The 71,092-nt window shown below is 42.5% G+C and overlaps 1 protein-coding gene across 1 annotated transcript; it reads left to right on the forward strand.

The window, feature by feature from the left end:
• Positions 1 to 1,660: 1,660 nt before the first annotated feature.
• Positions 1,661 to 30,106, forward strand: LOC115777080 (serine/threonine-protein kinase SMG1-like; the record flags this gene model as incomplete). Its single annotated transcript, XM_030724900.1, is given in 27 exon segments — positions 1,661 to 1,800; positions 2,088 to 2,197; positions 4,785 to 5,003; positions 5,417 to 5,474; positions 5,477 to 5,534; positions 5,536 to 5,607; positions 7,473 to 7,570; positions 7,573 to 7,644; positions 8,301 to 8,580; positions 10,039 to 10,311; positions 12,319 to 12,490; positions 12,492 to 12,554; positions 12,699 to 12,910; positions 13,020 to 13,176; positions 13,840 to 14,029; positions 14,346 to 14,626; positions 14,939 to 15,001; positions 15,003 to 15,149; positions 16,696 to 16,833; positions 23,937 to 24,089; positions 24,175 to 24,354; positions 25,943 to 26,170; positions 26,384 to 26,595; positions 26,679 to 26,779; positions 26,946 to 27,122; positions 28,388 to 28,494; positions 28,651 to 30,106. Coding segments are annotated over 27 exon segments (4,039 nt in total), but the record flags the coding sequence as incomplete, so codon positions are not given.
• Between the last annotated feature and the right edge of the window lie 40,986 nt (positions 30,107 to 71,092).

Consider the following 71,092-nt stretch of genomic DNA (forward strand, 5'->3'; position numbering starts at 1 on the left):
CTTCTGACCAGGCCCAAGACTCATTCCATGCAGCAGCCGGGTACCTCAGTACCCCGCCCCAGTGAGCTTACTACAGCCGCATGGGCCAAGCTCTGAAGGCAGTGGGACTGAATGTAGATGTGACACGAGAGAGACGGTAGTACTGGTTTGAATGTTGAGTTTTGAAAGAGCTAGAAGCGTGACAAGAGCTAATGGAGGCTACACCTTCAAACCTTCTGTCTAAGGAGCTTTGGTGTTCCTGCACCACACCAAGCGAATGGTGGAGGGTCACTCAGGTACTGGTTTTTAATCATTTTATAAATGAAGAGATGCTCTCAAAACATTTCTTTGAACTATCGACACCAGTAACTGTAGTCGATTGTCTTCCCAGGGCCAGAGCAGGTGACAGAAGGAAATCTGAAACTGCTGGCTAAGGATAAATGTAGATTTTGTAAAAGTCGGTTACGCCAATCGGAGGTCGCTAAAATTAATATTGACTCGGTGTGTAACTTTGCAAAAACGATGTCGGACTCTGTAGTTTTCTCTGGGCCCCTCCCCAATCAGACCAGGAGCGACATGTTTAGCCGCATGTTCTCCTTGAATCGCTGGCTGTCTGAGTGGTGTCCAAAAAACAACGTGGGCTTCATAGATAACTGGCAAAGTTTCTGGGGAAAACCGGGTCTTGTTAGGAGAGACGGCATCCATCCTACTTTGGATGGAGCAGCTCTCATTTCTAGAAATCTGGCCAAATTTATTAACCCTAAAAACTGACTACCCAGGGTTGAGACCAGGAAGCAGAGTTGCAGTCTTACACGCCTCTCTGCAGCTTCTCTCCTCCTGCCATCCCCCCAAAACCCCATCCCCATAGAGTCGGTGCCTGCTCCCAGACCACCAAAAACCAAAGCTAAAATCAGCAAAAAACTATTTAAGCATAAAAATTCAAAAACAATAAATAATACAGCTTCATCAACTGCACCAAAGAATAAAACAATTAAATGTGGATTATTAAACATTAGGTCTCTCTCTTCCAAGTCCCTATTAGTAAATGATTTAATAATTGATCAACATATTGATTCAAATATCTCGGATCGCTTTTTTTTGCATTTGTGCAATATTTCTAAAATTAGAAACATCCTTTCTCAGAGTGATGCTGAAAAGCTCATTCATGCATTTATTACTTCTAGGCTGGACTATTGTAATTCATTATTATCAGGCTGTCCTAAAAGCTCCCTGAAAAGCCTTCAGCTGATCCAAAATGCTGCAGCTAGAGTACTGACAGGGACTAGAAAGAGAGAGCAGATTTCTCCCATATTGGCTTCTCTTCATTGGCTCCCTGTTAAATCTAGAATAGAATTTAAAATCCTTCTCCTCACATACAAGGTCTTGAATAATCAGGCACCATCTTATCTCAAAGACCTCATAGTCCCATATCACCCCAACAGAGCACCTGCTGGAGGTTTCTTCCTGTAAAAAGGGAGTTTTTCCTTCCCACTGTTTCCAAGTACTTGCTCATAGGGGTCGTCTGATTATTGTGCAATATAAATAACATTGAATTAAATTCCTCAGCGTCTTCCTTGTCTTCTCTTTTTAAAACATGACACAGGACGCTCAGAAATCTGATCCATCAAAATCTTTTTTGTGTGTTTCTGTTTTCTTATGTTTTTGGGGGTGGGGGCTGCAGTCCTACGCCAGATCCACTGCTGTCATGTCAATGGTGGGATACATCATTGGTCTCGGTGATCGTCACCCTCGACAATGTTTTGATTGACATGACCACTGGAGAGGTGGTGCACATCGACTACAACGTATGCTTTGAAAAAGGTCAGTGGAACTGGTTGCTGTGATTGGTTCAGTTTAAAGAGAATGACGCTCCTTAAGTGAAAGATAAAATAATTTGCACTGCATGTCGTAAAAGACGAGTCAGTCTTTTTTTCTGTTGGCTGTCTTTAGGAGTTTCTTGGTTCTTTGAATCAAAACTATATAAAATATAACATTTTCTATCATGTAACATGCAGACTGCATGTTAGCACAGATTTTCCAGTTTTGTGGACAACCTGCTTGTTTTTCGAGTTGCAGAGTGTTAAAATATGTTTGTCTGTGTGTACTAGGGAAAAGCCTGCGGGTGCCAGAGAAGGTCCCATTCAGGATGACCCACAACATTGAGACTGCCCTGGGAGTCACTGGGGTGGAGGGTATCTTTAGGCTGTCCTGTGAACAGGTTAATGTCATCATCACACCATGTGCACAGCCATTAAAGGTAGAACATTTGGGTAAAGGGTATCTGAATCAGATACATAACCTTGAACCTGATCCTTAATAGGTTCACATCCATCTATGAGTCCATCAATCACTAGGATTTTATATTGTTTTCTCACATACCTTCTAACAGATTTGACAGATTTCAAATGGGTTTTGCAGCTATGCATTGTACACAGTAGGAGGTGTACAGCACCATCATCCTTTGGTGATACAGTTTCCTGTTAGGATATGCAGTTGTTCTTCATCCTTGCTCTAAAATGCAGAATCTCGTATGGATCCATTTTAGTACTTTTTTATTACCTCCACCAAGGAGCTTCTGTTTTTGGTAGCATCTGTGTCGTTCTGTCTGTGAACACAAATTTGAATGGGTTCATGTCAACAATCCATTAAAAGTTGTCTCCATTGAGGTCTTCAAGGTTAGCTTATCCTTCTGACACCAAGCGCATCGACGCCGACACGTTTGTGGAAACGCACTTTACCGTAATTACGTGTTTATCCTACCGGAAAAATTCAAACAGTTTCTGAACACTGAGAAATTGTGCTTCACACCCAACATAGGGTTATTACGGTATTTTCACTCACATGCGTGTGGTGTTGTGTTATGGCGTGTTTTTTTGCTTGTGAAGGAATGAGTCATAAACACTTTAGTCTTCACGCAAAAGATTTTATATATTGAAGAACCAGAAAAATATCGTGTACACGGATCCTCTCAGTTCAGAAACTGCAGTCAGCTGCAACCAACCTACCAAGAGGAGTGTTTTCTCTAGGCTAACCTAACTTTTTATTTCACTGCTATGCACAACCCTATTGGTTCAAAACAGATGGGGGCGGGCTTTGGTTTAGACTTTAGCCCTTCCCTTGTTGGTGCACAAGCTGGTCCCAGCCCCCTGGCACGGCTCGTCCAATCGGCGACCCAGAACCCCTAAACAGGAAGGAAGACCCCTACGGAGCAGACCACACTCTTTAAGGAGACATGGCTATTTTTGTATTTCCTGAAGCAGTGGGAGGCGACGTTTTTACTGTTCACCTTTCACTTTAATACGTGCAGTGTTTTAGCAACTTTATCAGGGATTTACATACAAAACATATTTTCCAAAATCATGACAGTTGAACAACAAGATTAGTTTATCTTTTATAGTCCGAGTTTATCAGCGATCTTGTACAGGACATATTCTCCAAAGCCGTGATGGTTGAACTCCGAGATTAATGCATCTTTATACGGCTGTGGAGAACAATCTGACCACTGGTTTCACATTTTATCTGCTCTCTGCTTCTCTGTCTAATTTATTTGAATTCTTCAACCCACTGCTTCAGGCACTACTTATTATTTTAGTTCAGTCATTATTTAAGCCAACTAATAATTTTAAATCCCCCTCTACTATTTCGAGCTTTGAGTCAGCTGCTAAGTTACTGTTCATTTGCTACTAATTCCATTTAACTTAATCGTTTGCTTTATTCAGTTTTTTAAGTGATCAACTGATTGATTTACTATATAATTTGACTGATTTTACTTTGCAACATTGTAATCTTTATTAAGTGAGAAGAGTTAAAAAACAAGTCTCAACAGTTGTCAGCATAAAGATTTAAAATATCATGTCACACTTGACCTCTGACCTCTTCTTTCAGAAAATGTCTTTTATCCTTAAAACTATTTAAAATTGTTTGTATTGCAAACATTTAGGAATGATGCTGTATACGGGGAGTCGAAATATCACATTATAGTTTGCATCCAAATATCATTTGACCTTTGACCTCATGGTTACATTTCACATCTGCTGTTCAGGTTGACCCCAAAATGTTCCTTAGAAGGAAGCAGTGCCCACAGAGTGAGCTGGACATTTGTGCTCTCAGAGCGCTGCTACTTGTCACTATACATTTCTCCCCTGGACACCATCTGTCTGTCAGTATCACTGCTGTGTGTATGACATTTATGCACCTGCTACACTCAACACTACTTACACTCCCCTCCAACAGTATAGGAACAGTGAGGCCAGCCTCTTTATTTTTGCTGTAGACTGAAAACATTTGGCTTTGACATTAAAAGATGAATATGAGACAAATGATGAACACCTCAGCTTTTATTTCCAGGTATTTACATTTGGATCTGATACATAGTTCAGAAGATAGCACCTTTGGGCTGAAGCCGCCCATTTTTCTTGTGAGCAAAAGTACTGGAACATGTGACTGACAGGTGTGTGTAGTTGCTCAGGTGTGTCCTGTTACATTGATTATTGAAACTGAATTGGGTTCTGCCTGTGCAGGCTGCATTTATAGTTAGAGGACTCCCCAACATGAAACCAGAGAGCCGTCTGTGGGTGAGAAACAAGCAGCTGTGAAGCTGAGAGAAGCTGGAGAATCAGTCAGAGCCATGAACTAACATTAGCCATAGTCAGTTTGGAACATCCTGAAGCTGTCATAGCCCCAACCGCTCAGCGCTACAACAGTCAGCTGCTCTTGGGCAGCAGTGGCTAGTTCTGAGGACAGTTACAATAAAAGTTACAATACACCTGGAAAAACCAATATTGAAGTCAAATATGTGTTTCTAGGTGGTTCAGATAATGCGACGAGGCAGAGAGACCTTACTGACCCTACTGGAGGCCTTTGTGTATGACCCTCTGGTGGACTGGACTGCGGGGGGTGAGGTAGGATTTGCTGGTGCGGTGTATGGAGGGGGAGGCCAGCAGGCTGACAGCAAGAAGAGCAAGCGGGACATGGAGAGGGACATCACACGCTCGCTCTTCTCCTCGAGGGTGGCTGAGATCAAGGTGAGTTCATGAATACAAAATAATGTATGTATTCACATTTATACGCTTTTCTAGTCTTACTGATCAGTTTAAACTACAGGTCCCGTTTTAATCATACACACACTCGAGGCTCTTTGTGTACCTCAAAGAATAGTGTCAGGTTGTAGATCACCTCTCATGGTTGACTCTGGTTTCTGAGGTTGATGCCGTGGTTACACTGACCCAACATTTGTGACTTGCTTTCCTAGTTGAGTTTGCTCTTCTTTGTTGTGAAAAACCAGTCCTGTATCTTACATTGTCTCTCAGTAAGTTGAACAATGTTGCCTTTGTTTAAAGACTATTATCAGAATCCTGGGTAGGTATAGGTCAAAGGTAGGATTAACCCTTACCTGTATTTTTTAGTGTGATTGATGCACTGTGTGGGCTGTATGCAGGTGAACTGGTTTAAGAATCGTGATGAAATGCTAGCAGTTCTACCACAAGTAGAAGAAGCTTAGAAGAGTACTTGGTCCTGCAAGAGCTTCTCTGCCAAGGAGAGAAACGCCAAGCTAAACACGAGGGAGATGGCCTTCTTGGAGGGAGCAGAGAACCATCCTGACCACGTCATCTTCACCCTGGAGCAACGGTCAGAGAGCACATATGCTCATTATTACAAATTGCAGACCACCATTGAGTTGTTACAAAAAAATAATAGTATACAATTGTAAGCACTGTACTGTACTTCCCCATGCCATAAGTACATCCAGTGGATTCATTGAACTTTACATATATGTACAAATATTTGATATCTTTGAAACACACTATAATTAAGTGCAGAGTACTCAAAACACAAATAAGGAATGTGGCTTTTAAGTAAAATCACCTTTAAAATCAAAATATGAAAACATTTTGCATAATAGTCATCCATCCTCTTCAGGTCTCTGGGGGGCAAGGAGCCTATCCCAGCTGCCATAGGCCAAGAGTCAGGGTACACCTGGACAGGTCGCCAGCCTGTTGCAGGGCTAACACAGAGAGACAGACAACATTCACACCTATGAGCAATTTCAAATGACCAGTTAATCTAACCCCACTAACTGTACGTCTCTGGACAGTGGAAGGAAACCAGAGAGAACCCCGCACAAAAAAGCCAGAAGCTCTGCAGAAAGGCTCCATCAATGCTGAAGGGTATATACAGGTTTTAGAGCAACAAGATGACAACTTTTTCCATGAAGGCCTTCATATTTCAGCAAGACAATGCTAAACCGCTCACTGCATCGACTCCAACACCATGGTGTCATAGCAGCAGAGTCCAGGTGCTGAACTGGCCTGTCTGCAGGCCAGACCTTTCACCACCTAAAAACATTTGGAGCATCATGAAATGAAAAATGTGAAAGACCACCCAGCACGGCTGAGGAGCTGGAATCCTCTATCAGCCCCAAATGGGACAGAAAAGCCCAGCAGCTGCTCTCCTCTGTTCCCAGATGTTTACAGACTGTTGTTAAAAGTAGAGGGAATGCTACACAGTGGGAAACATGGGCCTGTCTCAACTTTTTTGATGTGTTGCTGCCATCAAATTCAAAATGACCTCTGGGTCTGTGTTTTGAGCAGGTCATACTCTTCTTGAGTCATTGCTTTATGGAGTTGGTGTGTGTGTTTAGGATTATTGTTCTTTTAAAAGATCCACTTTGAGCACGTTCAGTGTCTTCATACTGCTACAACTCTTGGATGTGACACCACATCTCAGCTGCTAAGTTCCTAATTCAGATCAGCAAGCCCATAATATTACAACGTCCTGCTTCTCCTTCACTCTACGAGACTCGTCCTCTGCAAACACTCCAAGCATGATCCACTCCAAGCATGTCTGCTGTTACTGGACCTACACAGCAGTTTTGATTCCTGATTGAATGTACTAATTATTGATTTCTCCTGGCAACGATTCCAGTGCAGGTCAAATGTGTGCAGTCTCTTTCTGATTAAAAGAGAATATGCAGACAACAGTTCTGCATATTTCTTGGTTATCTTTTACATAATTGGACAGTATCATTGGCAGCCTCTTCTTTTTTTTTTTTTTTTTTTTTTTTTTTTTCTGGACACCACTCTTGAATATCTAACATGACACCAGGCACTACATGTCCAAACTTTAAATAAGACGGGCCCACCCTGTCATTCACTGAGAGGGTTCTCACTGTTGGCACCTGATTCTAGTTGCAGTCTTTGTCTTTCAATAGAAATGGAATCTGAAGACTAAAGAATATGAACCGTACTTCTTGTTGTCGCTGTTGAAGACTTTTAACTAAGAGGCAACTGTTTCAAAAGCACATCAAATGTTGCTTGGCCAAAGTAAATTTCAAAATAAAAAAACTTATGGAAAAAATCAAAGCCAACCATTTGTGGCACATCCGGCCTTAAAAATGGCCTTATACACAGGAAATCCAGGAAGATGGTAACACAATCCTACAGTATATGCAAAAACATTCTGAACTCTCATTCACCCAGCCTTCCTGCTCACAGGTACTCTGAACACACCCAGCTGCAGTCACGACAGCGGACTGTGCAGGAGGCCATTCAGAGCAAACTAGCTGAGCTGGACCAGTGGATCTCCCAGTACCAGCAGCATTTTCCAGCCTGGAGGCCACACAGCTTGCCAGCCTGCTGCAGGACATAAGTAACCCTATCGATCTTGGTCAGTCCAATGAAAATGTTGCAACAAGGGTGGATGAATGTAGTTTTTGTTTTGTTTTTAAAAAGCATCTTGTATAAATACCGTCCCTTTCTCCTTAGGTAGGTTTCTGAATGTGGGTTATTTCAGCAGATGTCTGGCTGTTGCTAAGGTGTATTTTGCTTAAAAAGTATATCAAATGAAACAGGACTCACTGACATCATATTGGCTTTCAAAAAGCTAAAGAATTCCTTTTGAAACAAAATAACAAATATGGAGAAAGGAAGAAAAGGTGTTACTCACCTTCTCCGGTACACTTCAGCTCAGCGGGGCAAGTCAGCAAATATCAGTCTGTGTATGATAATTTGTCTCTTTCCTCAGTTTTAATGGTTCCCGTGGTTGGTATCACTTGAATGTTTAGACCAGAATTACACAGACATGATTGAAGGGAGATGACCATGCTTGTGACCCCCACCAAAACAGCCCCCAGGCCCTAAGAAGGAAACCTGATTATTTAGAATCAGTAGCCATAAACTAAAGTGTTTGTGTGACACGTTAAGTCAGCATTCACCTAGTGCCTTCCAGGTTTTAGTGTAATGTCATAAATTAGTATAATAAAGCTATTTTGGTATTTGATTTTAATGAACTGTGCTATATCTTGTTCTTGGCTGTCCCATTAGGTCCTCCAAGCTATGTGCCAGCTACAGCCTTCTTGCAAAATGCAGGTCAGGCCCACCTAATTAGCCAGTGTGAGAGCCTGGAGGCAGAGGTGAGCACCTTGCTGCAGCAGCGCCGTGCAGCACTTCGCAGCTGCCTGGAGCAGCTTCACAGCTATGCCACAGTGGCTTTGCTGTACCCACGGGCTACCCTAGTATTCCACAGGTCCCATCAGTGGAAGGCCTGGTTGGAAGAACTGCTGAGAGACATGACAGTGGATCACTGCCAGCACATCTACAGACAGTAAGGAGTTGTATTACACTTTCCTCCTTTTCCACATAAGAGTACGTTTTAAAGTTCTGATACTCAGTAGTGGTGCTACTCTTATTTGGTTTGAAAGGCTAATACCTGTAGCCATTATTAAGAACTTTATTTTCCTTGGTGGAGTACTGCTCCACAGTGCAAACTCTTTGCTTCCAATTGCTCCTGAAAATGGCCTGTGTGTGCAGTGCAGATTGGGCACAATATTCGAGCCACTGATGAGTTGTGACTCTAACTGGTGAACAGCAGCTCAGGCTGCTAGTTACTAGATGATTTTAGAAAGCGCTGTAACTCAGGTGCTCTGTCATGGCTGAGGAGCTGGAATAGAAAAGGATCGAGCTGTTGCATACTGTCGGATGCCTGGAAGTCTTCAGTTTGTGTAAGTGTAGAACACGGAGTGCTGCGCACTTTGTGGAGCATTAATATTGTGCTGTTGGTGTGCTGAACAGCTGAGTTCTGGTTTGGGGGGGTGGCTGATGTCTCTGCCTTTTAAAAAACTTTTCAAATCAAAGAATTATAAAAATGTCAAACTAAACTAGTGGTTACACTACACATAAACACTTTTATTTTGACTCATAACAAGTCAGTAAAAGCCAGCAGGTGCTGTGGGTGGGTATGATTGTATTAACCTCTTCAGAGTAGGTTCTCTCCACCGGGTTTCATGTAGACAGTCTGCAGCAATGGCAGCAGGCAGATTTATATTTTAGAAAATGCTTTTAATGAAAATGAAGCAGTAATGGGATTTGTCATTATGCGTTAAGATGATGTATAAAGGAGTTTTTAATAAAGGAGTTTATGCCCCCTCAAAAAGCTGGACCACAGCCTTACAGTTACTCACATGTGAGGCACCAAAGAGACCAGGAGAAATAGCAGCACCACCTCCTGGTTTAAACAACGAAATGCCACAAACAAGTCACCAAGCTGTGTGTCTGTACGCCAGAGATCAGCTATAACCAAACTAGGGATGCCAGTTATGCTTGTGTATTATTTTTCCAGAGCAGTGTGCTAATTCTAATTAGCATTAGATTGCTTCTCATTATTTAAATTGTGATACCAACTAGTTTAGAAGTTGTAAAACATTTTTAAGATGCAGACTTCCAGAGTACAGTTAGTCTGAATCTCTGCTGCTTCCCCAGCAGCCCCGAGAGAAGCGGCTCAGGAAGGTGGAGGTCAAAGGTCAAAGTGAAGTAGCTGCGTGCACAAAAGGAGTTACACTAGCTATCAATCTTCCACTGCTGTGGTTTTGAAATCTCACCCATAATTCCATCATATCTTCAGGAAAGTAATCTAGTATCAAAAGCACAGTAACACACTACCACCCCCCCCCCCCCCCCCCCCCCCCCCAGTTTGTGCTCTGTCCCAAGTGCTACAGTGGCAGGGACAGCACTACACTCGTACTCGTCATGCCAACAGCTAAATTTAGTTTCTCTCTCTTCACAGATACGAGGTGCTGTTTGCCCCCAGCCTTCTGCTGCCTCCTGCCAGTTTCCTTTCCAGTGTGGAGTTAACTCTGCAGCGCCAAGTGGCTGACACCAATGAGCGAATGATGCACCAAGCAGAGCGGCTGAAGGCCGAGGGTACAAATGTAGCGGCCTGCGAGGAGCAGCTGCAGGAGATTGAACACTGCATTACAGTTTTCCTGCGGGAGAATGGAGAGCCAGGTTCTCTTAGCCTGGCTGCAATCATCACCTCTGCCCTCTGCACGCTCTGCAGGTTTAATTCATATTTTTTAATTCCACGTTTCACTCTGCTGCTTTTACATGGAGTCTAATGAAAAGTAGACTGGGGTTCTTGTTACTACCATCCTTTGTCTGCTGTGCTGCTAAAAATTAAAAGCTGAATAGGTTGGCTAAAAAGATTAAGCTAGGTAGTAGACCAGACTTTCACAATGAGCAGTTGAAGCAGTCAGAAGAGGTGAAAAGAACTGTTTTAAGCCCCTGTGATGATCTTTAGTGATTTATTTGCAAAGTCTACATTTATGTCTGTACTGTAGGTCAATACTTTGACCAAAACAAGCATATGGACAGACAGATGGATAAACATCGGGTAGCTGTTCACTGAAATGCTTCAATATGAGGTCCAAAGAGATGCTGATGAAGGAGGGCATCGTTAGGCTGAAAAACCAAATAAACCTTTGTGTGGTTCATTAAAAACCCTTCACAGCATCATGAACACACTCAGGTTCTCAGTACGCAGGTGTGTCATTGTCAGAGTCTACAATCGAGAAGCCTTCATGAATGGAAATACAGAGGATTTACAGCAAGGTGCAAACCACCGGTTAAAAATTTAAGAGCAGGAATGGCAGGTTAGGCTTAAAGATCTGAAAGAGCCTGCACAGTTCTCAGTCACTGGTGTTTGTAGAAGTGGCAGGATGACGTGTACAGGGCCGTACTCTGCTCAGATCCAGAAAAAGGCTGCAAACTGAGCAAAGAAGTGGGATCCTCTTCACCAACCTGATCTCAGGCCAGCAGAGCAGCTTTTCACTTACTGAAGACAAACAGGAGTGCAGCTGCAGGGAAGTCTGAGCAGAGTGAGGAAACAACATTTTCTGATGTTCAGGACAGCAAAAGAATTTTAACTAAGTGCTAAGAAGAATCTTTATATTGAAAATGTTTTTATGAAAATTGGAGACTTGATCATTTTCAGCTTCCTTGCTCATCCCTTTCCTGTATACAGCCTGGTGTCCATGTACTGTCCCAGGATAGACACAGTCCGGATAGCCACTCCCTTCCATCTGAAGCCAATCACCACCCTTCTTATTTACATTCAGAAGCAGATGAACCCTCCCCGAGCGCTTCTTGAAATCATCCACTGCTGGCATAGCCACAGCAGTCCTCTCTTCACAGAGGATGGTCGGGTCTGTAGACTCGAGCAGACCCGCACCACCTCCGCAGCCTCATCTGTTTCTCTTATAAAGGCCCTAACCCTGTCGCACACCAGATGTGTATATTTTGTGCCTTAAAAATATTTTTCAGACTCGCCTGTTCTGAATGCAGCCCTTCACACCAACCGCGTCGTTTCACAGGACGAATTTGTGGCATTTATGTTTTCAGATCAAGTTTGATTTTTATTTTCCAATGAATAAACTGATCTAACCAATCAGAGCGCTGCAATTGGCAACAAGATCTCATCTCATCTCATTTGACATCATGAAATATGTACAAAAGCGGCCGTGATGCAGCTTCAACTCCGGGATCAAACCATGAAACTGTCCCTGCTGCTTTCTCAGGAGAGTTGGATGAAACCCGAATCTCTTTCTTCCTTCTCTTGTTTAGAAACATCAGGACCTCATTACATCATCACTTTTTTTTTTTTTTTTCTTTCTTTGAGGATGAATTATTCACAAAAATGTAACACATTCAGAGTGTATGTAGGTTACACAAGTTCACATTTGAAATATTTGGAATTTCATGTCATTTTTTTTTTTTTTGCTATGCATCCGGTGTTGTAACGGCCTTAAGGAGGACACACACATTACAGGACATAATAAAAGAATATCTGGTCATTATCAGGTTCTAAAATTAGGTAAATTCATCTTCTGAACAATAATGCATAGCATATTACACCATGTCTTTATTTCTGTACCAGTATATTTGTGTTTAGTGGGTGGGCAGGTAGGTGGATGCTAGATTAATAGTTGCAATGGATCGAATAAACCGTGTGTGTGTGTGTGTGTGTGTGTGTGTGTGTGTGTGTGTGTGTGTGCTCGCTCCACCCTAGGCGTAACCTGGTAATGGAGGGTGCAGCAGCCAGTGCTGGGGAGCAGCTTGTAGACCTGACCTCTCGGGATGGGGCGTGGTTTTTGGAGGAGCTCTGCTGTATGATTGGGAATGTCAGCTCCCTTGTAACACTGCTACAGCGCTGCCAGCTCCTAGCTCATGACCTGGAGCTCCCCGCCACCTTCAGCTACCACCCAGGTTGTTTATCTGGCCAATGCTGTGTATACGTGCTTGCAGGTGGGTGCCCCCCAAAACACTGTGAAATCAGCCAGTGACAGTGTGAAGCCGTGTATTCTCGTGTGTACAGAAATGTAGCTGTGACTGGAAAAGGCAGAACTGAATTTCTTCCACTGGTCTGGTCTGTCGTCTTGTTTACTGCAGGAACTGAACACCAACTTCCGTCAGATTATCTTTCCAGAGGCTCTGCGCTGTATGGTAAAGGGAGAGCCCACCTTGGAGTCCATGTTGGCAGAACTGGAGCAGCTGGTAGATCAGAGCTCTGATGGTCTTGGCCTGCAGGGTCTGGCCGATAGTCTGCAAACCACCACAGGCCTGGACCACAACGGCCGCAATCACTGCCTCCACATCACCAGGTTGAATTTTGTGCATACACAGTGCTGCTTAACTGTCTACCAGCCTGCATGCTTCGAATCCAAAGCAGTTTTTTTCTTCTGAGAAACTTGTGTTTGTTTTAATGCTCAGAATGCTGCGTGCCCAGTACTCTGAGCTGATTCAGCCTCGTAGCATGGACGGACAGGGCCAGGACACACCGAAGATGTCTGCAGGTCAAATGTTGTTGGTTGCTTTTGATGGCATGTTCACTCAGCTGGAGACTGCTTTTGGGCAGCTCACTGAAAAGGTAGAGCTCCCTTTTCTGCAAATTCAGTTAATGTGATGATAGGCTTAAACTCACATGCAAGACCATTGCTGAGTCTGTTAATATCTTTTAGGATTTATGGTGAATTTTTATTATTATACGCTGGTTGAAAGTCAGGACATATCACCCATAAGTGTCTGCTCCTTACTCTTACTGAATGATGGCTTATGATCGAAGCAAGGTTAGGATTGTATATGGGGTCACTGGGGGTCAACATCAAGGTCACTGTTAAACTAGAAAAATGGTGTCCACTCAATAACTGGGTGACATCAAACAGGGATAATACAGTGCAACAGGCATCATTTTTCCCCACTAGTTGGCGCTCTTGTGTTTCTTTGTATTATAGTTTATCTTGTTTATTCTAGATGTTCTAATAAAAGCAGAGGTCTGCATAGTAACTAGCCTGCAGGTTCCTTGATTTCCAGTGCACACCATAGAGACATGCATCAGCATAATGTAGAAGGCGGCAGATGTGACACAGATGGTGCAGGTTTAGGGTGGACATGGGCCTAACCAGCTTTTCTGCTCTGCAGGAACTAGTCTGCATCACTTGCTTTGTTGTTTCCTGGATAAATACTTGTGGTTATCAATGCATAAAAGTTAACATGCTCTAATCTAATATCACTCTGCTCTTTGTATCCTTAGCTGAGTTCTTTGGAGGTGCCACCCCTCTGGAGGAAGGTGGATGTTCTGAGAGAGGCCCGAGCCACACAGCTCCACTTTTTTGATAGCCTGAATCAGCGTCAGCTGATGGAAGAGGTGTTCTTCCTCAAGAGACTGCAGACCATCAGGGACTTCTTTAGGCTGTGTTCCTCATTCGCTCAGACTCTGGCTGGTAAGAGCTCTTCACAGCCACACAGACAACAAGGACGGAGGATGAGCTCATCGTGTGGTTCAAACCTCCCACTCGCCTGCATGAACGCTGAGTTCAGTAAAGAAGCCTTTTGGCTGTAGGGAGAGTTGTGGAACACATGCCTGAAACATTGTGTTGAAGCATCATTACCATATTGATTTATACAGCATGTCTCACTTTTAGACAAAGTCAAACTGTTTCCCAAAAAAGCGAATATAGCTTTGTTATTTGTGAGCTTGGTTATTTAAATAATGAGATTTTCTCGGAGCTGTATAATGACTGGGACAAATGTTGGCAGGTACCTGTCCCCCAGCTGAGGACCTGTTACCTACAAATGGACCTGTTGGTTTGGGGAAACCCCTGTATGGCCGACCCAATGCAACAGGGTCGGGTGCGGCAGTGGCCAGTGAGGAACAGATGATTCGTCCCATCAAGGCCTTCACTGCTGAGTTTGTCCGGCAGATGCTCATGGGTATGCCCAGCCAAGCTCTCAGCCTGGCCCTCTGCAGCACCCTCTCTGCCCTTGGTGTGGACATTGTCGCTCAGGTGGAAGCAAAAGACTTTGGTGCAGAGAGCAAGGTATGTTGAGTATGGAAGTAATTATACTGGAATCTGTATTATATCTTTAGGGGGTGACTAAAAGGATAAATGTTTAGGGCAAGGCCTCCAAATGAGGGAAATGAGTTTGCAGAGGGTAATAAAATGAAGGGTGTCTGTTATGAAATAGGGCTATTCTTTATTTTCATTAATCGTGGCAGGATATGCCCATCAGTCATGGGTCTTGTTAGCATAATGTAAAGTGGATACTATGATTTACTATGCCAGTGTTCAGAGTGTAAAGAATACCAAGAAGTAATCTTCCCTGTACCCCCGTGTATGGTTTCTCTCAAGGTCTCTCTGGACGAGCTTTGTAAGAAGGCCGTGGAGCAGGGTCTGACGTCAGGCCGAGTCTCCCCAGCTCTTGTTGAACAGAGCCACGGTGCTGGTCTCATCCTATGACACAGCATGGAAGAAAGTGGACCTGCTGAGGAGGTTGGACAGCAACTTAGAGGCTGCCAAGGCCAGCCTGCAGAGGAGCCAGCTGCACATCGCTATGTTCCAGGTACACACAGAAGTGTGTGTCGATGCTTTTTGAGTTGTGATGATATATCCTATTCCAAGATCATATTTGTTACATTTCAACTCACAAACTCTGAAAATATCTCTGCTTGCAGTATATAGAGTTGGTAATGCAAAATATCACCACACAAAAATGCCTTTGTTACAGATTCAGGTACTCTGACCTTTTTGTTATTTGTAATATTTTGCGTGTCATGTGAGCGACACTTGATACTAAGATTAGTAACTGGAAAGTTTCCAGTCCAGTTTTTGTGGCTTGATCTAAATTCTTTAATAGCATGTAATAGCAGCTCTATGTAAGCATAATCTTATTGGATTATACTTACATGAATGCTTATTTAACATCTGACTCACAGATAAAAGTGCCTGTTAAATATGACCACCCCCCATTATTCAGTAGCTTTTAACTGAAATTGTTTCATCAAGTATTTAAATCATGGTGGAGGATTGTTGGCCCGCTCTTCTTTACAAGGGTGCTTCAGTTCATTGTAGTCATTCCTTTATGCACGGCTCTCTGAAGGTCCCACCACAGCATCTCAGCCAGGTCGAGGGCTGGACCTTGGGCTGTGATTCTTTTTCAGCCGTTCTGTTGGAGATCTGCTGCTGTGATTGGGATCATTGTGTTTAGCTGGCCTCAATTCTGACTTTGGTTTACAGAAGAGTTCATGGTCGACTCAATGAGTGCAAGGTGCCCGGGTCCTTCAGAACAAACCCCAATTCTGATCCCTCCACCACTGTGCTGCTCTGGTGTTTGTGCTGATATGCTGTGGTTGGTTTCTCCAAACGTGCTCCTGTACATAATGGACAAACATCTCCACTTCGGTCACCTCTGTCCGAAGGCCTTTGTTCCACAAGCCTTTGGTTTGTTCAGATGCAGCTTTGTAACTTAATGCTGCCATGTTCTCTTTAGAGAGAAGACGTTTTCTCCTGGCACCCCTTCCAAACCCGCCATACGTGTCCAGTTTGTTTCTAATTGTGCTGTCATGAACTTTAACCTTTAACATGCTGCCTGAGGCCTGTAGAGTCTGAACTAGAGCTCGTGGGTTTTTTGCACTTTCTCTGAGGACTACACGGTCTGACCCTGGCCTGAATTTGCTGGGACATCCACTTGTGGGTAGATTTTGGCATTGTGTGAACACACACTTGCCGATGATCAATTGATCAAGTGCAGTTGCTTTAGGAGCACCTGGCTGCTGCTCACCCTCTTCATTCCTGTGGAAGCAGTAAGGGTGGACTCCTGTGAAAACCTTTCCCCTAATAATCGTACATTAGAGCCCCTGATTCAAAACTGAAAATGATTGACACAAAGTACTGCAACGAAAGGAACACCATGCTCATTCATAAAATTATGATTCATCAAATAACTCGATTATTAAAAAACAAATCAGATCACAAGTCAGATCATCTCTGACATAATTTTATATGGCATGTAATCACAGTTAACTGAACTAGAGAGAGATTATATCGGTGGTGGCTTGTCCAAGTATACCACTACATTTATTGGTTTGTTTCTATGTATCTTCTTGCAGTGGCAGCACGAGGATGTGCTAGGGCCCAGCAATCAGCCTCTAAGTGTCAGCATTCCTCCTCGTTCTGTCATCCTCAGCAACATGAAGAAGAAGCTGTATAAGCTGAGTCAGGATGAAGGAGCCATTGTTGCCATTCAGGTGAGTTTTAGATCAGATGTCTTCAAACTCATAGCGAAACATAAGTGTTTCTGGGCAGTTCAAGAAAAGTGCATTATGCCCATGTCCTACAGAAAATGCAGAGGTTTTGCAGCATTTGCATTACAGTAGGGAAAGTGTAGGTGAAACTAACAGTGACTGAGATCCAGATTGCTTCCACCTTTTTCGCTCTGTACCAATTACATTGAGCTTTGTGTGTTTCACTGAGCACATTTAGGAACCGTACACAAGAGGTTTGAACGCTACCTTAAAAATCTTATGTCAACATTACTGAACCATCAGTTTGGACCATCACACAAATACGTTGTTCACATAAAAGCTTCCGGGGGGGGGGGGGGGGGGGGGGGGGGCATGTTTCCAACAATCCAGCTGTTATCTGCCCGTCCACCTCCTGCTCCACCTTCCCATCACCTGTTAATAAGATCATGGAATAACTGCAATCCTTTGCTTACCAGCAGAGAACAATGGCTTCACACTTGCAGATGATGACACTCATTTTAGCGGTTTCACACTCAGGCACAAACCACTGCAGTGCATGCTGAAAGTCAAGCTGCAATTAAGTCAACAGAACCACATCATCTGTAAAAAACCAGGTTCCCCAAACAGACGCTAACTCGCCCTGGCTATGGCTTGAGGATCCTGTCCATGAATATCACAAAGAGGACTGGAAACAAGGAGCAACCCTGTAGTGGGTCCAAGGTCCAAGTCTTGGAGGTGCTAGTTATCATCCCTTACACTTCAGACTTGACTGCAAACCACTCCAGAATGAGATGAAGGTCATCACACGATGAAGCCAGCGAATGTGTCTCTTTTTTGGCTGCGCCTAGAAATTCTGTCGGTGACAGAGGGCAGCCCTGGTGAAGTCCATCACCCAATAGGAACAAATGCGACTTATTGCTGGCAGTAGGGTTGTGCGATATATATCGTCTACGATAATATCGTAATTGCCGTGTTTGTGGTGTTCATGAATAATGAATGTTAAAACATTTGGGATCTTGAATGTGATCCCGGAAGGCCAGGTGACTTGTGGGAAGTCAGCAGGGGGCGGGGTGTGTTTTGTTTGGGGGTTTCATGTAATAAAGGACGTGATCGTCAGCACACGGAGGTCTATGGTTATTTGTTCAAATTAAGAACACGACATGGTGTCAGAAGTGGCTCGTGTTGCTGGGGAGACACTTCCATGGTCCATCGGGAGTGGATAAGGAGGGAAAAGGGTGAGCAATAGCATGGAGATGTCTAATAACGGAGAGGACGAGCAGCCGAGGGCAGGAGTTAGCACTGTGGCTAATACTCCCAGCGCTACGTTCAGCATCCAGCCGCCGGAGCCCTTTGATTTTTCTAAACCACAGGAATGGACAAAATGGATTCGTCGCTTCGAGAGGTTCCGCCAGGCCAGTAACTTGTCATTGAGTTCGGATGAGAACCAGGTAAACACCCTGATATACTGTATGGGAGACGAAGCAGATGATGTCCTGAGAGGACTAAAGCTAAACGACGCAGACCAGCGCCAGTACGATAAAGTGAAAGAAGGCTTCCAAAATTTTTTTGTAGTGAAGAAAAATGTTGTTTACGAACGCGCAAGATTTAACATGCGCAAACAGGAGCCAAATGAAACAGTGGATGCGTTCGTTACAGCCCTGCATGCATTAGCGGAGCACTGCAGTTACGGACCGCTCCATGACGAATTAATTAGGGACAGAATTGTAGTGGGCTTAGCAGACATCAGACTGTCAGAGCGTATGCAAATGGAGAAAAATTTGGACTTGGAGAAAGCTGTAAACATGGCAAGACAATCAGAAGAGATTAAAAGGCAACAAAGTGCTCTGAGAGGTGAAGCCAGTGCAACGCAGTCAAGTGTCAGCTCTGTTGACAGAGTTGTTAAGAGCAGACAACAGTTTGAGAAAATCAAATACAACAAGTTCCAAGATAAATGTGCTAAAACACATCCACAGGTCGACAGTAAAAGCAGAAGCACATCGAGTACAAAGTGCTTCAGGTGTGGAGGCTCCCCTCACCCTAAACACGAATGTCCTGCTAAGGATGCAAAATGTCATTTCTGTGGAAAGAAAGGACATTACCAACGCGCGTGCAGGCACAGCAAAAAGTGCAAAGCGTCGAAGAGGGGGAAGAGGAGGAAAGTTTCTTCCTTGGCGCTGTGACCACAGAAAATCAGGCATGGACAGCGGACATACAAATAAATGTCACCACACTAAAATTTAAGCTTGATACAGGTGCGGATGTCACAGCCATGGCTCAAACAGATTGGAATAGACTGTTCCCAAGCATTGCAAAGCCTGTTCTTCACAAACCTGTAAAACCCCTGTTAGGCCCTGGCCGGACGCCACTGGTGGTTGCAGGTTACACGAAACTACAGCTTATTTATGGAGACAAGCGTACAATGGAGAAGGTCTACGTTGTCAAAAACCTCACTACACCGCTGCTTGGATTGCCTGCCATCACAGCTCTTGGCCTTCTGGTGCGCGTGAACTCTATATCAATGGACACTCTAAAAACGGTATATCCCAGACTCTGCAATGGACTAGGTGAGGTGCAACACACATACCTCATCAAACTCAAACCTGAGGCGGTGCCATACTCACTCAAAGCCCCCAGGAGAATTCCCCTGCCTTTGGTAGGAAAGGTAAAAGAGGAACTTCACAGAATGGAGGAGCTGGGCGTCATTAGCCGGGTGGAGGAACCTACAGATTGGTGTGCCGGCCTGGTGGTAGTCCCAAAAACAAACAGTCCCAGGCTGAGACTGTGTGTGGACTTCACAGGACTGAACAAGTACGTTTGCAGAGAAAAGTACGTACTGCCATCAGTTGATCAAAGTCTGGGAATGCTGGTGGGAGCAAAACTGTTCAGTTAACTGGATGCCAATATGGGGTTTTGGCAAATTCCCTTAGCAAAGGACTCAGCCCAGCTCACAACATTCATAACACCGTTTGGGCGATTTCACTTTAATCGCCTTCCCTTCGGCATCAGTTCTGCACCTGAGCACTTCCAGCGCACGATGGCGGAGGTTATAGAAGGACTGGAGGGAGTGATTTGCCACATTGATGATCTGCTGGTGTGGGGCTGCAACCAGGAGGAACATGATGCCCGTCTACATGCTACGCTGAAACGGCTGGAAAAAGCAGGTTTGACGCTGAATGTAGAAAAGTGTGATCTCTCACAGAGGAAAGTTTCCTTCTTGGGCCATATCATCACAGATTCAGGCATCAGCCCTGATCCAAAAAAAAACTGAGTCAATTACCGACATGACAGAACCAAGTAATGTGGCAGAACTGAGGAGCTTTCTGGGTATGGTGAACCAAGTGGGCAAGTTCATTCCCCACTTGGCTGAAAAGGACAAGGCCCTGCGTGAGCTGTTGTCGAAAAGGAACAGCTGGTACTGGGGCACAGACCAGGACAAAGCATTCAAAACTTTAAAAGAGGCACTGACCTCACCCCCAGTACTGGCCATGTATGACCCGAACAGAGACACTAAAGTTTCTGCAGATGCTTCATCATATGGACTGGGGGGGGTTCTTCTCCAGCGGTGGGAGGAAGGCTGGAGACCGGTTGCGTATGCTTCGCGGTCACTTTCTCCAACGGAGCAACGCTATGCACAGGTGGAAAAAGAGGCTTTAGCCCTTACTTGGGCATGTGAGCGTTTTCGAGATTTCCTCATAGGAAAACACTTCTGCTTAGAAACAGATCACAAGCCCCTCATTTCCCTGCTGGAGGACAAGCTTTGGATCTTCTCCCACCAAGGATCCAGCGTTTCAGGATGAGACTCATGCGCTACTCGTACGAGATACAGTACGCCCCAGGTAAATCACTCTGGACAGCAGACACATTGTCCCGTTCACCTGTTAAGAGACAGATGTCACATTCTGATAAAGAACTAATGGAAGACACAGACATCTATGTGGACAATATCGTTGCACATCTGCCGGTTAGTTCCTCATACCTGGACACACTTAAAGGAGAGTTACAGCGTGATAACATTTGTGCTCGTGTCATGCAGAGGTGCACACAAGGATGGCCAAATCTGGAAAAACAGGAACCGCTGCTGAAACATTACTGGCCAGAACGTGCCGCTCTGACTGTGAAAGATGGCTTGTTGCTAAAAGGCTCACGGCTAGTTATCCCTTCAGCGATGCGCAACGATGTGTTAGAAAAGCTTCATGAGGGACATCAAGGAGTTGTTAAGTGCAGAGCCCGTGCTCGCCAGTCAGTGTGGTGGCCTGGACTCAGTCAGCAAATAAGCGAAATGGTGTTAAAATGTAGAACTTGTATACAGGAAAGAGACAATCACAGTGAACCACTCATACCTTCCCAGCACCCAGCCCGCCCATGGCAAAAAATAGGCACAGATCTTTTTGAGTTGGGAGGGAAAAGTTACCTTCTTGTTGTGGACTATTTTTCTAGATATGTGGAGATAGCCCTCCTAAAGGGGACAAAAACGAGTGAGATCATAGTTCATCTTAAGTCAATTTTTGCCCGACATGGTATCCAGAGGTTCTAATGTCAGATAATGGACCACAGTATTCTGGGCGAGTTTTTGAGTCTTTTGCTGCCTCATATGGGTTTGAACACATCACCAGCAGCCCAAGATTTCCACAAAGTAATGGGGAAGCGGATGCGCTCAGTACAAACTGTGAAAAACCTGTTAAAGAAAGCGGCAGACCCTTATTTAGCTCTTCTTGCTTATAGAGCTACACCGCTGCAGAACGGATATAGCCCTGCTGAGCTCTTAATGGGCCGACGGTTGCGCACAACGCTGCCGGCACTTCCCTCTACTTTGGTTCCTGTTCTGCCAGACGGCGACAGCTTGGCTCAAAAAGAAGGCAAAAAGAGGATGATGGACATTGCTAACTTCAACAGGCGTCATCGTGCCAGACCGTTGAGTAACCTATCTCCAGGAGAACAAGTTTGGATCACAGATGCAAAAACACCAGGAACTGTGATCAAAAATTATGGCACACCACGATCCTACACAGTGGGTTTGCCCCAGGGATCAGTGAGGCGAAATCGCAAGCACTTGATTCCCTTACATTCAACTTTGCAAGATAAGACTGTGGAAAAGGGGTTGACAGGAGTGTCTGCAGAGCAGCCTTCATCAGCTGTTTCATCATCTGCTACTCCTGCGAAAGCTGATGGTGTGAGGACAAGATCAGGGAGAATAGTGAGGAAGCCTACTAAACTAGATCTGTAAAAAAAAAAAGAGAGAAAAAAAAAGAAAAGGAAAATAAAAGATTTGAGTTATGTTGGACTTAATTAACAAAAAGGGTACAAGGTTGGACATTTCAGAGTTATGTTATATTTGTGTCCCTAGTGGGTGAATGTAAGGAAGTAGAGAAAATGTTTCTCATGTGTTAGAGAAAATGTGTTTCTTATTTGTTAAAAGGGGAGATGTGGTGTTCATGAATAATTAATGTTAAACATTTGGGATCTTGAATGTGATCCCGGAAGGCCAGGTGACTTGTGGGAAGTCAGCAGGGGGCGGGGTGTGTTTTGTTTGGGGGTTTCATGTAATAAAGGACGTGATCGTCAGCACACGGAGGTCTATGGTTATTTGTTCAAATTAAGAACACGACAGTGTTAACGATGTGCGAGCTGACATTATTGAGTATGCTAATAAGGGGGAAAAAAACAACAACAATCAAACGCCTCGGCTCCACGCTTTCACTACTTTATGCTTTAGTACAAGCTGCTGCGCATGCACATTGAGAGCGCCCGTACTGTGCGCTAGCATAGCTTCCTGAACAACACACCTAAAGCTGGAAATAAGTGAACACACTGCGCCAGGGGAGGAAATTCAGACATCGCCAGCCTCGCAGTCTACCGCCTTAATTCCTAGGCGAGGAGGTGGTTTGCAGTTTGCAGACTTTGTAAGAAAGCAGACAGCTCGACAACTAACCTGTTCCATCATCAGCGAGTATGAGGAATATGAAACGTTTCGGGAAACGGCCGTCCAAGACAAACCACGACTAGCGGAATGAAGATTGATGTTAATCTCCTTTAAGTTAAAGTAGGTATGTTACAATCACTGCGTCATAACCCAGCGACGTTATCGGAGCTCACCTCGGATGATCAGATGAGGATGTGTAGTTTCTGTGATTTATTTTGCTATAATGTAGGGGGAATCCCCCTGGACAGTCTCTTTTTTGATTTTCATTTTGTCAAGCAATTGCTTTTGAAAAACTCGCCGAAGTTTTTCTAGTTAAATTTGTTGTTCCCAGGACACTCTTGAAAAAGAGATTTTAATCTCAATGTGTTTTTCCTGGTTAAATAAAGGTTAAATAAAATAAAAATAAGTTAATGTCTCAAAAACACTGATGTAAGTCTTATATTTTACCAGCTTGCACTTCTTGTATGAACACATTTTTAAATAATGCAAAATATCATTTATTATCGTTATCGAGAAAATTACAGAAAATATCGATGTTATTTTTTGTCAATATCGCACACCCCTAGCTGGCAGTGCTGACCACATTCTTGCTGCAGTTGTACTGCACTATAGTCAGTAAGACTAGAAAAGTACTATCCACGTGCCAGCTGATTTCACTTTAACAAAGCCATCCCCCTAATCCTCTGGCTCTACTTCCATGGAAGGTGTGTCAGTGGGATGGAAGAGATCCTCAAAGTATTGTTTCCACTGCCTGGCTGTGTCCTCAGTTCAGGTCAGCAGCAGTCCATCCTCACTGTATAGAGCTGGGGCAGGAAAATGCTTTCCCCTCCTAAGAAGCCCGATGGCTTGCCAGTCCATCAGGCATCAAGTCTTATTCTATGGCCACATTCTGCTTGGCTCTCCAGTACCCATCAGCCCCACAAGCTGACCGAGCTCAGCAGGACTTTCTTCAGCTTGATTTTTTTCTGTATATTTCTAATAATATTGGTGACTCTGTAGTGTTGATTAGCCTGGTGGTGGTGGTGGTGTGTATACATTTGATTGTTGTGATCTTGTGTTTAACAAATCTGCCCTGTCTTGCCAAAGAGATTGTGATTGCAATGAGGTAAAACTAATTGTGATTTGTATAAAAATTCCAAATAACAAATTTTCCTGTCCTGTGATTTCTGTCGGCCGGTGACTTCAGGAGAAGCTGGCTTCACTGGAAGCTAGCATTGAGCAGCGTTTGAAGTGGGCCGGTGGAGCCAACCCAGCACTGGCACCTGTCCTGCAGGACTTTGAGATGACCATCAGAGAGAGACGTGCCATGGTGGCCAGAGACAACCAGCGCACCAGCCAAGTAAAACTGCTGCTATGTCTATCTCCTGTCATCAGTGATAGCCAGTTTTGAGGAAAATGCCCATTTTCTTATTATGATTTTCCAGGTCACCTTCCTATGCTCCACTATCCTCAACTTCGAGGGCCTTCGGACCCGATCTCCTGAGGCTCTCAGCATGGATGCAGCACTCTTTGAACTGCTAAAGCGCTGCCAGCAGACTTGCTCATATGCTGCCCAGTTTAGCAGCACAGTGTCTCCACTGGAGCTCCAACTCCTGCACAGACTGGTGGGTTTGACCTCTGACCATGCAGCATGTCAAAAGGCTGATGAACTGTTTTCCTGGTGTAGCATTGTTTTCTGTACCGACTGACTCATCGTTGACCAATAATAAAGCCATACCTACTGCTCAGCAATATTGCTCACATGTAAACAACTTGGTTGCCTCATGATTATAGTGATGTTAAAGATAATATGGAATATCAGTCTCTTACAGCATGCTCAAAATTGTGATTAGATGAGTATTGTTAATATTGAAAACATATTTTGATGGAATATATGATATCTTTAATAATCCAGGGGTGACTGAAAGGATTTGGGTAAAAGTTTAGGGTTTTCTATTATGAAATGGGGCTGTAATATTACCAACTTCTACATTTATTTTACATTTACAGTAATGGCAGGAGGATAGTCTCATTAATGATTGTTGTTGTTGTTGTTGTTTATAGAGTTATCAATACAATATCAATGCGGGGGAAGGGGGGTGTTGTGTGAGAACCGAGGACACACATGCTCATTGGCGAACATTGTGTGTTAGCCAATGAGCATCATCATAGATAATCATCCTGACTCTTAGAGTTAACAAGTTAGAAAATGGATTTCATGATCAATTGAGTAAAACCTTAGATTATCAATGGAGCCCAAACCCTCATCTGCAAATATTTACTGAGGTTGCAGAGCGAGGGAGTCGAGGGGTGGTTTTCTCATAGTTTTTATACTTTGGACTTTACAGGTGCCGGCTAAACATTAACAATTTAAAACCAGCTAGGACATACTGAGTGGACCTTTGACATGAAATGATCATTTATGATTGACTTAAAGCGATCTTAGAAAAGCTTCAAAATAAGTAACCCACAGAAATCCTGCATATGAATAAAAATCTGAAGAAGCGCTCTGAGAGCAGCTGGAGGTTTGTGCTCACTGTGTGGGCAGTGCTTCCTCCTGAGGAACAGTTCTGTTTAAATTCATTTAGTTTTCTTTAAGCAGTTTGTAGTGATCAGGGCAGCATGATTACACAAACATTATGTAGGAGCAGGTCGTGGATCATAGGTACTGGTTTGGAATTTGGATTTATTAAATATTATACTGCAGTATATTTCTAACTAACCAGGCAGCTCATTCATTCTCTTGACAGTACTTTCATTAAAGATAAAACACAAGTATAAATGAGGTCGGAGGTCAAATGTGATATTTTGAATCTTTAGATGGTTCTTTTATATGTTGACATCAGCACATGTAGAAGAATCATAATTTCTAACTTAAAAGGCTTTTTGCTAATTTTGGATCAATAAATCATGAAGTTGACCCTGAGGATGCTGGTGGTGGATGTAAGACAGATTTTAATGGACTGTTAACACACACACACACACACACACCCAACATAACCTCCTTGGTGGAGGCCGTAAAGTCACTTTTGGGATATAATGCTTAGAGTCCATTTTGCATTTCTGTTTTTGAAGTTGTGCCAGCCCAAATGTTTTTGTTTCCTTTAAACATGAAATATTTTTCTGTCAGCCCCTTTATAGCATATCTGTTAGCTTGTAGTCTGAGGCTGTGACAAACTTAATAGGGTGCCTTTATTCTTTTCATTACTATAGAGTCCAGTGCCGGACTTGCCTATAGGCAGTCCTGACTGGCTGAGCTGTGCCCAGAGGCAGCTGGAGGAAGAGCTCAGCATAGAGCAGAGGAATCAGGAGGAACGGGAGCAGCAGCTGGAAACCTGTGGAGAAACTCTGCAGCTGCTTGTGGACTCTATTAAAACGATTCTGTCTAATCACAACCGCCAACTGGCCGACGTCAAGCACCTGCTGAGGGCCATGGCCAAGGTACACCTGAGGCCCATCGTGCACAGCTGATTTTAAATTTGGGGTTTTTCCCCACTATTATCTGTGTGAATATGAGTAAGTGCAGTAAGTGTAACGAGTGAGCAAGAAGTAACGAGTTCTGTTCGGTGTCACTTGTAGCCTGGTGTTTGCTGTAGTATGATGCTGCTTTTTATGCTGTGAACTGCAGTCAGTGATCTTAATTCTGTCATACAGGATGAGGAGGCAGCACTGGCAGATGGTGAAGAGGTGGCATATGAGGGCAGTGTGCGTCACTTCCTGCTGGAGTACAAAGCCTGGCAAGATAATATCCAGTTAGTTTTGTTCACTGTTGTCCAGGCAAGCGGACAGCATCTCAGCCAGGAGCAGCTGGAGCTACTGGAAGAAATTCCTGCTACCCTGAAGGAACTGCACTCTCAGAGCCAGAGGTACTCACATTAACTCCATGGATACACGCTTCATTTCCTGTATAAATCTCGTTATTAATCTGCATATCCATTTCTTACAACAGTGTCTATAATGGCCTGGTGGGCTTTGCCTCCCCACTGGTGACAGACAGAGACACTGAATGCTCCAGTCCTGTTTCTGCAGCACAGTCGACCTTTGCAGCAGGTATGGTGACATCTAAGCCGTGAAGACCTCCTTTCAAAGCAGCTTTTATAAATCTGTGTGCAAGCAGCTGTTTGTAGTGATGTCAGTTCCTCACAGCTCACATGGCGTAGGTGTGATACACGGACTGCTGAATGGTGTCTCTTATACCATGTTGTTTTTGATTCAGCTGTTAGATGCAGTGGGTTGAAAACCCAGCCAGACTCAATGTCCCAGAATGCACGCAAGGCTCTCCCACGCAATCTGGGAACTCCGACCGATACCCCACCCAGTACTCTGCTAATGAACAGCAAAGGTCTCAACCCCAGCCCCAAGAGGGCTGTACGAGACCCCAAAACAGGACGAGGTACTCTTCTTCACTCTCATCACAATCTTTGGTCTCCCCTCCTATAACTAACAGCTGTTTAATGCATCTGAACCTGTGTTACTTTTGACAGCAAATTTTGATTTAGTTTTAGTCATAATTTAGTCATTTGAATAGTTTTAGTTTTAGTCTAGTTTTAGTCGACGAATTATGGTAAGAATACAGTTGACTAAATCTACAGTCGATTTAGTCGACTAAAATATAAAGAGTGTAAAATGTAAATGCTTTTTCTTCAGTTCCCTTGAATTAGTCATTATACACACTTACACAAAATTAAACATTTATTCAAAGTTATGGAATATTATTAATAACATTAGTGTTTCACCTGCTTCCCACACACCTGATCATTAACACCACCTTACTGAGATAATCCGAGCGTTTTACAGCAGGACGCTCTGAAAGGTACAGGGCAGTGTTCAGGACTAAGATTATAAAGGCTAATCCACCGCGGTGTGGAGATTTTCTCTAAACACAAACTGGGAAAAACACTTTACCCTGCATGACATTAAAATGCTGACCTTTGCATGGAGATCTGGGTGACTGGTTTGCAGATGCTGTTTAAGATTTGTCGTGTTTTTACCCAAGATAGTCGCCCCACATGGTTTACACATGGTTTTGTTTGTCACAACGTCAAAGGACAAATGTGTCCATACATTGGCTCTTCTCATTGTTTACATAACTTAGTTCTATCGGAAAGAACGACCAATCACAGGCTAGTTTGGTCTTAGAGCAAATTTGTGCAACTGTGCGTTTGATTGGATGTTTTCCTAACTTTCACAAAATAAAAAGTTCTGATTGGATGTCGTCCCAGCCAAGTATTTTCGTCTCGTTTTCATTCATTGACAAAAGTGTCAATTAATTTCGTTATCGTTTTTATCCTTTTAAGTAGTTTTTATTTAGTTATCGTCTCATTATCGTCATGAAAAAAAGGGTCGTCGACGAAAACTATGATGAAAATATTTCATTAACGAAGTTAACACTGATCTGCAGTAACAACACGTCCTCAGAGTGAGGGATACAGCTGATAATTTAACACTGGTATCATCTCAGTACTCTTGTTCAGCAGCTGCCCAAAGTCAAGCTATCAGTATTGTATGAAAACATACCAACTTTAACCCAGGTCATAACTGACCCCAGTGAGATAAGGTTTCAGTAGTTAGACTAGAACCCTGAGCAGATGGTAGTGTTAGAGCGAGGACTTGAAATCCAGCTGCCCTCATGTGAACGAGCACTTTGCTGTATTTCAGCAGTCCAAGAGAGGAACTCATATGCAGTCAGTGTGTGGAAGAGAGTGAAAGCCAAGCTGGAGGGCAGAGACATCGATCCCAACAGGAGGATGAGTGTCACAGAGCAGGTAACACTGACTATCCTGTCACATGCAGTTTTTAGTAATCATTTTCACAGTCTTAAATTGCTGGCTATTAGGAAGGTGTCCTCTGACCTCTTTATATGCTGTACCATGTATTAAAAAAGAAACAGTCAGAAGTGATAACACACGGTTTTGTTGCAGGTGGACTTTGTTATCAAGGAGGCTACCAACATGGATAACCTGGCCCAGCTGTATGAGGGCTGGACTGCATGGGTGTGAACGCTTTGCTGCTTCATGTCTGGTCCAGCGAAGGCTTGGAGATCCACCAGAGTCCAGCGGGACTGGGGTGTCGAAACAGCAGCACCAGGCCACACTAGGGGAAGAATATGGGAAGTGGATGCTTAGTCCACCCTCCCACACCCCTGGGTACCCAAACTGGGGCAGCAACCTCGTAGCATTGCTGCAACCACACTCCCCCAACAATGGGCGATTGGGCTAACACAGCGCTTAGTGGGCCTGCAGAACGGCCTTCCTTTTTGGGGTCTGAGTGGGCAAGGTGGCACCAGGAGAGGAAGGGGGGAAGGAAGGCAAAAGCCACCTCACCCTCACCTGCATAGCTGACTATCAAGTTGTACCCGTAAACATCACTGCATCATTTTGTGCCTGTCAGAGTCCACCTGAGGGCAAGATGAAGCAAGGGGTGAGCTGTTTCCCTTCAAAGCACACAGCTGACACACTGGCTGGGACTTTACTGTGGCTGAAGCTCAGTGGATGGTGTGCTTACACATGTTTTTCTCTAATCTTTTCCTCAATGGCATTATGATTCTGAGCAGACAGTGAGTAACACTGTGAGGGAGGACTGAGTGAAAGAGGCTCAAAGACTGAATTTAGATCTACCAGAAAAGAAAGTGGAAAACAATAATCAAACTTTAATTTGGTTATTTGGGGGGAAGTTGACTCTAAAGTGCTGTCAAATTTAACAGAATAAAAGATTGTGTAGAACTGTTTTCTTAGGTCTTTTTTCTGATTTTGTGGATAGAAGTGAAACCTCCTGTCGTGGAATAGTTTGGATGCTCACCTGAGAGTGAAGTGGGCTCGGTGAGGGGAACCCTCTGTTTGTTTTCTCAGTGTGGCTCTTCAGTGTGTTGTGCTTTGTTCTATCAGTAGGATTAGATTTCTGCCTTTTTTTCAGCTTGCCTGTCTCAAACTGCTTGCATCATATACTGACACCACAAGCTGTAATGCTTGCTTTTTATGATTTTGGACCTTCTACTTTTACCTTTTTATTGGGAGGAATTTTGTTTTTGGTGATGGTGAAATATGTTAATTCTTAAAGCTTTTATTGGATTTTGTTGGATGCCAAATAAACATGGAAGAAAGAAGTGTCATGTTTTATTTAACATGAAAAATGGATACCAGGCTCATCCAGTGGAAACCAGTAGAGAAATGAGCACGTCTTCAACCAGAGGGAGAAACCCAAAGTGACCTGCCTCAGCACACAGATACATTTGGTAGAAGACAAATGTCAGATTGTACTTGGATCTGGCTGCAGTGAACAGTAGATGGATCAGCTGAAGGTCCAGATGATTTCTCAGGTCCTGTGTCAGCTCTTTGAACTTGATGTCCTTAAGAAATAAAAAATCCAGAAGATACTGTTCATCCGCTCTGGTTAGTTTTTTTTTTTTTTGCATTTTTGTTAACTTCCACTTTGCGCTCTTTGGCCAACTGTGCCCTTTAACTTTATAATCTCAAAATGCTGTCAGTTTAATAAGAGAATTAATAAATATCACACTGCAATAGATTCCTAAGAAAATAGTCCTTTATGGCATTTTTTTTTCTTGTGTTATGTATATACATACACTGCTCAAAATAAAGGGAACACTCAAATAACCTAGATCTGAACGAATGAAATATTCTCATTGAATACTTTGTTCTGTACAAAGTTGAATGTGCTGACCAGGGTTATTATAGTTAACGAAAACGAACGAAATAACGAAAACTGAAATTGAAAAAACATTGTCGTTAACTGAAATAAATAAAAACTATAATTAAAAGGAAAAAACGATAACTAATTAAAACTGAATTGTGAGTTTACAAAACTAACTAAAACTAACTGAAATTATCGATAAACTGACTTTCATTTTAAGCCTTGTGGATTGATATGAAATCATTGTTTCCGCTCTCGGAGTTTAAGCTGGGAGCGCCACAGGACAACTGTGTGAGTGCGCATGTGCGGGCGCTCACCGCGCTGGTCCGCCGAGTAATTGCTGCGGTCTGCCGAGAAAGCGGCAGAGTCCCGTATGGAGGTTCTTTGAGTACAAACACCTGCACACGACCACAAGGTAATAACACACACAATCCAGCTACACAAGCATAAATGCGGACATGAGGTCGGCAACTTCTGTAGCTTGTGTACAGAGGCCGCAAAGACCCTGCAGGTTTAATTAGCGAGCATCTAACCAAGCTAGCTCCAAAACAGAAGCAGCTTCAGGCGGTGAGAACATCAGGATGCAGCTGGATTTGAGCTTTGACTCCTTCAAAGAGTTTGTTTTTGTTTAACACCACATGTAGGCGTTATTAATCTGCTGCACTGATGCTGAAGTTTATTGTGGAGTTTATTGTAGAATTTATTGAGTTTGGGAGTTCATGTTTTTCTTTGTTTCTCCCTGCTGATGTTCATGTGTGTCCTTAATATTACACACATTTAGCATGTCTTGTGAACAGCTGGTTGTTGAATATATTTCTTTAAACTGTATCTTTTGTCAAGTTTTCATTACACAATAGTCACTTTTGCACCTTGAATCTTGCACCTGATCAGGTATGAAAATACTAAAACTAATACTGAAACTAACTGAAACTAAGCATGAAACCAAAAATAAAAACTAATAAAAACGAGCAAAACCACTCTGAAAACTAATTAAAACTAACTGAATTAGAGAAAAAAAAGTAAAAACTAACTAAAACTAAACTATAATGTAAAATCCAAAACTATTATAACCCTGGTGCTGACAACAAAATCACACAAAAATCAATGTAAATCAAATTTATTAACCAATGGAGGCCTGGATTTGGAGTCACACACAAAATTAAAGTGGAAAAACACACTACAGGCTGATCCAACTTTGATGTAATGTCCTTAAAACAAGTCAAAATGAGGCTCAGTATTGTGTGTGGCCTCCACGTGCCTGTATGACCTCCCTGCAACACCTGGGCATGCTCCTGATGAGGTGGTGGATGGTCTCCTGAGGGATCTCCTCCCAGACCTAGACTAAAGCATCCGCCAACTCCTGGACAGTAATGGTAAATGGACTAGTTCTTATATAGCCCTTTTCTACTCAGTATGAGCACTCAAAGCGCTTATACAACCTGTTTGCATTCACCCATGCGCTCCCATTCATACAAGCACTTCCATTTTTTTTTCTAAAGTAAGTGCTTTTTAATTAACTAACATTCACACACATTCATACTCCGACAGAACGGTCGGAGAGCAACTTGGGGTTAAGTATCTTGCCCAAGGATACATTGGCATGTAGCCTGGAGTAGCCAGGATTCGAACCGCTGACCTTCCGATCAGTAGGTGACTCGCTCTATCTACTGAGCTACAGCCACCCCAAAAAGCTGTCTGTGGTGCAACGTGATGTTGGTGGATGGAGCGAGACATGATGTCCCAGATGTGCTCAATCGGATTCAGGTCTGGGGAACGGGCGGGCCAGTCCATAGCTTCAATGCCTTCATCTTGCAGGAACTGCTGACACACTCCAGCCACATTAGGTCTAGCATTGTCCTGCATTAGGAGGAACCCAGGGCAGACCGCACCAGCATATGGTCTCACAAGGAGTCTGAGGATCTCATCTCGGTACCTAATGGCAGTCATGCTACCTCTGGCGAGCACATGGAGGGCTGTGCGGCCCTCCAAAGAAATGCCACCCCACACCAATTCAATTCAATTCAATTCAATTCAATTTTATTTATATAGCGCCAAATCACAACAAACTGTCCCCTCAAGGCGCTTTGTATTGTGGGTAAAGACCCTACAATAATACAGAGAAAACCCAACAGTCAAAACGACCCCCTATGAGCAGCACTTGGCGACAGTGGAAAGGAAAAACTCCCTTTAACAGGAAGAAACCTCCAGCAGAACCAGGCTCAGGGAGGGGGGGTCATCTGCCGCGACCGGTTGGGCTGAGGGGAGAGAAAGACATGCTGTGGAAGAGAGCCAGAGATTAATATCAATTAATGATTAAATGCAGAGTGGAGTATAAACAAAGTAAATAAGGTGAATGAGAAACAGTGCATTATGTGAACCCCCCAGCAGACTAGGCCTATAGCAGCATAACTAAGGGATGGTTCAGGGTCACCTGATCCAGCCCTAACTATAAGCTTGATCATAAAGGAAAGTTTTAAGCCTAATCTTAAAAATAGAGAGGGTGTCTGTCTCCTGAATCCAAGCTGGAAGCTGGTTCCACAGAAGAGGCGCCTGAAAGCTGAAGGCTCTGCCTCCCATTCTACTCTTAAGTATCCTAGGAACCACAAGTAAGCCAGCAGTCTGAGAGCGAAGTGCTCTGTTGGGGTGATATGGTACTATGAGGTCTTTGAGATAAGATGGTGCCTGATTATTCAAGACCTTGTAGGTGAGGAGAAGAATTTTAAATTCTATTCTAGATTTAACAGGGAGCCAATGAAGAGAAGCCAATATGGGAGAAATCTGCTCTCTCTTTCTAGTCCCTGTCAGTACTCTAGCTGCAGCATTTTGGATCAGCTGAAGGCTTTTCAGGGAGCTTTTAGGACAGCCTGATAATAATGAATTACAATAATCCAGCCTAGAAGTAATAAATGCATGAATGAGCTTTTCAGCATCACTCTGAGAAAGGATGTTTCTAATTTTAGAAATATTGCGCAAATGCAAAAAAGCGGTCCTACATATTTGTTTAATATGTGCATTGAAGGACATATCCTGGTCAAAAATGACTCCAAGATTTCTCACAGTGTTACTGGAGGCCAAAGTAATGCCATCCAGAGTAAGTATCTGGTTAGACACCATGTTTCTAAGATTTGTGGGGCCGAGTACAAGAACTTCAGTTTGATCTGAATTTAGAAGCAGGAAATTAGAGGTCATCCAGGCCTTAATATCTTTAAGACATTCCTGCAGTTTAACTAATTGATGTGTGTCATCTGGCTTCATTGATAGGTAAAGCTGAGTATCATCTGCATAACAATGAAAATTGATGCAGTGCTTTCTAATAATACTGCCTAAGGGAAGCATGTATAATGTAAATAAAATTGGTCCTAGCACAGAACCCTGTGGAACTCCATAATTAACCTTAGTGTGTGAAGAAGACTCCCCATTTACATGAACAAATTGGAGTCTATGAGATAAATATGATTCAAACCACTGCAGTGCAGTACCTTTAATACCTATAGCAAGCTCTAATCTTTGTAATAAAATGTTATGGTCAACAGTATCAAAAGCTGCACTGAGGTCCAACAGGACAAGAACACAGATGAGTCCACTGTCAGAGGCGCTAAGAAGATCATTTGTAACCTTCACTAATGCTGTTTCTGTACTGTGATGAATTCTGAAACCTGACTGAAACTCTTCAAATAAACCGTTCCTCTGCAGATGATCAGTTAGCTGTTTTACAACTACTCTTTCAAGAGTCTTTGAGAGAAAAGGAAGGTTGGAGATTGGCCTATAATTAGCTAAGACAGCTGGGTCAGTGATGGCTTTTTAAGCAGAGGTTTAATTACAGCCACCTTGAAGGTCTGTGGTACATAGCCAACTAATAAAGACTGATTGATCATTTTTAAGATTGAAGCATCAATAATTGGAAAGACTTCTTTGAACAGTCTAGTAGGAATGGGATCTAATAAACATGTTGCTGGTTTGGAGGAAGTAACTATTGAAGTTAACTCTGAAAGATCAACTGGAGCAAAAGAGTCTAAACAAATACCAGCAGTGCTGAAAGCAGCCGAACATGAAGAATAATCTTTGAGATGGTTATGAATAATTTTTTCTCTAATGTCTAAAATTTTATTTGTAAAGAAATCCATGAAGTCACTACTAGTTAAAGTGAAAGGAATACTCGGCTCTACAGAGCTCTGACTCTTTGTCAGCCTGGCTACAGTGCTGAAAAGAAACCTGGGGTTGTTCTTATTTTCTTCAATTAATGATGAATAGTAAGATGTCCTAGCTTTACGGAGGGCTTTTTTATAGAGCAACAAACTCTTTTTCCAGGCTAAATGAGCATCTTCTAATTTAGTGAGACGCCATTCCCTCTCCAGCTTTCGGGTTATCTGCTTTAAGCTGTGCGTTTGTGAATTATACCAAGGAGTCAGGCACTTCTGATTTGAAGCTTTCCTTTTCAGAGGAGCCACAGTATCCAAAGTTATACGCAGTGAGGATGTAAAACTATTGACGAGATAATCGACCTCACTGGGAGCAGAGTTTAGGTAGCTGCTCTGCACTGTGTTGGCACTGAAGAGCATAATAATGAAGGAATTAGGTCCTTAAACTTAGTTACAGCACTTTCAGAAAGACTTCTACTGTAATAAAACTTATTCCCCACTGCTGTGTAATCCATTAAAGTAAATGTAAATGTTACTAAGAAATGATCAGACAGGAGGGGGCTTTCAGGGAATACTGTTAAGTCTTCAGTTTCTATGCCATATGTTAGGACAAGATCCAGAGTATGATTAAAGTGGTGGGTGGGTTCCTTTACATTTTGAGAGAAGCCAATTGAATCTAACAATAGATTAAATGCAGTGTTGAGGCTGTCATTCTCAGCATCTACATGGATGTTAAAATCACCCACTATAATTATTTTATCTGAACTGAGCACTAAATCAGATAAAAAGTCTGAGAAATCAGACAGAATCTCTGAGTAGGGACCAGGTGGACGATAGATAATAACAAATAAAACAGGTTTTTGATTTTCCCAATTAGGATGGACAAGACTAAGAGTCAGGCTTTCAAAAGAATGAAAACTTTGTCTGGGTCTCTGATTAATTAATAAGCTGGAATTGAAGATTGCAGCTAATCCTCCTCCTCGACCTGTGCTTCGAGCATTCTGACAGTTACTGTGACTCGGGGGTGTTGATTCATTTAAACTAACATATTCATCCTGCTGTAACCAGGTTTCTGTAAGGCAGAATAAATCAATACGTTGATCAATTATTAAATCATTTACTAATAGGGACTTGGAAGAGAGAGACCTAATGTTTAATAATCCACATTTAATTGTTTTATTCTTTGGTGCAGTTGATGAAGCTGTATTATTTATTGTTTTTGAATTTTTATGCTTAAATAGCTTTTTGCTGATTTTAGCTTTGGTGTTTGGTGGTCTGGGAGCAGCACCGACTCTAGGGGGATGGGGTTTTGTGGGGATGGCAGGAGGAGAGAAGCTGCAGAGAGGCGTGTAAGACTGCAACTCTGCTTCCTGGTCTCAACCCTGGGTAGTCAGTTTTTAGGAGGGTTAATAAATTTGGCCAGATTTCTAGAAATGAGAGCTGCTCCATCCAAAGTGGGATGGATGCCGTCTCTCCTAACAAGACCAGGTTTTCCCCAGAAACTTTGCCAATTATCTATGAAGCCCACGTCATTTTTTGGACACCACTCAGACAGCCAGCGATTCAAGGAGAACATGCGGCTAAACATGTCGCTCCTGGTCTGATTGGGGAGGGGCCCAGAGAAAACTACAGAGTCCGACATCGTTTTTGCAAAGTTACACACCGAGTCAATATTAATTTTAGTGACCTCCGATTGGCGTAACCGGGTGTCATTACTGCCGACGTGAATAACGATCTTACCAAATCTACGATTAGCCTTAGCCAGCAGTTTCAAATTTCCATCAATGTCGCCTGCTCTGGCCCCTGGAAGACATTTGACTATGGTCGCCGGTGTCTCTAGCTTCACGTTTCTCAAAACAGAGTCACCAATAACCAGAGTTTGTTCCTCGGCGGGTGTGTCGCCGAGTGGAGAAAAACGGTTAGAGACGTGAACAGGTTGGTGGTGTACCCGGGGCTTCTGCTTAGGACTACGCTTCCTCCTCACCGTCACCCAGCTGGCCTGTTTTCCCTGCTGCTCGGGATCTGCTGGGGGGGAGCTAACGGCGGCTAAGCTACCATGGTCCGCACCCGCTACAGGGGCCTGGCTAGATGTAGGATTTCCAGGGTGCGGAGCCGAGTCTCCAGTTCAGAAAGCCTGGCCTCCAGAGCTACAAACAGACTACATTTATTACAAGTACCGTTACTGCTAAAGGAGGCCGAGGAGTAACTAAACATGTGACACCCAGAGCAGGAAAGTGCAGGAGAGACAGGAGAAGAAGCCATGCTGGTAGTGAGTCGGCTAAGGGCTAAGCTACTAGCTAAGCTAAGCTAGCGAATTTCTAAAAACAAATAAAGTGAGTAATGTGAATACAGGTAATTCAGCAAAGAGTATGCTATTTAAAGTAGGTGAAGATTACACTAAAATATGTTATTATCCAGATAAATCTAGTTATACAGATATAACAGCTAACAGACAGCAAAACACTGTGCTCCGAAACAGGAACAGGAAGTGATACAATACCGCAGTGAGAGCCAACACCAAGTGACAGCGCCACCCATTACTGACCTACTGCCAAACCAGTCATGCTGAAGGATGTTGCAGGCAGCAGATCGCTCTCCACGGCGTCTCCAGACTCTGTCACATGTGCTCAGTGTGAACCTGCTTTCATCTGTGAAGAACACAGGGCGCCAGTGGCGAATTTGCCAATCCTGGTGTTCTCTGGCAAATGCCAAGCGTCCTGCACGGTGTTGAGCTGTGAGCACAACCCCCATCTGTGGATCCCGGGCCCTCATACCATCCTCATGGAGTCAGTTTCTAACCGTTTGTGCAGACACATGCACATTTGTGGCCTGCTGGAGGTCATTTTGCAGGGCTCTGGCAGTGCTCCTCCTGTTCCTCCTTGCGCAAAGGCAGAGGCAGCGGTCCTGCTGCTGGGTTGTTGCCCTCCTACGGCCTCCTCCACATCTCCTGGTGTACTGGCCCGTCTCCTGGTAGCACCTCCAGCCTCTGGACACTACACTGACAGACACAGCAAACCTTCTTGCCACAGCTCTCATTGATGTGCCATCCTGGATGAGCTGCACTACCTGAGCCACGTGTGTGGGTTGTAGAGTCCGTCTCATGCTACCACGAGTGTGAAAGCACCACCAAAATTCAAAAGTGACCCAAACATCAGCCAGAAAGCATAGGTACTGAGAAGTGGTCTGTGGTCCCCACCTGCAGAACCACTCCTTTATTGAGTGCGTCTTGCTAATTGCAATAATTTCCACCTGTTTATTCCATTTACACAACAGCATGTGAAATTGTCAATCAGTGTTGCTTCCTAAGTGGACAGTTTGATTTCACAGAAGTTTGATTTACTTGGAGTTTTATTGTGTTGTTTAAGTGTTCCCTTTATTTTTTTGAGCAGTGTACATTATATCACCAAAAGTATTCATTCGTCTGCCTTCACACACATGAACCTGAGTAACATCCATTCTTAATCCAGAGGGTTTAATATGATGTGGGCCCACCCTTTGCAACTGTAACAGCTTCAGCTCTTCTGGGAAGTCTTTCCACAGGTTTAGGAGTGTTTATGGGAATTTCTGACCATTCTTCCAGAAGCACATCTGTGAGGTCAGACACTGATGTTGGAGAGAAGGCCTGGCTCACAGTCTCCACTCTAATCCATCCAAGAGGTGTTCTATCAGGCTGAGGTCAGGACTCTGTGCAGGCCAGTCAAGTTCTTCCACATCAAACTGGCTCATCCATGTCTTTATGGAGCTGCTTTGTGCACTGGTGTGCAGTCATGTTGGAACAGGAAGGGGCCATCCCCAAACTGTTCCACAGAGTTGGAGCATCAAATTGTCCCAAATGTCTTGGTATTTGGAAGCATTAAGAGTTCCTTTCACTGGAACTAAGGGGCCGAGCCCAAAACACCCCCACACCATAACCCCCCCTCCACCAAACTTTACACAATGCAGTTAGACAGGTACCGTTCACCTGGCAACCACCAAACCCAGACTCCTCCCTCAGATTGGCAGATGGAGAAGTGTGATTCATCCCTCCAGAGAACACGTCTCCACTGCTCTAGAGTCCAGTGGCGGCGTGCTTTACACCACTGCATCAACGCTTTGCATTGAGCTTGGTGATGGACGGCTTGATGCAGCTGCCATGGAAACCCATTAATGAAGCTCTCCCTGTTCTTGATCTGAAGGTCACATGAAGGTTGGAGGTCTGTAGCAATTGACTCTGCAGAAAGTTGGTGACCTCTGTGCACTATGACCAGTGGTGCAAAAAAGTGGGTATGCACTATATGCAATGCAAAGGGGGGGGCGCTAAAGCGATGTGGGGAATTTATCTGATGTGGGGAAATTATTTATCTAGTCGCATTTTCTGTATTTTTTCAAAATGAAGGAACTCCAGCTGCACTGTGATTTCAATGGACAGGTGTGGCTTCACTCCAAATGACTTAAACACACTTCAATCTAACCCAGCCACAATGTAAGGCTGGAAGGGCACATCTAAATCCCCAATCCCTAACTACCTAAAAGAGGCAACTAGCCTCTCCTTTCTAACTGTCTTCACCGCCGGCAACGCTGGTCGCTGCGAACGGCACCCTCCCACCTGGTGCCCAGCAAAACACAGAAACAAGGAAGCACCCCCGCATCTCTACACCTGTTCCCTTTTATCTCCTCCTCCCCAGGTGAGTTCAATTACTCCTCATTACGTCCTCTGCTGTGCCAGAGGCCCTGCTATTCATCACACTATGATCAATAACAGAGGCACGGCGCTGATTAGGCACCCCTGTGCTCCTTCACCTCCCCTCCTCCTGTTGCCCCCTCCCCATGCGCGCACACACAAGCACACTCACAAAAGGTGCTCCATTGCGTGCTTTCAAGAACGCACTTGATTGTGACTGTTTTCATTTGAATTGTGCTATCATCTGATGACGGGTAGCTAAAGATGGAGAAGAAAAAGGAAAGCTCTCCAGGGCACAAAACAGAAAACAGAAGCAGGAGAATTATAAAAATGTCGGGATGAAAAAAAAAACTTCTCAAAGTGGTTTAAAGACAGTCGGAAAGTTATGTAATGGAAGTCTTGTATTTTGTAAGTCCAAGAAAAAGTGTGCTATGATGCACTCTAAATCTTGATGGATCTACATGGATGTTAAAATCACCCACTATAATGATTTTATCTGAACTGAGCACTAAATCAGATAAAAAGTCTGAGAAATCAGACAGAAACTCTGAGTAGGGACCAGGTGGACGATAGATAATAACAAATAAAACAGGTTTTTGATTTTCCCAATTAGGATGGACAAGACTACGAGTCAGGCTTTCAAAAGAATGAAAACTTTGTCTGGGTCTTTGATTAATTAATAAGCTGGAATTGAAGATTGCAGCTACTCCTCCTCCTCGACCTGTGCTTCGAGCATTCTGACAGTTACTGTGACTCGGGGGTGTTGATTCATTTAAACTAACATATTCATCCTGCTGTAACCAGGTTTCTGTAAGGCAGAATAAATCAATACGTTGATCAATTATTAAATCATTTACTAATAGGGACTTGGAAGAGAGAGACCTAATGTTTAACAATCCACATTTAATTGTTTTATTCTTTGGTGCAGTTGATGAAGCTGTATTATTTATTGTTTTTGAATTTTTATGGGGGGATGGCAGGAGGAGAGAAGCTGCAGAGAGGCGTGTAAGACTGCAACTCTGCTTCCTGGTCTCAGCCCTGGGTAGTCAGGTTTTAGGAGGGTTAATAAATTTGGCAAGATTTCTAGAAATGAGAGCTGCTCCATCCAAAGTGGGATGGATGCGGTCTCTCCTAACAAGACCAGGTTTTCCCCAGAAACTTTGCCAGTTATCTATGAAGCCCACGTTGTTTTTTGGACACCACTCAGACAGCCAGCGATTCAAGGAGAACATGCGGCTAAACATGTCGCTCCTGGTCTGATTGGGACTTCCTGTAGGGCTGGAATATCTGCAGCTTCATCCTCTGACAACAATCAACGTGCCGTTGTAGAGAGTGGTGTCAACTGAACAGTTTTTTCTGTGTGCACAAGAGAAATTATTTTTTATGAATACCCAATTCAATTCAATTCAATTTTATTTATATAGTGCCAAATCACAACAAACAGTCGCCTCAAGGCGCTATTGTGAGCAATAGAATATGGATGCATTCTCTATATCTTGCCAATCATCAGTGTTTCTGTAGACACGTTTAAAAGAGCCCAAATCTTCCCAAGTGTCACTGCAATGTTTTGACAGTGGCGCATGGGGAGCAGAGTTTGACACATCAAACATGTCACATTGCATGATTTCAGCTGCACAAGTGCTGTACATCTGTGTTTTGAACAGAGCAAGTGTGTGATAGGCCTTTTTTTTCTACATTCAAACCACTTTCTCAAAACCACTATCTATTCCAATAGAGATGGGTGAAGTACAGTGTAGAGAGCCAGGCTGCATGTATGTGTCTAGGTGCACACACACACACACACACACACACTGCACACTGGATGATCCTAAGCTTCCAAATGAAGGGCCTATTCAAAGTAATAAAATCATTTTACTGGCAGCAAAAACTTTAAAGTTTTGAACAAATAACTGCATTACATTTAATACACAAAAACATCTGCAGCTACGCGGTTTGTTTGTTTTTTGGGGGGGGGGTTGTTGCTTGTTTTGTAGAGCAAATGTCTTGTTGTTTGTGCTTACCTGAAATAAATGCCTGTTTCAGCTGTTAGATATTAGTAACAAACACTGTAAGCCTCTTTCCGTCTGTGTGAAGGTTGTGTGTTCTCAGTGCCGTCGGTCTTTAATCAGTAGAGTCCTGGAAATAAATGACTGGTGTGTGTTCTGCTAAATTAGCATGTAACTTCTGTTCTTGAAAATAACCCGTGAAAGCACAAGGGATCATTCAACAAAATGTTTATCACGCTAGAAAAATATTTGAATAATTCAATCAGAAATGACAGTGATGGATGCGACCACACCCATCTTCACCTACAGTCTCTTGGTCTCAGCTACCTACACACCTGCAAAACACTGTGACATTTTCTAGCAGCTAGGATACAGTTTATATAACTTAAACTAATAAACCATGTCTCTTGGACTCTAATGCAGGATTGGAACTTCATACTCGTAAAGGATATTCCCTTTTTTAATGTTTTGATGTTGGTGGTGTCTCCCATACATTTTCTCTTGAGTTGAGATGTGGTTATTTAAAGACTATAGCTTTGAATGCACATCATTTTTCAAACTTACCAAACCACACAGTGACTCATAGGGTCGAATGAGGGAACTGTCACTGTTGAAGAGAGTACTCCCAGGACAGAAAGGTTCATTTACTTAGCATAAAACTTTATTCTTGGGAGACAAGTGCACTTTGATGCTTTACCACTGAACCATGTGTTCATTTTTCATTTTAATGAGGGATTTCTGAACTGAAACAATCCTAAACTCTTTAGTTGAATCACATCATACAATGAAATAACCTGAGAAGCAGTTGCACTATTTTAAAGCTTTTTCTTGTATAATTCATTAATGCACAAGGACACACAATGCAGAATTTCTTACCTTATTTTCGAATCTCTTTCCTGACAGACTAGCCAACTGTCAGCAAAAGGAAACCCTTCCCCCTCATTCTCATAAGTCTAAATAGGCTTCCTCACTGGCCTCGATATTTACACTATTTTATTTTTTGCTTATGTTTTCATAGTTTTAACCAAATGGTAGTCACAGCTCTCTGTCATGGTTTGCAGGAATAGGAGGGAAGGGAAGGGAGGGATGGGGCGCTTCATACTGATATTTCAAAGTGCAGATGGTTCAAAACATTCACGTCACGTGGCCACTTACTGTGGGTAAGTGAGGTTTGGTGCAGTTCACCCCAGTTTCAATACGTGGCTTAACTGCTGTTTCTAGGCAGGTTTTTACAAACCAGAGTCATCTGGGGTCTTGTAATGACTGAATTAATGTTTTTGATACTACTGCTTCTATTTGGTACAAGCAGACACGCGTGTGTGTAATTCATTATTTTTGCTGTGGATTGTGAAAATCAATATAGGATATCCATTCATTTAAACACCAAAGTGTAATTGAACAAATATTGGCTTATTCGACTGATTGATGTCATATAGATGAGAGAAAGACACACTGCTGGGTGAGCTCCATTTACTTCTATCAGCAGAGACAAGGCAGCACACTAAATTCTTTAAATTATCTCAATAAAAACCACCCATGGTTTCAGAGCGAAAAATGGAACAGGCAGAATTTTTCAGCTCTAACTCCTGTATGGCAATCCACATTTCCAACTCCTCTGGTGAAGAAATTATATAAAAATCACCATTTAATAAGTCAGAACATCATAAAAGTCATCAAAACCCCACCATATGTTAAGCCACCCGGTGGCATTTTGAACTCCTCTGTATGGCCCTCCCCTTGGTTTTCTCATCCACTTAATTTAAACTCCATTCACCCAGTCAGAGAAGACAAAGTGCTGACCACACTCATTCATCATAGATTCACTTTGCTGCAGTGACTGCTTGATTTGGCTGACTTTATTTATTCTGTAGCAGTCCTTGTCATAGTCTTTACTCATGTACTAATCCTACTATGCATGTTACATTGATGCTTTTTTCAAAGCATAATAAAGCAAACAAAAGGCAGAATGCTCTTTTGGAAACAAGTGGAGACCTTAACTAATATTATTTTTTCTATTTCTACCTGCCCATTTTTACAGTACATATGCAGTTCAGACCTGTATGAGTAATATACAAAAAATTCATTCAGATGTCAGAACATCCATGTATTACCTTGTTTTTCCTGGTTGATGACTGGTTGGGGGTTAGGAGAAGGAGAAAGGACAAAAGACACACTGTAGAAGAGACTCAGAGATTAATAATAACTAATGATTAAATGCAGAGTGGGGTATAAACACAGAGAGTGAAAAGATGTGAGTGAAGAAGAAATGCTCAGTTCATCATAAAGCACATCTTCGTTTTTTAAATTCCACCTCTTTTGTTCAGTTGATATTTGGGCGCCTTCTAGAGGCCAAGAGATATATTACTCATACAGGTCTGATTCCGAACTGCTTATCTATTTATGAGGAAAAAGTAAAAATAATATTCTTGACACACTGTTGGTAAGATAATTAAATTTCAAGGCTATTGTCATACAGTGCCATTAGTTTAACTGAAAAAGAACTGTATTTTAAGAAAAGTTAAGGTCTCTTCAGAAAGAGAATTCTGTCTTTTGATTGCTTCATTATGCTTTACAAAATACACCATTATATATAGATATATATTGCAGGTTGCAAGATGCCCCAAAGGGTGTTGAGAATGACTGTGCTGGGGTCCAGTTGGACTTCCAGATACAGACAGACAAACTTGTGATGGTTAACCAACCAGACATAGTAGTGGTGGTCAAGCAAAGGAGGAAGGCCGTACTGATAGATGTTGCAATATGCATGTAGCTTGCTTCTGAAATTGGATATGGTTCAAATCTGGACAAATTCAGCCGGTGCTGATGTGATAGTTATCTCTGAGTCTTGGTTCTTGAAGTTCTCTTCAGCTCTCAGCGGAGACGGTCGCACTTTTCTTCTCTCCCAGCCCTTCCTTTTTACCCTGCTTTGCTGCTTTAGAGCATCTCTTCACACAACTTCTGAACTGGAATTTATAATTATGGATCTGGTCAGCTGGTCTCTCAAGGCCATTGTTTTGATCAATTTTTTACCATGAGGAGACTGGAGGAAGGAGAACCCTATTCCCTCTTATCAATTGACATTCCAGCTGGCTATGGATTTCTGTGTGGTGTGGAAGATGACGTGCCTGGCCATATTGTCAATGGAATACACACACATTCGGCTTATTGACACTGGGATTTCTCCGAATTGGACCTGGAGATACCTGGCTTGTCGTTGCAATTCAGGAAGTCTAGGCAGCTGTCTGGCCTTGGTAAGGCTGCTTATGACGGGAATGCAGGAAGGTACAGACTCAAACTCCGACTCCGTATATCTGGGGCTGATTCGGAGGGGTAAGATCTTGGAGATGTATGTATCTGTTTCTGCACGCCGAAGGAACGAACCAAGAAGATTCGGATGAATTGGATTTTTTTCACCACAGAGAGGTCCCAGTAAGACTGAAGGCTGTCAACAAATTAATCAGTACAGTCTGTACCAAAACAAGTCGTAGAATCAGGAATTTGGCTCCCTGGCGTTCTTGGACTGCCGCTTATCAAATTGTCTCCGGGATGTTTGTTTTTTGGAACCTCGTGAGGTGTTCATAATGAACACAGTGTGAGATGATTTTTTTTTTAACCTACCTATACCAGTGTATCTCTTTCTGTTTTCCTGCCAAAGGTAGCGCCGGTAAAACGGCTGCATGACCTCAGACGCCTGTCTCCCCTGTTTGTGGTTGTCTCTGTGTTCTTGGATGGGTGTTCTGGAACGTAATTTCATTGTATGTCTTGACGTATAATGACAATAAAATCTTCTTGAATCTTGAATCTATAACTGATAAAGATGTGGCTATTAATGGGTTCAATATACACTGGCTTGCAAAAGTATTCATATCTCTTGAACTTTTCCATATTTTGTCACATTACAACCACAAACATAAATATATTTCACTGGAATGTAATGTGAAAGACCAACACAAAGTAGTATACAATTGTGAAGTGGAAAGAAAATTATACATGATTCAAAACATTTTTTACAAATAAAAAACTGAAAAGTGTGGTGTGCTAAAGTATTGAGCCCCCTTTTCTCTGAGTGCAACCAGTTGCATTCAGAAGTTGCCTGATGACTGCTAATGACTAAAAAGAGTCCACCTGTGTGTAATCTAATCTCAGTACAAATACAGCTGCTCCATGACGGCCTCAGAGGTTGGTTAAGAGAATATTGGGGAGTAAACAGCATCATGAAGTCCAACGCACACAGCAGACAGGTCAGGAATAAGGTTGTGGAGAAGTTTAAAGGAGGCTTAGGCTATAAAAAGATTTCCCAAGCTTTGAACTTCTCACGGAGCACTGTTCAATCCATTATCTGGAAATGGAAAGAGTACGGCACAACTGTAAACCTACCAAGACAAGGCCGTCCACCTAAACTTACAGGCCGAACAAGGAGAGCACTGATCAGAGATGCAGCCAAGAGGCCCATGGTGACTCTGGACGAAATGCAGAGATCCAACAACTATTAGTCGTGCACTGCACAAATGTGGTCTTTATGGAAGAGTGGCAAGAAGAAAGTCATTGTTAAAAGAAAACCATAAAAAGTCCCGTTTGCAGTTTGCCAGAAGCCATGTTGGAGACACAGCAAACATGTGGAACAAGGTGCTTTGGTCAGATAAGACCAAAATTGAACTTTTTGGCCAAAATGCAAAACGCTATGTGTGGCAGAGAATTAACACTGCACATCACTCTGAACACACCATCCCCACTGTCAAATATGGTGGGGGCAGCATCATGCTCTGGGGCTGCTTCTCTTCAGCAGGGACAGGGAAGTTGGTCAGAGTTGATGGGAAGATGGATGGAGCCAAATACAGGACAATCTTGGAGGAAAACCTGTTGGAGTCTGCAAAAGACTTGAGACTGGGGCGGAGGTTCACCTTCCAGCAGGACATCGACCCTAAACATAAAGCCAGGGCTACAATGGAATGGTTTCTAACCAAACATATTCATGTGTTAGAACGGCCCAGTCAAAGTCCAGACCTAAACCCAATCCAGAATCTGAAAACTGCTCTTCACAAACGCTCTCCATCTAATCTGACTGAGCTTGAGCTGTTTTGCAAAGAAGAATGGGCAAAAATTTCAGTCACTAGATGTGCAAAGCTGGTGGAGGCATACCCTAAAAGACTTGCAGCTGTAACTGCAGCAACAGGTGGTTCCACAAAGTATTGACTCAGGGGGGCTCAATACTTTTGCACACCGCACTTTTCAGTTTTTTATTTGTAAAAAATGTTTTGAATCATGTATAATTTTCTTTCCACTTCACAATTGTATACCACTTTGTGTTGGTCTTTCACATTAAATTCCAGTGAAATATACTTATGTTTGTGGTTGTAATGTGACAAAATATGGAAAAGTTCAAGGGGAATGAATACTGTTGCAAGCCACTGTATTTCACACAGACCGTCTAAAAAAAGGTGGTGGAGTGGCAATATATGTAAAATCAAATTATGTAACCCAAGTTTTGGTGACCAAGTTGATTTCCAGACAGTTTGATTAGCATTAAGTCTCAGTATGCCTGGGTGTCAGTTTTTAACATTGGTTGGGTGGAACAGGCCTCCATCTTTCACTAGTGACACTCTGGACTCACTATTTAAGACTTTATCTGAAGTGCATTTCAAGGAAATCCTATTGATAGGTGATTTAAACTGGGACTGGTTACCCTCTGTGTCAAATGATTTTGTCCGTTAATCTCACTCCGATTATAAATACCCCCACTCGTCGAAATCTTTGGGCAAAAGTAAATTCAATTCAATTCAATTCAATTTTATTTATATAGCGCCAAATCACAACAAACTGTCGCCTAAAGGCGCTTTGTATTGTGGGTAAAGACCCTACAATAATACAGAGAAAACCCAACAGTCAAAACGACCCCCTATGAGCAGCACTTGGCGACAGTGGGAAGGAAAAACTCCCTTTTAACAGGAAGAAACCTCCATCAGAACCAGGCTCAGGGAGGGGCAGTCATCTGCTGCGACCGGTTGGGCTGAGGGGAGAGAAAGACATGCTGTGGAAGAGAGCCAGAGATTAATATCAATTAATGATTAAATGCAGAGTGGAGTATAAACAAAGTAAATAAGGTGAATGAGAAACAGTGCATTATGTGAACCCCCCAGCAGACTAGGCCTATAGCAGCATAACTAAGGGATGGTTCAGGGTCAACTGATCCAGCCCTAACTATAAGCTTTATCATAAAGGAAAGTTTTAAGCCTAATCTTAAAAATAGAGAGGGTGTCTGTCTCCTGAATCCAAGCTGGAAGCTGGTTCCACAGAAGAGGCGCCTGAAAGCTGAAGGCTCTGCCTCCCATTCTACTCTTAAGTATCCTAGGAACCACAAGTAAGCCAGCAGTCTGAGAGCGAAGTGCTCTGTTGGGGTGATATGGTACTATGAGGTCTTTGAGATAAGATGGTGCCTGATTATTCAAGACCTTGTATGTGAGGAGAAAAATTTTAAATTCTATTCTAGATTTAACAGGGAGCCAATGAAGAGAAGCCAATATGGGAGAAATATGCTCTCTCTTTCTAGTCCCTGTCAGTACTCTAGCTGCAGCATTTTGGATCAGCTGAAGGCTTTTCAGGAAGCTTTTAGGACAGCCTGATAATAATGAATTACAATAATCCAGCCTAGAAGTAATAAATGCATGAATGAGCTTTTCAGCATCACTCTGAGAAAGGATGTTTCTAATTTTAGAAATATTGCGCAAATGCAAAAAAGCGGTCCTACATATTTGTTTAATATGTGCATTGAAGGACATATCCTGGTCAAAAATGACTCCAAGATTTCTCACAGTGTTACTGGAGGCCAAAGTAATGCCATCCAGAGTAAGTATCTGGTTAGACACCATGTTTCTAAGATTTGTGGGGCCGAGAACAAGAATTTCAGTTTGATCTGAATTTAGAAGCAGGAAATTAGAGGTCATCCAGGCCTTAATGTCTTTAAGACATTCCTGCAGTTTAATTAATTGATGTGTGTCATCTGGCTTCATTGATAGGTAAAGCTGAGTATCATCTGCATAACAATGAAAATGTATGCAGTGCTTTCTAATAATACTGCCTAAGGGAAGCATGTATAATATAAATAAAATTGGTCCTAGCAGAGAACCCTGTGGAACTCCATAATTAACCTTAGTGTGTGAAGAAGACTCCCCATTTACATGAACAAATTGGAGTCTATGAGATAAATATGATTCAAACCACTGCAGTGCAGTACCTTTAATACCTATAGTATGCTCTAATCTCTGTAATAAAATGTTATGGTCAACAGTATCAAAAGCTGCACTGAGGTCCAACAGGACAAGAACAGAGATGAGTCCACTGTCAGAGGCTCTAAGAAGATCATTTGTAACCTTCACTAATGCTGTTTCTGTACTGTGATGAATTCTGAAACCTGACTGAAACTCTTCATATAAACCGTTCCTCTGCAGATGATCAGTTAGCTGTTTTACAACTACTCTTTCAAGAATCTTTGAGAGAAAAGGAAGGTTGGAGATTGGCCTATAATTAGCTAAGACAGCTGGGTCAAGTGATGGCTTTTTAAGCAGAGGTTTAATTACAGCCACCTTGAAGGTCTGTGGTACATAGCCAACTAATAAAGACTGATTGATCATTTTTAAGATTGAAGCATCAATAATTGGAAAGACTTCTTTGAACAGAAGTCTAAGTTAGATGCTGACTTGCTTAATTTTTGCCAGTTACAAAATAAATGTACTGCATTGATTAAAAAGGCAAAGAGCTCTTATTATTTAACTGAAACCAAAAATAATTTAAATGATCCATGCAAATTTTTAAAATGATCAAATCTATTTCTGGTAACTCTTATTCAGATCTTCCCTCTCAGTTAATGGCTGACACAGGGCCAGTGTCAGACAAGGTGGAGATATTAAACTTTTAATAGGCACTTTGTTGATTCCTCCTCCGTGAATCGCCACCTTATTGTGGTGGAGGGGTTTGTTTGTCCCAGTGATCCTAGGAGCTATGTTGCCCGGGGGCTTGTCCCCCTGGTAGGGTCTCCCATGGCAAACTGGTCCTGGGTGAGGGTCCAGACAAAGAGCGGTTCAGAAGACCCCTATGTCTGCAACAATGAGGGAACAGTTTACCCTGGCCAGGATAGGGTTACCGGGGCCCCACCCTGGAGCCAGGCCTCGGGAGGGAACTCAAGGGAGAGCGTCTGGTGGCTGGGCATTAGCCCGTGGTGCGCAGCCCGAAACGATTACATGGGCCCACCCTCGTGTAGGCCCACCACCCGCAGGAGGCGTCATAGGGGTTGGGTGCAGTGTGTCGGCGGTGGCCAAGGGCGGAGGCCCTGGCGGACCAATCCCCAGCTATCAAGACTAGCTATTGGGACATGGAATGTCACCTCTCTGGTGGGGACGGAACCTGATCTTGAGAGATACCAGCTAGATATAGTTGGGCTCACCTCAATGCATGGCCTGGGCTCTGGAACCAGTCTTCTGGAGAAGGGCTGGACTCTGTTCCAGTCTAGAGTTTCCCTCGGTGAGAGGCGGCGAGCTGGGGTGGGTATTCTTGTATCCCCCTGGCTTGCTGCCTGCACGTTGGAGTTTTCACCGGTGGATAAGAGGGTTGTTTCCCTGCACCTTCGGGTTGGGGAATGGGTCCTGACTGTTGTTTGCACCGAATGACAGTTCAGAGTACCCACCTTTTTTAGAGTCGCGGGGTGGGGTGCTGGAGAGCGCTCCATCCGGTGACTCAATAGTCCTGCTGGAAGACTTCAACGCTCACATGGGCAATGACAGTGAGACCTGGAGGGGCGTGATTGGGAGGAACAGCCTGCAAATTAGCAAGCTAATACTAACCGCTAAAAGCTGCTCCTGCTTGTTAATTGAGTGAAGGGGCCTACACATGTAACCAGAAAGCACATCTAAAGCATAATCACAGTCTTTATGAACCTGTAGTTACATTTCTCGAGGTGCATGTCATTTTTCTTGAAGGCCTTTCACAGCTCCACTGGTGCTGAAAACTGTTTGACTATGGCTTTCTGAATACAGCTATCGATTATTTTCAGAATCGAGTATTGTATCGATTATTCCATCAATTAATCAAGTAATCGGATAAGAAATAACTTTTCGTACTAACAATTCATCTGCACATTTTAACTTCCGTACTGCAGTTTTTCTCTATGTCACATGTGTCAGACTCAAGGTCTGCGGGCCACTTCCGGTCCACGATCTAATTTTATAGGCCAGCAAGATAATTTCATATAGATATTATTAATAGCCCACGGGTAAATGTGCTCCCACCACTTATACTACAAATTCCACGCACTGCAGCAGCTGCCGGCAGGCCAACAACTGTGCGCTAACCCGTTTTCCCTATTGCCGATTGATCAGTGATCAGCGGATAAAACATCGGTCAGCACTTTTTACAGTGACATTTAAGCTGCCTGACTCCCCAAAAAATGACCAAAGGAAAAGTGGAAACAGGGATTTTCCAAACAGGTGGGAGGCAAAAGACCTGAACGCTGACATCGGAGGTAAACCATCTGTCTCTTTTCCTCACTTGCGCTGTGGGGGAAAGAGCGGATTGGTGGGACAGATACGGAAAAGATGAAGAGGAGACCTGCACAGGTGAGCTGACAGTGCATCACTGCGTCACACAGCAGGAAACGCTGCGCAGCAAAGTCCTGAAGACAGAACGCGCCATAAACACCGAAACACAGACAGGGAACTTTGTAAGAGGCAGTTTCAGTCTTTTCTGGAGTAAATAGTTTCTGAATTTGGTGACGCGCCTTATTACACAGGTGCGATGAGCTGCCTGAGGAAATTTGTCAGTTCATAGAAAGTGAAGGAAAAGCCTCAGCAGGGCTCCGGGATGAAAGGTGGCTGAGAGTCGGTTTTTCTCATGAAGCATCATAATGCGTCCCTGCAGCTTTGGGGACTGGACCGCGTGATAACTTGTCTCCACCGCTTTGTCTGCAGCTGCGCTATTTGCTGATAAACTGGACACACTGTGCAGTTTATACAGCGTTTTTCCGACTGTGAAGCGCAGAAATTCACATTACAGTTTTTACCTGAAAAATTTGCAACTTTTCATCAGTTTGAAATATATTCATGTGATTTTTAAAGAATAATATAATTTTATATTTTATTTAATGTGTTGAGGAAAAAAGCTGCTGTATTCTGGCCATGCAAATTTATTTTACTAATTTAAATAATTATTTTTAATCCTGTTCCGCCCGCGACTCAGAATGTGTCTTCAATTTTGGCCCGTCCTGTGATTGACAGCCCTGCTCTGTGTGAAACAAACAGCGGTTAATGGAGCAGCTACAAAGTTCTCTGTTCTTCATGTTGCTGATCAGGTGGTTGAAGAAGGACCTCCAGCTGTTTCCCAATAAAAGTTTTAATGTGGTTACAGTAGTAAGTGCTGCTGCTTTGGTCTGAGCACACTGTCTCAGTAACGGCTCCGACATAACTTACCGACTGTCTTAAAACTGGACAGGAGGAGGGGAGGTGAAGGAGCGCAGGGGTGCCTAATCAGCGCTGCGCCTCTGTTATTGATCATGTCATATGCACAGCTGTTAAATACAGAAAATGCAACTAGAGAAATATTTTCCCACATCATTTTGGCGCCCCCCTCGTGTGTGGCGCCCCTATGCATTGCATATAGTGCATACCCCCTTTTTGCACCACTGGGCACCAGTACACCCTAGGTCGCAGGTCAATGATCGATTTTGTAATCGTATCATCAGATCTGTGGCCATATGTTCTGGACACTCGGGTGAAGAGAGGAGCTGAGCTATCAACTGATCACCACCTGGTGGTGAGTTGGATCAGGTGGCGGGGGAAGATGCTGGACAGACCTGGCACACGTAAACGTATTGTGAGGGTGTGCTGGGAATGCCTGGCAGAAGCCCCAGTCCGGGAGATCTTCAACTCCCACCTCCGGCAGAACTTCGACAGCATTCCAAGGGAGGCTGAGGACATTGAGTCCGAATGGACCATGTTCTGCACCTCCATTGCTGAGGCTGCTAGTCAGAGCTGCAGCTACAAGGTGGTTGGTGCCTGTTGTGGTGGTAACCCCCGAACCAGATGGAGGTGAAGGGAGCCATCAAGCTGAAGAAGGAGTCCTATAGGGCTTGGTTAGCCTGTGGGACTCTAGAGGCAGCTGACAGGTATCGGCAGGCCAGGCGGAATGCAGCTTGGGCAGTGGCCGAAGCAAAAACTCGGGTGTGGGAGGAGTTCGGTGAGGCTATGGAAAAAGACTTTTGGACAGCATCGAAGCGATTCTGGCAAACCGTCAGGCGACTCAGGAGGGGAAAGCAGTGCTCCACTCACACTGTTTATAGTGCGAGTGGGGTGCTGCTGATTTCAACTGAGGCTATAGTTGGACGGTGGAAGGAATACTTCGAGGACCTCCTGAATTCCACTGACACGCCTTCTGTAGTGGAAGCAGAGTCTGGGGACGAGGGAGATGACTTGCCCATCACGGGGTGAGGTCACTGAGGTAGTTAAACAACTCCTTGGTGGCAGGGCCCCTGGGGTGGACGAGATTTGCCCTGAGTTCCTGAAGGCTCTGGATGTTGTAGGGCTGTCTTTGTTGACATGCCTCTGCAACATTGCGTGGAGATCTGGGGCAGTGCCATTGGATTGACATACTGGGGTGGTGGTCCCCATCTTTAAGAAGGGAGACCGGAGGGTGTGATCCAACTTTCGGGGGATCACACTCTTCAGCCTCCCCGGTAAGGTCTATGCCAGGGTGCAGGAAAGGAGGGTCTGTCCGTTAGTCAAACCCCGGATTCATGAGGAACAATGCAGTTTTCATCCTGGTCACGGAACGCTGGACCAGCTCTTTATCCTCTCAAGGATATTCGAGTGTGCGTGAGAGTTTGCCCATCCAGTCTACATGTGCTTTGTGGACTTGGAGAAGGCATTCGACCGTGTCCCTCAGGGTATCCTGTGGGAGGTCCTGTGGGAGTATGGGGTGTCTGGCCCGTTGTTGCGGGCCATTCAGTCTTTGTACAACCGCAGTGAGAGCTTGGTCCGTATAGCCGGTTATAAGTCGGATTTGTTTCCTGTGGGTGTTAGACTCCATCAGGGCTGCCCTTTGTCACTGATTCTGTTAATAATTTTTATGGACAGAATTTCTAGGCGTAGCCAGGTGGCAGAAGGCTTTCTTCCTTGGTGGCCTCAGAGTCTCATCTCTGCTCTTTGCAGATGATGCGGTCCTGTTGGCTTCATCAGGGGGTGGCCTCCAGCTTGCAGTGGAACGGTTCGCAGCCGAGTGTGAAGCGGCCGGCATGAGATTCAGCACCTCTAAGTCTGAGGCCATGGTCCTCAGCCGGAAAAGGGTGGAGTGCCCTCTCCGGCTCAGGGACGAGTTCTTGCCCCAAGTGGAGGAGTTCAAGTATCTTGGGGTCTTGCTCACGAGCATTCTCCTTCTCTGCCCCCTCCACCTGGAACATGCTTCAGCAGGACCTGAAGCTCTCCAATCTGGTTACACTTGGGGAGTTCAAAATTTTAATAAAGGGATTTGGAAATATGTCTGTAGGTATTTGTGTTTGTTATCAGTAAAAACCTTTTGTTGATAATGTATGGTATTGATTTTTAGAAGTGTTAAGTAAAACCAAAAATCAAGAAGAATTTATTGTCATTATACGTCAAGACATACAATGAAATTGTGTTCCAAAACACTCATCCAAGAAGACTGACGAAACTAACACACACGGGAGATAAGTGTATGCGGCCGCTGCAATAAGGGCACAGCTGATTTAAGCAGGAAAGAAAAACAAACAGTAGGATAGTTAGGTTAAAAAAAATTCATGTCGTACTGGGCACAGGTTTTAAAAAAAACACCTCAGCAATGCATATAGCACATTTAAAGCCGGGATAGCAACAGGCTGGGGGTGGGGTGGGGGTGCCAACAGAGACGAGGGGGTCAGGGCATTCTGGAGCCAGGACCTTGCTCCCCGCAGGCTGGGACTCTTTGGCTCCAGTTGATCTTTCAGAGTTAACTTCAATAGTTACTTCCTCCAAACCAGCAACATGTTTATTAGATCCCATTCCTACTAGACTGTTCAAAGAAGTCTTTCCAATTATTGATGCTTCTATCTTAAAAATGATCAATCAGGTTCCGGTAATGGCGGCTTGCTGAGAGGACGTGCTCGCTTCGGCTCCGCTACCTTTCTGTAAAATCCTGGACAATACTCGTTATATAAGAGACTGAACAACGCCTGAAGACAGCTGTGATGCCTTTTTCGCAAAGAAAGTCCAGCAAAAATACTAGTAAGTCGACTCAGTCTAAGTTATCCAACTTTACTTCTAAGGTGAGCTCTGAAGCTAGCAGCGATAATAGCGAAGCTAACAAAAGCACAGACCAGGCAATGGAGGAGGAAAATGGCGAGTCGAATGAGAAGGGAAAGACAGCCAAAGCTGGTTCAGACGCAATACTGGCTGCAATTGCAAATTTGAAGTCCGATTTCTCCTCCAAACTAGATGGTATCCTGTCAGCAATAGAGAAGGTGAAAAAAGATGTCAATGAATGTGCCGAGTGGGTCGGTGAGGCGGAGGTCCGGATATCTGCAGCAGAGGATAGCATTACCAGTCTGCAAGCCAGGGTCCAAGCCCTGGAAAATAAAAACAAAGATCTTGAGGAGAAAGTACTTTACTTGGAGGCCAGATCGCGACGATCTAACCTGAGACTGGTTAATCTACCCGAGGGCGCGGAGGGAGAGGATGCGTGTGCCTTCCTCGAAAAATGGCTGCCGGAGGCTCTGAACTTGGCACCGTTACGCACCTCTCTGACACTGGAGAGAGTGCATCGGGTTGGTCAGAAAAGTACATCAACCACCGCTGCACCAAGGACTCTTATCATGAAGTTCTTAAACTACAAGGATAAAATGACCGTGATAAGAGCCGCCAGAGCAAAGGGACAGATTCTCTTCAAGAACCACCCAGTGAGATTTTACGAGGACCTCGCAACCGGTGTGCACAAAAAACAGAAGGAGTTTGACGGCGTGAGACAACAACTGCGAGCCATGGGGATACGATACGGCATGATTCCTCCCGCACGACTGCTGGTGACATATAATGGTCAGTCTCGCATCTTTAACCAACCAGCTGAAGCAGAGAACTTTGTAAGGACTCTGAAAACAGAAAGTGGACCTGGGTGAGACAATGAAGACATCATCACACTGCAGTGTATTGATAGGGATGATTAATAATTTAACCGTAAGCCAAGTAGAAACAAACAAAAAAAAAGAAAAAGAAGGATAAATCGTTAGCTTATTATACTGAAGCTATGCAGATCCAGAGGCCCACGGCCAATATTATTAGCTTAATTTTCTAAATGTATTTAATAACGAGTTTCTTATGTAGCAGGGTGGGGTAGGAGGGAAAAGTATTTAGGCACAGTCGGCTGATCCTCACTTTTGTGTGGAGCAGCCTCCAGCTGTTAGATAGGTACCAGTATACTAAGATAGGTAGATAACAGAGTTCTAGTTAATAGGGGTATACTGTTCAGTGTTCATTGTTATGGATGTAGTTTTCAACGTCCAGGTGTTTTTGGTTTCTGTGCCTGTAAACTATTTGAAAGAACTGGGAAGCCCATTCAAGGTTATACGGCATGTCTGGTGGGTTAAGAATTAAAATATCTTCTTCAAACTGCAGAGGATTACAAAAACTGGAAAAAGTTAAACAGATAATGACTAGGGTGAAATCTATACACTCTGATATTATGCTATTTCAGGAAACTCACCTGTTGTCGGGTCAAGAGGCAAGAATTGGGAGGAGGTGGCAGGGCAGGATATATTCGGCACCCTTTACTTCTCAGGCAAGAGGTGTTATGATTTTGATTCATAAAACCATACCATTTCATGTGACAAGGGTTATTAAGGATAAGACTGGGAGGTATATTATTCTACAGGGCACATTGATCACAGAAAAAATAAACCTGATAAATATTTATGCTCCAAACACTGATGACCCAAAGTTTTTTCAGAATCTCTTTCTTACAATTTCATCTCTGTCTGGCAGCTATATTCTAGCAGGGGATTTTAACTGCACAATGAACCCAGGATTGGATAGAAGCTCAGGTATTGACAACTCTCATTCTAAAAGTAGACAAACAATTCAACACTTTATGAAGGAACTTAATTTGATAGATATCTGGAGGGATATGAATCCCAAGGGTCTAAAATACTTCTGTTATTCAAATACACATAAATCATATTCACGTATCGATTACTTTTAAATTTCTTTTAAATTTCTGCCAACATAAAATAAAAGACTGTCAATATGATAGCATGTTAATATCTGACCATGCACCAAATTCATTAATATATGAAGACTCAAGACTAAGGAGAGATCCTCCTAGGTGGAGATTTAAACAAAAATGGCTCCTAGACTCAGAATTTATATCTTTTATAGATAATCAAATTAACATCTTTTTTTAAACCAATAGGGATGAAACTTCACCCTCTTCAAGGTGGGAGGCCTTTGAGGCCTATATAAGAGGTCAGATAATTAGCTTTACAAGTTATAAGGCAAAACAAACTTATCAAAAAACAAACGAGTTGGCAGCAGAGATTGAACTATTTGAGAGAGAATATTATCAAACGCTATGCCCAAACATCCATCAAAAACTACTGCTATTAAGAACACAGTATAACGAACTCTCTGCCTCTTGTTCCTTGTGTGACATAACACACAAGGAACAAGAGCAAAACTTATTCTTAGATACCCTCCAAATGACCAATATTTCAGAACTAATGAGTGAAGATCTTGGTGCAGCTATAACTAAGGAGGAAATATCTACAGCAATTGATCACTTGAAAATGGGTAAAACCCCAGGTCCAGATGGACTGCCAACAGAATTTTATAAAAAATTCAAAGCTAAAGTGCTGCTCCCTCTTTTTGACATGTACTTGGACTCATTTGAAAAGGGAATTCTCCCTGCCTCATTAAGAGGAGCCCTGATAACTTTGTTGCCCAAACCTGGTAAACCTTGCAACAAATGTGAAAATCTAAGACCAATAAGCCTTCTTAATGTGGATTTAAAGATACTTTGCAAAATCTTGGCTCGAAGACTAGAGAGAATATTACCTGATACAATTTCTAGTGACCAGAATGGGTTTATCGTGGGTAGGTAGACAGGGATTTCATAATGTGAGACGGGTGATGGATATCCTTTACAATTTGGAAGAAAAACCAGACACTGCTTTGCTCTCATTGGATGCCGAAAAGGCCTTTGATAGAGTGGAATGGCCCTATCTATTCGAGATATTAAAAAGATTTGGTTGTGGGGACAATTTCTGTCAGTGGGTTAAACTTTTATATAATCAGCCCTATGCTGAAATATTAACGAATGGAGTTATATCTAAATCATTTAAAATCAAACGAGGATGTAGGCAGGGGTGCCCCTTGTCCCCTTTACTATTTATTTTAGCAATAGAACCATTTGCTATTGCGGTGCGATCCCATAAAAACATAATCGGCTTGACAATAGGCCAACAGGAACACAGAATTGCTTTATTTGCTGATGACGTCATTCTCTTTTTGGAAAAATTGGAAAATTCTATCCCAGCCTTGTTAGACCTAATAAACACATTTGGTAGGATATCAGGATATAAAGTAAATAAAGATAAATCCTCATTAATGTTACTTAACTCAGAAGAGAGAAAGTAGACTGTTTTACATATTTGGGGATTAGGATAGTACCATGTATAAATGACATTGTCGGGGTTAATTACAACCTCATGACTCAATTACATCCTCTATAGATAGATGGAACTATATGCCCTTATCACTTATAGCAAGAATTAATATTCTTAAATTAAACATAATGCCCAAACTTTTGTATTTGTTTCAGAATTTCCCACTGCCACCTCCTGCCAATCTATTTCCATCCCTAAAGAATATGTTCACACCAGTGGCGGATGCTGGTCTTTCAAGGAGGGGAAGCTCAATTTCGGCCTACACCATAAAATGTGTCAGTTTATTTATACAGCAGCACTCGCTGGACAGAAACTGCGATAGAAGTCAGAAAGAGTGATGGAAGTCAGTCTCCAAACACAAGCAGCTACAAAAAAACCCCACCAGAAATAGAAGCTCGATTTGTCGCTAGTCGTTTTTTGTTTTTTTCGCTAGTCGTTTTTAACAAAGAAAATGCCGCTAAGTGGATTAGGAAAGTCTCCGGTTCAACTCAAAACAAATGCTCCCACGGATGTTTACACCAAAAGATCGCTGATTCGCTCATTTCGCTGTCAATCAAAAAGGGATTCAGCCTCAGACAGATCATCCAATCATCATGCAGAAGCTGAGCCGAGCCGAGGCCAGCCCACTGCCCCATAGACCCCCAGAGACGCTGAGCGTCCGATGGGCGGGACAAAGCCAAGCATTTATCCAATGACTCGTCTCGTTTCACTGCTTTCTTTGCTTCGCTTTTGAACTCTGTGGACGCTCAGCGTCCACACTGTTTAAAGCACTGTGAAGCTGTGGGAATGAGTGAGAGGAAAGCCGCGTCGTTACCAGTGATAAGAAGCTGATTCTGAACAAAAGTTGAGTGCGTTGTTGCGCATATTTAGTCAATGATATGTACACACAACAGTATATATCTGACCACTTATTTTTTGACATTTTAGGAGAAGCTGAGCTTCCCTTGCAGTCTTAGAGCAATCGCCTCTGGTTCACACGTTTCTTGTGGAACAATAGGCGACCGAGGCTACGTTTATCACTTTTGTACCTTCCATATGATAGAGGAGGCTTCAGGTGCCCCAATCCACTTTGGTACTACTGGGCAGCTCAATTGAGGACCATGATGTACTACTTTACAGATAAGTCCCACCAACCTTGGATGAATATTGAAAATTGTTCTGTTCCTCTTCCTCTCCCACATTACATATACTCAACAACAGTTAAAATGTTGAAAAAAAAGACAAAAAATCCTATAGTCAGAAATATGACTTCAATTTGGTATCAGGTTAAGAGGTATTTAGGCGACTCCTCCTCTCTGTCACGCTACAGCCCAATATGGGGTAATCAATCTTTCCCTCCAGGCAGGGCAGACCCTGGTTTCAGGAAATGGGCTGAAAAAGGTCTAAAGACAATAGGAGATCTTATGGGATCAGAGGGTGGGTTTGTGATGTCATTTGAAGAGTTGATTGCTAGGTATGATATCCCAAGTAAATATTATTTTAAATATCTACAGGTGAGAAACTTTATCAGATCATCTCAAAATCAGCGTGTGTCAATTCCCCCACTGTCCACTTTGGAAATGGAAATGAAGAAAGATTGCTTTGGGAAAAGAATCATTTCCAAATTATATAACATGTTAGCAGAGGGATCCTCCGAATCTTCTTCATGTAAACTTAAAGCCTGGAGGGAAGATTTACAGGAGAATTTATCCTCTGAGGACTGGGAAGAGGCATGCGCTGATGCACAAACACAAACTACCAATACACGCCTCAAAGTACTGCAATATAACTGGCTAATGAGGACATATGTGACACCAGAAAAGCTTAATAAGTATAATGGTGCCATCCCAGACTGGTGTAACAGATGTGGAGAGGAGAAGGGGACGTTTTTCCATTGTGTCTGGAAATGCAATAAAATTCAACAATTCTGGAGAGAAATTAAACAAGCTTTAGAGATTATACTAGGTATAAAATTAGCTCTTGACCCTAAACTGTTCATTTTAGGTCTATATCCTGATGGGCATCGTATGTCCAGAAAAATAATTACTGCCATGGATTTATGTTTACTACTTGCAAAAAGAGTCATAGCACTCTCATGGAAGAGCACCAGTAAACCAAAATTCATTAACTGGATTAATGAAATCTCCACAACTTTACCCATGGAAAAGATTACTTATACTATAAAGGGGAAACTACCACAATTTCAAAACATTTGGGGTCCTTTTATGGAATATTTAGAGTGTGTGGATTTAATGGACGGGGGGAGTTGGGTGGATGAGGCGTAGTTACTAGTGATTATCTGCAGTATCCTTTTCTAAAAATAATCTGTTTTCTTTGTATACTGGACTTCCTTATTTTGTGAGAACTGTATATCCGAGTTTGTATTTGTTGAATCATATACACAATAGTGAAATAATTTGGGCTAACCCTTGATAATATAGAGAAACCTTTGTTGGTGTGGTTGTTGGGTTTGTGTCCTTCCGTCTTGTTTGGTTTTGGGGTTTACCCACCTGTTTTCTCATTTTGTGTGTTTTTTTTTAATTTTTAATTTTTTATTCTCTTTTCTCATACATTCTGTATTGTCATTTAAATGCTGCTCTAATATATCTTATAAGCACCTGACTTGCAAGGAAAGGCAAGTTGAAAACTGGACAATAATTTAGTTGCCCTTGATGTTTCCTTTGATGAGAGAGCATGCTTATTTTTTGTATATTATTGGAAGCATTTTTGAAAACCCAATAAAGATAATGTGGGGAAAAAAAAAAGATCAATCAGTCTTTATTAGTTGGCTATGTATCACAGGGCTTCAAGGTGGCTGTAATTAAACCTCTGCTTAAAAAGCCATCACTTGACCCAGCTGTCTTAGCTAATTATAGGCCAATCTCCAACCTTCCTTTTCTCTCAAAGACTCTTGAAAGTGTAGTTGTAAAACAGCTAACTGATCATCTGCAGAGGAACGGTTTATTTGAAGAGTTTCAGTCAGGTTTCAGAATTCATCACAGTACAGAAACAGCATTAGTGAAGGTTACCAATGATCTTCTTACAGCCTCTGACAGTGGACTCATCTCTGTTCTTGTCCTGTTGGACCTCAGTGCAGCTTTGATACTGATGACCATAACATTTTATTACAGAGATTAGAGCATACTATAGGTATTAAAGGTACTGCACTGCAGTGGTTTGAATCATATTTATCTCATAGACTCCAATTTGTTCATGTAAATGGGGAGTCTTCTTCACACACTAAGGTTAATTATGGAGTTCCACAGGGTTCTGTGCTAGGACCAATTTTATTTACATTATACATGCTTCCCTTAGGCAGTATTATTAGAAAGCACTGCATCAATTTTCATTGTTATGTAGATGATACTCAGCTTTACCTATCAATGAAGCCAGATGACACACATCAATTAGTTAAACTGCAGGAATAAAGACATTAAGGCCTGGATGACCTCTAATTTCCTGCTTCTAAATTCAGATCAAACTGAAATTCTTGTTCTCGGCCCCACAAATCTTAGAAACATGGTGTCTAACCAGATACTTACTCTGGATGGCATTACTTTGGCCTCCAGTAACACTCTGAGAAATCTTGGAGTCATTTTTGACCAGGATATGTCCTTCAATGCACATATTAAACAAATATGTAGGACCGCTTTTTTTGCATTTGTGCAATATTTCTAAAATTAGAAACATCCTTTCTCAGAGTGATGCTGAAAAGCTAATTCATGCATTTATTACTTCTAGGCTGAGTATTGTAATTCATTATTATCAGACTGTCCTAAAAGCTCCCTGAAAAGCCTTCAGCTGATCCAAAATGCTGCAGCTAGAGTACTGACAGGGACTAGAAAGAGAGAGCAGATTTCTCCCATATTGGCTTCTCTTCATTGGCTCCCTGTTAAATCTAGAATAGAATTTAAAATCCTTCTCCTCACATACAAGGTCTTGAATAATCAGGCACTATCTTATCTCAAAGACCTCATAGTACCATATCACCCCAACAGAGCACTTCGCTCTCAGACTGCTGGCTTACTTGTGGTTCCTAGGATACTTAAGAGTAGAATGGGAGGCAGAGCCTTCAGCTTTCAGGCGCCTCTTCTGTGGAACCAGCTCCCAGCTTGGATTCGGGAGACAGACACCCTCTCTATTTTTAAGATTAGGCTTAAAACTTTCCTTTATGATAAAGCTTATAGTTAGGGCTGGATCAGGTGACCCTGAACCATCCCTTAGTTATGCTGCTATAGGCCTAGGCTGCTGGGGGGTTCACATAATGCACTGTTTCTTTTCATTCACCTTATTTACTTTCTTTATACTATGGTTTGCATTTAATCATTAATTGATATTAATCTCTGGCTCTCTTCCACAGTGGCTTCAGTCACCACTGCAACCATTGCCCACAGCTGTGTGGTGATGTCACCCTCTCGCATTAAACTCGTCATGTCCTTTTTTGAAATTATTTATTTTTTAATCAGAACCACTCAAACAGTCATACAGCAGCCACTATAAGTGGAATTATGCACTTCAATTGAAAGAGTAAGAAAACTGAATTCAGTTGACCGAAGTCTGAAATCTGCTGACATCTAGTGATGAGATTTTACACACTGTACCTTTAAGAAAATGAAATAATTGTGTCCAAAGAGGAAAAGGCACCGCTTTCCAAAGCTTTCCAAAGCTTTCCAACCTGAGTGAAGATGATTACAAAAACAAATACAACGTTTTTATGTTCTATTTCATGTTCTTATGTTTTGAGGTTCTAAATATCACTTCCTCTGATACACTGACTGTGGGTCAAGAAAGAAAAAAGTTATGATATGATCAAAGAGACTACATGAAGAAAACAGATGAAAAACAAGGAGCAGGTGATTGATCAGCCCAAGATGAGAAACTGCAAAGGAAAAACAAACAAACAAATAAATATAAAAAACAAAGAGAACTTCCTGCATCTGCAGGATCGTGCCAAGAAATTAGACTGTAAGTGATGACATCCAGCATGATAAAGTAAGTTTTAATGAAAGATCATTTGAGATCAAATAAAATGAGATAAAGAAAACTGGAGTGTGTTTAAATTTAAAGGTTAAGTTTTTTTAATTCTGAACATTTTGTGGCTCATGGTGTTTGGGAGAAGGATGTGGATTAGTAGTAGTAGTAGTGGCAGTGGTAATGACCAATAAGACAGCCAGGCCTTCATTTGGTCAGATGCACTTTTAAATTTGTTCAGTTCAGACATGAAAATATTAATAAATCACAAATTCGTGTATGAAATGTTTGTATGCACAGATTTGTTCCTGAAGTCTTGTAGTTTGTTCAGATGCAGCTTTCACATGTAAGCTTGATGTCATCTTCTTTTTAAAGCAAAGAGGCTTTCTCCTGGAAACCATTCCAACCAAGCCATATATATATATATATATATATATATATATATATATATATATATATATATATATATATATATATATATATATATATATATATATATATATATATATATATATATGACTGAGGCTGTGCTGTATACAGCTGTTGAAATGTGTGTATATTTCTTTGAATTAAAGCTAAAATTGCAAAACATAATCATAAAGATTCATTCTAGATCATGAAGTTTTTCTTTTATTACTTCTGTTTACTTTCAGCACATACAAATTCCTTTTGAATAAATGAAAATAATGTATAATTTATAAAACATGGAAAATTTCAAGATGCATGAAATATAATCCGCATTATTTCAGCTGATTGTGGTAAAGTTGCAGAATTGGGGAAATAATTAACTGAGCTTTCATTTGAACCATATTTATTTGTGATCTCTTATGACATAAATCTGACAGCAGCATTTTCCAAGCAGAGTTCAACACATTTTTGGAAATGCAAACAAGATGTTATGACTGTGCTTACAAATTAAAGTGAGATCTATTTATATAAATATTCTCCTAGCAAAGACAGAGGGAGTTATTTTACAGAACAAATGAACTGGGATGACTTCATCTCTTTGCTTTCTCCAGGAAACGGATGGCATTCACACAACACACCCTAGCTACACTAGCAACACACAACTTTTGTTGTTTTGTTTTACAGAAACAATCCTCTAGGAACAATCTTTCGATATGTCACTGGCACCACTTATTATTAGATCTGCAAAGAGAGAAACAGCCCATCAGTAACATAAGTTCTGTCAATAGATATTAACACTCATTTATCAATGCCACTACCTTTCTGTGTAATCTAAACAAAGAAATAAGTAAGTAAAGTAAGTAAAACTTTATTTATATAGCACCTTCCACAGATAAAATCACAAAGTGCTTTACAATGTGCAAGTAAAATAAATAACAATAGCTGATAAGACAAAGTAAAACATTTAACTAAAAGCTTGTCTGAATAAAAGTGTCTTAAGCTGCTTTTTAAAAGAATCAACAGATTCGGCCACACGGAGAGACAACGGCAGGGCATTCCACAGCCTGGGGGCTGCTACCTGAAAGGACCGCTCACCCCGGGTTTTAAACCGGGTCTTAGAGACTGTCAGGAGGTTCTGGCTTGAGGACCGAAGAGTGCGGCCTGAAGAAAAAGCGGTCAACACATATATAATAAATAATTTTAGCCACTCCCTTATTCACCACAGATTTTTATACCATACACTCTTCCTGACGCAACTCCCAAGGAATTTATGCCACCTTCAGAGATCAAACCAGGGATCTTATGCTTGATAGTCAAACATATAAACCACAACATTAGGGAGCCACTTGCCCTATAAATAAATAACATCCTTTCAAACAAGTTAGTCTGACTTTGAAAATGGAATATGGCCTGATAGCTTTTACTGCTTGACTTCATTTGCAGTATTTCAACAGGATCCAGTTTGCCTTCTCCCAGCCTCGTATTTTTGACAGTGTAATAAAACATCTTCAAAGGTTTCATCTTTTTGACAATAGTCATATTTCCCTATATGATGTATGGTGTTTCCTTATTATAAATAAATATTTTAGCCTGCAGTGTCTATATAAATAAATAAAATATGCTGTGCCAGCATATTTTATTTATAGGTTTTCTGTGGGCTGACCCACTCTAGGCTTTCCCACACAAAAACCCATGTGGGCCCCATGTAGGCTAGCTCATGCAACAAATTGCTCATAGCAGCTTTTGCCCTTTTGGGCCCCCGAGAGGGAATTCTGTGAGCCTGCACAAGCATGTTTGCTGGATGCAGCAGAGTAATAGAGACTCAACAGCAGACTGGAATCAAGTATAAACACATACATTTTCTGCATCACCAACTGAATAGATATACATTCCTGTGAGATTAACTGCACAATTTGCACTGATGAGTGTCATTCATAGTTAGTAAGGTACAACTTAACGAATTGCACATATAAAACTTATTTGCTTAGTAAAGAATCTTTATTGCACTTGAAAAATGCTGTAAATAAAAGAATCAGTGAAAATGTGCTTCCAGACGATTTTAAACCAAAACTCAGTTGTCAGTATGAAGATGGAGACGATGATGACATCATGTATTTATCATCAGCTCAGAATAAAAGGCTCTGTGGACATTAATGTGTCTGTCAGGCTGTCAGCCGGTGTCCTCGCTCTGTGCATTTACTGTGCACCACTGCAGGAATCAAACGATGCAGCTGTGAATGCACAACAAACACACAGTTGTTGTGAGTCACTCTCATCTTGTTCTTCTCAGCATGTTCTGCACTGAGGCTGACAACAGGACTGCTTCCTCGACACATGGTTTGTCTTTTTTTTTCTTTCCAGCTGAACATATTCTGTTCCTGGATTTCCAGAAGACTGTGCCATCGGCATGAACTTCAGTTTTCCAAACCCCAGTCTTTGTTAATGGGTCAAATACTCAGATTTGCTTAGGATGGTCCTCATTAAGGTAACAGTGAGGCAGAAGTTCTGTAACTGTGGGGTAACTACAGTAAGAGCTGTTCAAATTCTCCATGTAGCTCCAAATGTAGCTGTCTTGTAATTCTACAAAAACAGTGGACATGCCATAAAAACTGCAACAAATCTCCCTCATCCCCGTCTACCTAATGTGAACAAAGTGATCTTTATATAGTACTGAGTTCAGTGGTATTATTAAACCAATTTCTATAGGAAACAAAATAGCAAACTAGTAACTCTTCCATTTTTATCCTACAACAAATAAGAAAAACGCAAAGAAGAAGAGCTGTGTATAAACATAAGCAGGAGTTGCTCGAGTCACCGGTGCAGATCACCTGTCACCTTCTTTTCTGGTTACAGAGGTGACAGGGGAAACTTCCTGTCATAACAAAGTCAGAAGCTACTTAGATTCTGATGGAAATGATGAAAACTACAAAGAAAAGGAATGGCAGTGACAGCAAAGACTGGGAAGGTCGATTCTCAGAGTTTGGTTATTATTTAATCTTACACACAGGAGAAAATGACAAAGGGACACACCTGAGTCTCTGAAGGTGTGTGTGGCTCAAACAACAGCTGACAGTTTTACAGGTATGGGATAGAAAAATTGAGAACATAAGAACCATAAGAACAAACCTGAGCATCCTTTTCTACTTACTGTATGAACTTAGTGAGACTGTTGGGAAAGTTGTATAAAAATAAAATCCATTGTCTTCTGTAGGAGTGTTTCAGGGTTTCCAAAGGTGTCGTTTTCACGTCTACTAAAGGCCACAAAATAAGAATTACCTCACAAAGAAAAAAAAAAGAAAGCAGATGCTTAACGAGGTGAATGTACTCAAAGCTGATTGAACCAACTCTGATCAGCCTTTCTGGAACCAGAACAGTTTGTGGTTGGACTCAGAGTTTGTTAAATAACCTTCCTTGAACAGGGCCCAGACAAAGAGGTCTGCTGAACTTCCTACCTTGGGTGAGCCTGCTATATGTTTCCCCTTATTTGTCTCTCAGTGTTGCCTTTCAGTTCTGTGGTAGGCGGAGGTAATCAGTGCTGCTGGGAGCAACTGTGGAGTCTCCCAGGAGAGCTGCCTATCTCAGTCTTTGCTCTGTCACCTCCCACCCAGCACTAAGCTGTTTGTTCACTTGGCTTCAGCCTGCTTATTTTATCTTTCACTCCATACGACACTGAACATTTACCCAACTGCTGACACGCTGATAACAATGACTAACACACCTCGTGAAGTTAATTGTGGTTTTGCTTCTTTTTGGTGAATAAATCTCTCCCATTAACCGTGACTTAAGATCGAGACTGTGACAGAGGAGTGAGATAAGGAGAAGAAGTGACCTCGTAATTTATATCAGATTATAGAACAGTGTGTGATTGGTTGAGTCATCGGCACCTTTAAACTTGGGTTACAAATTGCTGTATAATGAGCTTATACACATTGCTTTCAGGATGATCACTAATTGATGAGTAATTATAAAGAATGCCTACTATGCTTTTCTACTGAACAGACGGTTACAGAAACAGTTGTAAATACATTACTTAAAATCAGTAAAGTTTGGTGTATAAATGAACACAAACATCAGCCATCCTAAAAACTATTTTTTTAAAATCAAAATTTCAAAGCTTCAGTTCTCTGATTCTGACGCTTCCTTTCAGAGCGCATACTTGTAATGACTTCATCCTCCACTAGGTGGAAGCAAACCACCATCAGTCTTTTTCTTCTCAGAGGTCGGACAGGCTGTTTCTTTGAAAGCTTTCCTGAATTTACATACATTTAAAGCACTGTGGATGCATGTCCGTTGCTTCTTTACAGCAGTACTGTGAATGATATACAGCATGTCTGATATTTTGTATTGAGTACATTACAAGACAAAAACACTGGATTAAGGTTGAGTCTCAGTTCAGTTTTTTGGCAGTTAGGGTGATTAAAATGAAACATTTATTGTTTTTATATAATAGAAATAAAATTGTCAGAGGAAGGAGCAAATTATTCCCTGCTATATACAGCTATACAAATAGTTTTACCAGTGGTGCTGCAGTCTCAGTCTGCAGTAGGAGGAAGAAATGTGTATGATCTTACATGGTCTGATGAATTATTAATGTCTGAAAACTAAAAAGTCATGTCTGAAAACTATTATATCCAGTCTAAATCTGTTACACAAATATAATCAAACTCTACCAATCTTCAACTTTATATGTAATTAAAAATTGACATTATCCAACAGAATATTTTTGGAACCAAAAGGGCATCTGGTGTAAAAATCTGCCAAATCAAATATGTGGTGCTATCTGCTGTTACAACCCCTTTGTGAATAAGGGAGCACCCAAAATAAGATTCTTCTTCTTTACAAAGTCTGCACTGCTGAGCTACTTAAGTGGGATCACTTTTACCTCAGTAAAATGTCTAAAACAGTTATCCACCACAACATTCTTGTGCAACACCCCTTTTCATATAATAAATCTCCAGCAGACCACAGGGGTGTATCAGGATTTCGGGCTGTGGCCAACGTGGCAGAGGACCCCTATGCAGGACTTGATGCGAGGAGGTTAACATTAACTTAGAGCTTTAATCAAAAGACTTGAACATAGCGTTAATATGAACATGAACATGAACATAGCATTACATGAACGTGGCATAGAGCACACAGCCTGGAAAAACCAAGGATAAACTGACGACACGACAAAGACCTAAACAACAGAGAGACATAATGAGGGAAAAGGGAAACAGGTGACAACACAGGTGAACGAAATACACTAACGAGACAAGGGGAAGTAAACCTAAACACAGAAGGGCCAAGACTTAAACACATAGGATTACAGAGAAGACCGGGACATAAAAACCAAAACCGAAAACAAAGACACTAAGATTCCAATACTAAACAATAACCAAAACTAGAAATGGAAATAGAACAAAACATAACTTCACAAGTAGAACTCAAAACACTGGGCCACCAGCCAAGGATCATGACAGGGTGTACATGAGCCTGAAAACTGTGCCCAACATTTTCTACCCCTCTCTCTGTTCTCCCAGTGCCGCTGTGCTTCTGCTCATTGCATCGAAGTAGACCTGCTTTATCCAGACCCACCAGGCTGCTGGAATGATAGCTGGGGTTGGGAATCACAAAAATGTGTACTCATCTCTCCCCAGTCTGTTTGTCTGAGTCTGTTCTGCAGGAGTGATGAGGTTGGAGCAGACAATAAAATGCCAGCTATTGCTATACTGCATTTTTTTATGAGCTTTTCCATGTGAACCGACTGAACTGTTAAAAGTCAGTTTCTTCATTTTTATTGTCTTATTATAAAATTTGACAGGCTGAAGTAATGTTATTATTTTTAGCCTAATTTGCAGATAAGTTGGATGGATGGATGGATGGATGGATGGATGGATGGATGGATGGATGGATGGATTTGCTTTATGAGTTTCTTGCATGCCACTGTGTGACAATCTTGGAGTTTAACATGAATGAAATTCATAGGGATATTGGGCTGAATATTCATTTCTCTGTCATGTGGCTACAGTGGGATTCTGAAGGGTGGGGGAATCTTAAGTTCCAGTGTAACAGTGCAGTGCCCCAAACAGCATTTTTTCCCTTCCCTTGGAGGTTATATCTCTAATACTATCTGTGCTGGTGGAGAACTCTGTCATAGATTTCAATTCAGAATTCTTTGAATGCCATGTCTCTGTCTTATAATGCCACTGAACTAACCATCTGTAACCATGAGTACTACAACATAGTTCATCACTGTAAACTGTACCACTTTTACCTGTACCTGCTAACTATCATGATTGTTCTCACCTGTCTTAACTACTTTCACCTGTGCTTCATTCCCCTCGTGTTTGTCACCTCTCAAGTCGGTCGTCAGTGTATGAATAATCCTTATCTTCCTCTTTGTTCCTGTATATGGAAGATGGTATCTGGCACTGAAATGTGCATATGTGTCCTGACCCACCATGACTGTTTCTTTGTTACCTCCTTTCTTCTCCAAGTCTTTGTACTTTTGGATTTCTGAGCCGACTTTGTTAAACTGGACTTGTCTAATAAATGGTAGGGTTTTTTTTTTTTGGGGGGGGGGGGGGGGGGGGGGGGGTTCTTTCCTGCAAAATCTTGACAGAGTGATGTGACCAATCCTGGCCCAGCAGGAGAGTGTCTTTAGAAGCTGAATAACTTTCTACTCACCATAGACTTGTGTTACGGTGAGTAGAAGGGGTGCTTATTGTAGGGTCTTTACCCACAATACAAAGTGCCTTGAGGCGACTGTTTGTTGTGATTTGGCGCTATATAAATAAAATTGAATTGAATTGAATTGCTTTGAAAAGAAACACAGGAACAAAAACTGGTAGCCAACTTTCTGACCAAGTGGTGAATAGACTGTTACGTCCTTCCAGCAGCAGTCTTTGCCTGTCACGAACCTCAATCTACTTACCCCACTGTTGCCACTCTCCTCTGCAGCTCCTCATCATCCCCACCTCTTCTGCCCAGCTCTGCATGTGTGCTTATCAACTCTTCTTGCTTGTCAGGTTCTTGCATACTCTGTTCCTCTGTTCAAGCCAGTTACTAAACTGGTATCACCTATTCCAGTATGTGAGGGGTCTATCCATTCCTGTTACTGCTCCTGGATACACTAGAGTTAAAGGTGCTTTCTCAGTCCCCCTAGAGCTCATGCTGGTGTCTCAACAGGCCACACATCTGAGCCTGCTCCTAAACAGCCTGGGATTTCACAGGAGTCACAGGGGGTCTCCTCGGCTGTTCCTGTTCATGAGCTGTCTGGAGCCCTCTTGTATGTTCCTGAAATGCCCAGTACATCCTCAGGATTGGTTGCTGTGTGAGAGCTACCAGATGTCTCATCAGCGTTGCTTCAGTGCATTGAGGTTTGCAAGTATTTCTTTTTGCACAGTTCTCTTAAGGTCCCACCACAACATTTAAATTGGGTTGAAGTCTGGACTTTGACTGGACCATTGCAATATCTTGATTCTTTACTTTTTCAGCCATTCTGTTGTAGATTTGCTGGTGTGCTTGATTTTATTGTCTTGTTGCATTGCACAATTTTGGCCAAGCTTTAGATATCCTATGGCTGCAAAACAGATCATCACCCCTCCACCACCACGCTTTTCAGTTGGTATGAGATATTTGTCCTGATATGATGTCTTTGCTTTTGGCCAAATATGGCATTGTGCATCATGTCCAGACATCTCCACTGTGATCTGGTCTGTCCAAAGGGCATTGTTCCAGAAACCTTGGGGTTTGTTCAGATGCCACTTTGAAAACCTATGCCATACTGCTATGTTCTTTTTAGTGAGTAGAGGCCTTCAAACAAGCCATAGTAGTTCAGTCTTTTTCTAATTGCACAGTCATTAGACACACTAGTTTGAGCAT

Source organism: Archocentrus centrarchus, unplaced genomic scaffold, assembly GCF_007364275.1.
Source record: "Archocentrus centrarchus isolate MPI-CPG fArcCen1 unplaced genomic scaffold, fArcCen1 scaffold_43_ctg1, whole genome shotgun sequence".
NCBI lineage: Eukaryota > Metazoa > Chordata > Actinopteri > Cichliformes > Cichlidae > Archocentrus > Archocentrus centrarchus.